Raw genomic sequence first — 72089 nt, 5'->3', positions numbered from 1 at the left:
ATCTTTTAACTAATGCACTTAACTATGTTATTTTAGACTAACATTGTTTCCCTGACTAGCACGTCCCAGTGATTGTTGGGGAGTAACCCGTAGAAGAAGAAATAAACATTGAGAAGTTTGAAAAGCTTTACTTTGATTTTCCCCATTTTCAAAAATGAAGTTGGAACTTTAAAAGTTTAATTACTATAAGTGAATTTGAACGTGTACATTGTGATATATTTTATGATAAATGCAAACATGCTACGAAAAGAAACTTGATAAAGCTTTTTCTTACCAAGCTGCCTCTAAATAAACAATCCTTTCCATCAACACCAGAGACTCTGTATATTCTGCAAGCGTATACACACTACACAAAAACCTCGCGTTTTGAATTGGATGCTTTCATTATTTGTACACGGGGTGGCGGGTGATCAGTCGCTACATTTTTAAATATTGTAGAATCTACCGACTATTAAAATGAATGGATTAATAAAACTTTTTAACATTTGTATAAAGCTTACGATATGTTTGTTATTATAAACGCCTACAACCGCTGATTAGAACTTAAATAAGAAATGATGCATTAACCAAGCTGACACCCCTAATCTTAGCGTATTATGAAATGGACGCGTCGATTCCATTGCACATGTCTGGTTCCCGGCTTCTGAGACTTACGTTTATGATTCGAAGAGTGAAAACGGAAACCAGCCGACTACATACACGCGTTTGTTTATTCCTTTGTGTGTTGGAAATTGATGGTCCTTCCGTCACTGTCCATAATTATGCGGTAAGTTTATTTATATATATGTAATAATAGTAGAATAACTAAATAAGTTCTGTTATATATAGATAATAAAGTCTAATGCTAATTATCATCGTTATTGACTTTAAAGACCTTCGACTAAAGAAAATGGGACATCGGTTTTTTTTTAAATCTTCTATCGATCTATGCTGATTGTGGATAATTTGTAACAACTCATTGACCATGGCAGTTTTCAGTTCAGTTTGTGGATTTCGCTATTTTTAGGCCTGCTTTATTGCGCTAGATTCATAATGACTAAATGAGGCATCATTCTAATATTTGTCCACATCTGGAGACACAATATTGAGCCTGTAGAATTTCTATATGTCTTCAGGGGTTGATAACAATTTTTCGTCTTTAATTTTTTGCTTGGAGGTTACGTATAACCTCTGAATGGTCACTGTTTGACTTAGCATGCATACTGGTACTGATCATGATAAACCCGGGCAAAAAATGAGGTTTTTTACCTGTAACTTTTTTATTTCTGCAAATTGTAATCAATGGTCGGTATCAAAATAAAGCCTAACATTTTCTGAAAACTTTACTTAATTCAAATTTATACTTAGTAAGCAAACTCACACAGAGTGAGGCCCTGAAAGGGGTTTGTAAAACGGGGACTGTACGAACGTTGACTGATGATATATTCGACCACTTTCTCATTTACAAACTTTTCATCGTAGAATTATATTGAAACTTTCGCCAAAAAGCTGCAACAGTCATTCCTGATCAAATAATGAAAAGTGACCCAATGTCAGGCCTTCATGTGTCGACAAGTGAGCATCATCAAAAACAGTGTTTTTTTCTAGCCAATTTGGGGCCGAAATAAGGCCCCAATCCCAATGGAAAATGGTATGTTTTTTTCCCCCCAATTTCAAGGCTAAAATTCCAAAAGTTAATTATATTTTCTTTTTTTCCAACTTTTTCAAACAAGACTAAAACTATAAACATTTGAAACACAGACAATTTGCTAAATTAATGCATAATGATAAATTATGGCCATTTTCTCTCTTAAATGTGACATTTTAACAGAAGATATTAGTTTTAACAATTCCCAAATTAGGCATTTTCCGACGCATTTTTCCCAATTGTAAAGGCCCTGGCCCCATTCCCAAATTGGTGGGAAAAGACACTGAAAAAACGCCCTGTTCCCCAGTAATTTTTGATCAATATTTTTATGTAGCAAAATGTAACAGAATATTTATCAATTTTGTTTTTGTTCACACCAGTTGGTGTTGTAAGTGTGAACTATTAGATGGTGTGTTCAATTTTATAAATAACCGATTGCAATCAAATATTTCCAAGGTGGTCGACTTTATAATCTGTCCGGGTTTATCACCAGTTCCAGTATAGAATCTAGACAGAAAATCCCAGTTTGACTGGGCATTTTCGGTCTTGATATCATAGCAACTTCCGATAAAATTTTCAACGCTGCCGATGCTTTACATGCTATAGGTTTAAATGCCGATTGTGATTTTAGCTCACCTGAGCACGAAGTGCTCAAAGGTGAGCTTTTGTGATCGCCCTGTGTCCGTCGTCCGTCCCTCGTCGGCGTCGTCAACAATTTGACTGTTAACACTCTAGAGGTCACAATTTTGGCCCAATTTTAATGAAACTTGGTCAGAATCTTACTCTCAATAAAATCTTGGATGAGTTTGATATCGGGTCATCTGGGGTGAAAAACTAGGTCACCAGGTCAAATCAAAAGAAAAGCTTGTTAACACTCTAGAGGTCACAATTTGGACCCAATCTTCATGAAACTTAGAATGTTACCCTCAATAAAATTTTGGACGAGTTTAATATTGGGTCATCCGGGATCAAAAACTAGGCCACATTTATAATTTTATCTTCATGAAACTTAGTCAGAATGTTTATCTTGATGATTTCAAGATCCAGATTGAACCTGGGTCAAATAGGGTCAAAAACTAGGTCACCAGCTTAAATCAAAGGAAAAGCTAGTTAACACTCCAGAGGTCACATTTATGACCATATATTCATGAAACTTCGTCAGAATGTTTATCTTGATGATCCCAAGGTCCAGTTTGAATCTGGGTCATGTAGGATTAAAAACTAGGTCACCAGGTCAAATCAAAAGAAAAGCTTGTTAACACTCCAAAGGCCACATTTATGACCATATCTTAATGAAACTTAGTTAGAATGTTAATCGTGATGATCTATAGGTCAGATTAAAATCTGGGTCAGGTGGGATGAAAAGCTAGGTCACTAGGTCAAATCAAAGGAAAAGCTTGTTAACACTCTAGAGGCTACATTTATGACTGTATCTTCATGAAACTTAGTCAGAATGTTAATCTTGATAATCTTAAGATCAAGTTCGAATTTGGGTTATGTGGGGTCAAAAACTAGGTCACCGGGTCAAGTCAAAGGAAAAGCTAGTTAACACTTTAGAGGCCACATTTATGACCATATCTTAATGAAACTTGGTCAGAATGTTAATCTTTATGATCTTTAGGTCAGTAGGTCAGGTGAGCAATACAGGGCCTTCATGGCCCTCTTGTTTAAAAAATTGGAATATAGCTGAAGATTATGTCACTGTACGGACTTGGTCACATAATTAGGGAAGAATATGTGTTAGACAGACGGTAAGCTCAGTCGGTAGAGCACTCGTCCATGTAAGCGAGGGGTCCTGGGTTCGAGCCCCGGGCTGACTGCACATTTTTCTCACCCTGTGACATTTTCCACCCAATGTGGGACCGTTTGCTTTGTCAGTCTTACCACGCTTGCAATATTATGTACCATGGTCTATGGAATTCGAGGAAAAATTTCCAATTGTGGAGGGTGGGGTGTGTGTGGGGGGGGGGGGGGGGGGGGTGTATTCACATAAGGGAAGAATATTGTGTCAGGCAGCCGATTAGCCAAGTTGGTAGAGCATACGCCCTGTAAGCAAGGGAAGGGGTCTCTGGTTTGAGCACCGGACTGACTGCACATTTTTCTCACCCTGTGACAATAAGATAGAAAAGATAAATTTTATTTTGAGTCGGCAAAACAAGTAACAATTCATATCTTTATCATGACATCACCGTACATTAGGGGTTCTAACTGACCAATCAGAGAGCTGCATTTTCGAGTACCTGCCAGTTTCCACTTTGGTATAACGAAGTATAGTTACAATGAACATATAGTGACTTTAGAAATAAATATCACACTATTTAAAAAATCAAATTAGATCTAAGATTTTTCACTGCACATGCCCCAGATGATGCTACAAACAACAAAACTTTGAAGTTTCATTGAAATATTATATGGATTTAATACCTTTATTTTAGTTTAAAGTTTGAGATTTTACACAGGGAGTCTATGATAAAGTCCGAGTAAAATGTAATCATTACCCAAGTGAAATTAGCAGGGTTGGCAAAAACCCGGGTTTTAAGCATATTGCCCAGCCCAGTGGGTAATACTGGGAAAACCCGGGTTTTACTGGGCAATAGTGGGCAATACTGGGCAATATAATATTTCAGTTGACATACTTCAATACATATTTCAACACTTTAGTTGACATACAACCCATATAGTGATAGCAGTGACACCTGCATGCCTAATGTTATAAAAATATATTGAATAGACATTATTATGATGATAATTGAGCAATTATTGAACAAGACTAGGGGATTAAAGTTAGAAGTGTGAACAACTTAAATCTGCCCATTTGGGAATTGTTTTAGTGTTACTGAGAATGATTAAAAATGATTGCAAAATGTGAAGACTGTGGCAGTGTGGTTAGTACCAAAATTGAGACTGAAAGCTCATAGACTTTTTGCAGTGTGTTGGTTTTAGATCAGCCTTAGACCACTCTGTAGGGTACTGTAGCCAAAAACCTTCTAGATATGCTGGCATCGGCTGTGTCAGCAGAAGGGTGTTTTCAAATTTTGGTATGATTCAGACAAACTCAGGAACAGACTTGGGATTAAAAAGACTACAAAACTTGTGTTCAGTTACAGAATGTTTTGTGATAAAGAAGAACTAGACAGTTAGACTACCATATGTTAAGCAAAATCTAGTTGTGACCTAGAGAGATTGTTCAATATATGTGATGGGTGGCAGTGTGTAGATTATAATACAAAGTAATACGGTGTCCTTTATAAATTCATATATCTGTAACTATAAATGTTGAAGTGTGTTTACTTTCACATGAAAAATATTTTGTTTGGTAAATAAATGATAATTTTGTTAATGAAACTGTTGTCGTTTACCTATCACTTCACCAATGGTTTCAAAGTAAGTAAAACTTAATGTAAGAATTAGCTCACATTTTATAACATAGAAACTCAACTTTTGGTAAAAAAAAATAGACAGAGGGCCCCATCCCATACCAGGTATCTCCTCTCGACGCTATGCACCTCGCTGGTGACAATCAAATATTTCTGGATCCGGACCTGTGTAAACGCTGTACACCTATTCTACTGTAATTTTCAGGAGGTTTTAAGTATTGCACCATTTGATATATATATATTATTAATAAAGCACATTAAACATTTTTCTGTTGATTATAAATTCCCATTTATTTACAGATTTGCCAAGCAAGCAGCAGAGGGAGTAGAACAGACCTCGTTTCTCGACTGCAGTGGCTTGGCATTGGATGCCCTAATAAGAAGATTGACTTGACTTTTTAATGCGATTCCATGTATCACACAACTTACAAGACAATATGTTTCGTTATATATCTATGATCATATTTAGGATACATGTTAATGACCAATGTAAGATTGTGTGTAACATACAAGACTTGGGCCACTTGCATCAAGGTCAAGTTCAGATATAGAATTCAGCTGCATGCAGTCTGCCACATAGCTACTAAACTCTATGAAAGGAGCTGTCGGTATTTCCATGGTGCAGCTATCACCAGTTTCAAAATGGAAACAGGTGAGTAAGTTTATATTTTACATTATATTGTCATTGATAAAACCACAGGCCCAGATTTGTGACAATATCTCTATGAAACTTGGTTAGAATGTTAATCTTGATGATCTTTAGATCAAGATTAAATCTGGGTCATGTGGGGTCAAAATTAGGTCAATGGGTAAAAAAACCAAAGGAAAAACTTGTTAACACTCTAGAGACCGCATTTATGACCATATCTTAATGAAACTTGGTAGGAATATTAACCTTGATGCTCTTTAGATTAAGTTCAAATCTTCGACAGTAGGGGTCAAAAACTAGGTCACCAGGTCAATTCAAAGGAAAAGCTTACTAGTTAACACTCTAGAGGCCACATTTATGACCATATCTTAATGAAACTTTGTCAGAATGTTAATCTTGAAGATCTTTAGGCCAAGTTAAAATCTGGGTCAAGTGGGTTCAAAAACAAGATCACCAGGTCAAAAAATCAAAGGAAACGTTTGTTAACACTTTAGAGGCCACATTTATGACTGTATCTTCATGAAACGTGGTCAGAATATTAACCTTGATGATCTTTAGGTCAAATTCGAATCTAGGTCAGGCGGGGTCAAGAACTAGGTCAGCTGATAAAATCAAAATTAAATTTTTAAAGTTTGAAACTCATGAGAATTAATCAGAATGTTTGTCTTGATGACCTCTATGTCAAGTTTGAATTTGGGTCGCGTGGGATCATAAACTAGGTCACCAGGTCAAATCAACGGAAAAGCTTGTTAGCACTCTAGAGGTCGCATTTATGACTGTATCTTCTTGAAACTTGGTCTGAATGTTAATATTGATGTTCCTTAAATCCGTCGTCCGTTGTCCGTCGTCCGTCATTTTTTTTTAAATCTTCTTCTCGAAAACCAGATTTGTTCAAATCATGACCCAGAGGTCAAAATTGATCCCGCCCCAGGGGTCACTTGATTTTACATAGGAAAATCTTAAGAAATCTTCTTCTCAAAAACCAGAAGCCCTAGAGCTTAGATATTTGACATGTAGCATTGCCTAGTGGACCTCTACTAAAGTTGTTCAAATCATGACCCCGGGGTCAAAATTGACTCCGCCCCAGGGATCACTTGATTTTACATAGATTTCTATAGGAAAATCTTCAAATTTAAAAAAAAACAAAACCAGAAGGTCTAGAGCTTAGATATTTCACATGTAGCATTGCCTAGTGGACCTCTACAAAATGACCCCCGGGGCCAAATTGACCCCGTCCCAGGGGTCCTTGATTTTACATAGGAAAATCTTCAAATATTTTTGAAAAAAAAAACCAGAAGGCCTAGAGCTTAGATATTTCACACATAGCATTGCCTAGTAGACTTCTACAAAATTTGTTCAAATCATGACCCTCGGGGTCAAATTGACCCCGCCCCACGGGGTTACTTTAGTGTACATAGAAAAAACTTCCAATTTTTTTAAAAATAAACCAGAAGGCCTAGAGCTTAGATATTTGACATGTAGCATTGCCTAATGGACCTCTAGAAAAAAATTTCAAATCATGACCCCCGGGGTCAAAATTGACCCCGCCTCAGGGGTCATTTGATTTTACATAGGAAAATCTTCAAAATGTTTCTGAAAATAAACCAGAAGGCCTAGATCTTAGATATTTGACATTTAGCATTGCCTAGTGGACCTCTACAAAATTTGTTCAAATCATGACCCCCAGGGTCAAATTGACCCCGCCCCATAGGGTCACTTGATTGTACATAGAAAAATCTTCAAAATTTTCTAAAATTAAACCAGAAAGCATAGAGCTTAGATATTTGACATGTAGCATTGCCTAGTGGACCTCTACAAAATATGTTCAAATCTTGATGCTCCAGGGTCAAATTGACCCAGCCCCAGCGGTTACTTGATTGTACATAGGGAAATCTTCATAAATTTGCTGAAAATAAACCGAAAGGCCTAGATCTTAGATATTTGATGTGTAACATTGCCTAGTAGACTTCTACAAAATTTGTTCAAATCATGACCTCCGAGGTAAAATTGGCCCCGCCCCAAGGGTCACTTGATTTTACATAGGAAAATATTCAAAAATTTCCTAAAAATAAACCAGAAGGCCTAGAGCTTAGATATTTCACATGTAGCATTGCCTAGTAGACCTCTACAAAATTTGTTCAAATTATGATCCCCAGATTCAAATTGACCCCGCTCCATGGGGTTACTTGCATTGATTGTAGATAGAAAATACTTCAAAATTTTCTAAAAATGAACCAGAAGGCCTAGAGCTTAGATATTTGACATGTAGCATTGCCTAGTGGACCTCTACAAAATTTGTTCAAATCTTGACCCCCCAGGGTCAAATTGACCCAGCCCCAGGGGTTACTTGATTGTACATAGAGAAATCTTCATAAATTTGCTAAAAATAAATCAAAAGGCCTAGAGCTTAGATATTTGATATGTAACATTGCCTAGTAGACTTTTACAAACTTTGTTAAATCAAGTTTGAATCTGGGTCGTGTGGGTTCAAAAACTAGGTCACCAGATCAAATCAAAGGAGAAGCTATTTAACACTGTAGAGACCACATTAATGACCATATCTTAATGAAATTTGACCAGAATGTTTATCTTAAAGCCCTGCTCCGCGGCTGTTCAAACTCTGTTGTAGTATGCAACCCACGATTACAATAGGTAACAGTTAACGGCCACACGACAGACTTTAACATGCAAACCCACGGGTGTTTTATAAAGAATTTTATATAAAATAGACCCTATTTTGACAGGCACTGTTCATAGTCAGGACTTTCATGCTTTTTCAGTGACAAGTTAAGGTTAAAAGGTAGGACTGGAGCAGGTCTTTAATGATCTTAAGGTCAAGATCATCTGGGTCAGGTGGGGTCAAAAACAAGGTCGCCAGGTCAAATCAAAGATAAAGGTTGTTAACAATCTAGAGGCCACATTATGACCAAATCTTGAATTATCTTCATGAAACTTGGTCAGAATGTTAATCTTTATGATCTTTAGTTCGAATCTGGGTCACATAATAAAATCAAAGGAAAACCTAGTTAACACTCTAGAGGCCATATTTATGACCATATATATCATAATAAAACTGGGTCAGAATGTTAATCTTGATAATTTTTAGACCTTGGTCAGGTGTGGTCAGAAACTAGGTCATCAGGTCAAATCAAAGATAAAGCGTGTTAACATTCTAGAGGCCACATTAATGACTGTATTTTTATGAAACGTGGTCAGAATGTAAATCTTTATGATCATTAGGTCAGCTTAGAATCTGGGTCATGTGGGGTCACAAACAATGTCATCAGTTCAAATCAAATGAAATGCTTGTTAACACTCTAGAGGTTACATTTATGACCATATCTTCACGTTATATGGTCAGAATGTTATTCTTGTTATTTTAGGGTCCTTAGGTCAAACTTGAAGGTCAAGGTCACATTGACCTGAACATTGAAAATGGTTTCCGCTCAGTCAATAACTGGAGAAGGGTTTCACGGGTGCATTGGTCTTGATGAGTAGATAGCCCCTATATATTTTGGAGTCACTGGGTAAAAGGTCAAGGCCACAGGGACATGAACTTTAAAAATGATTTTCTCTCAATAAATAGAGAAGCATTTCACCTAGTACCTTGGAACTTCACAGGTTTATTGGTCTTACTGTGTAAATGACTCCTATTGATTTTGTGGTCACTGGATCAAAAGTCAAGCTCACAGGGACCTGAACATTAAAATTGGTTTCTGCTAAATAACTGGTAAAAGGTTTAATCTAGGACCTTGAAACTTAATAGGTTTATTGGTCTTAATGTGTACATGACCCTATTTGATTTTGAGGTCCCTGGATCAAAGGTCAAAGTCACAGGGACCTGAAACCTAAAAACGGTTGTTGCTCCGTTATATTTCTGTGAATTCAAGAATATGCAGACACTGTTTATCTATTGTAGATGGTGAGTCTCAAGCGAAAAAGAAAAGTGGACCTCTCCTAACAACTTAAAAGGAGAACATTATCTTGCATAGCATTTTTCTCCGAAGGGATTGATTCAAACAAGCACATTGTGACAAGTATCCCACTGAAGGCAAGTTCTACAACAAGGAAACGGACTCCACCAATATATCGACGTTCAAAAAGGGCTTAAATTTGTTTACCGATCAAAACTATGCCATAGGACATGAATCACCTTCCATTTAAAACAAAACATATGGAGAAGTCAGTCACTTTCAAGTCAAGTAACAATTTAAGATATGAGACGATTCTATGGATGACAATGAATATGGATAAGTATAATGTACTTGAAAATGTTTAATGGAAATAGAGGAATGTGAAAGATTTTTGTATTTATTTGTTGCACATGAAGGCTTTGTCATTGATAAGTTGATTTATTTCTTTGTTTTCAACAAAGAGAAAAGTTGAAAAGAAAAGCATTTTAGGAGTACTAAAAGATGTTATAGACATATTTGAAATAGAATGTAAAAACTGGCCCTTCTTAGGGTCTGCTATAGGGCTAAAATAAAATAAAAGCATATAATCGACTTCTTTTCGTGAACCGATTGATGGATTTTTTCTGTAGCATTATTATAAGGTCCTCGCATTAAACACGGTTGGGGTTATAGGAATGGTCTCCTTCCGTCCATCTGTAACAGTTGTGTCAGAGCCATATAACTCAAACCTCTTGAAAGATTTTTAGCTCACCTGAGCACGAAGTGCTCAAAGGTGAGCTTTTGTGATCGCCCTGTGTCTGTCGTCTGTCGTCGTCAACAATTTGACTGTTAACACTCTAGAGGTCACAATTTTGGTCTAATCTTAATGAAACTTGGTCAGAATGTTACCCTCAATAAAATCTTGGACGAGTTCGATAATGGGTCATCTGGGGTCAAAAACTAGGTCACCAGGTCAAATCAAAGGAAAAGCTCGTTAACACTAGAGGTCACAATTTTGGCTCAATCGTAATGAAACTTGGTCAGAATGTTACCCTAAATAAAATCTTGGACGAGTTCGACTTTGGGTCATCTGGGTTCAAAAACTAGGTCACAAGGTCAAATATAAAAGCGTGGAGTGGACGGCTAGAGGGAGGGAAAAAGCCGCAAAAATATCTGTCATTGAAAAGTGCAGTTGAGTCAGAGAAAAGTCAGGAAATTGTTTGGAAATTTCATTTTCTCAACTAAGTGGCAACCCTGAGAAACTGTATAATAATATATATGTTTGTACTAAGCTTACTGCAATACTTATCACATAATTGTGTTTTTACTGTGTAAGACTAGAAGATGCAACTTAAAAAAAATATTTGAACTGTATGCAAGTTTCTTGTGTGAATTTATTTTTTATTCAGTTCATCATGTTCATGTCCTGAAAACCTAGGCTGTCATTTCGTTTCGAACAACATAGGAAGCAAGGGATTTATATATAAATTGTGACTTTAGATTCCGAGAAATACTGTTTTCAAACTACAATGATCACTCTACTGGTACTTGAAAACAATTTTTTACGGTTCTAATATTTTATTGGGTTATTCAAAAATGTTACATTAGTATGATTGTTTTAGCCGTTTCATCCATTTAAGTAAACTTTACATAAAAAGTATTGGGTGAAGTGCTGTTTGTAGGTAAAAAAGTGTACTTTATATAGCAGGGCCTCAACTGGGTTTCAGAAAGTTATAGCCACTTTGTTTAGCTCACCAGAGCCAAAGGCTCAGGGTAAGCTACTCTGATCACTCACCGTCCGGTGTCCGTCGTCCGTTGTCCGTCGTCCGGCGTCCGTCGTCCGTTGTCCGTAAACTTTTACTTTAAACGACATCTCCTCATAAACCGCTAGGCCAATTTCATCCAAACTTCACAGGAATGTTCCTTGGGTGAAACTCTACAACAATTGTTCAAAGAATTGAATTCTATGGAGAACTCTGGTTGCCATGGCAACTGAAAGGAATTTTTTTTTAAATCTTCTTCTCGAAAACCAGATTTATTCAAATCATGACCCAGAGGTCAAAATTGATCCCGCCCCAGGGGTCACTTGATTTTACATAGGAAAATCTTAAGAAATCTTCTTCTCAAAAATCAGAAGCCCTAGAGCTTAGATATTTGACATGTAGCATTGCCTAGTGGACCTCTACTAAAGTTGTTCAAATCATGACCCCGGGGTCAAAATTGACTCCGCCCCAGGGATCACTTGTTTTTACATAGATTTCTATAGGAAAATCTTCAAAATTTAAAAAAATATAAACCACAAGGTCTAGAGCTTAGATATTTGACATGTATCATTGCCTAGTGCACCTCTACAAAATTTGTTCAAATCATGACCCCCGGGTTCAAAATTGACCCCGCCCCATGGGTCACTTAATTTTACATAGGAAAATCTTCAAAATTTTTCTAAAAATAAACCAGAAGGCCTAGAGCTTAGATATTTCACATGTAGCATTAACTAGTAGACTTCTACAAAATTTGTTCAAAGCATGTGACCCCCAGGGTCAAATTGACCCCGCCCCATGGGGTCACTTGATTGTACATAGAAAAATCTTCAAAATTTTCTAAACATAAACCAGAAAGCATAGAGCTTAGATATTTGACATGTAGCATTGCCTAGTGGACCTCTACAAAAGTTGTTCAAATCCTGATGCTCCAGGGTCAAATTGACCCAGCCCCAGCGGTTACTTGATTGTACATAGGGAAATCTTCATAAATTTGCTGAAAATAAACCGAAAGACCTAGATCTTAGATATTTGATGTGTAACATTGCCTAGTAGACTTCTACAAAATTTGTTCAAATCATGACCTCCGAGGTAAAATTGGCCCCGCCCCAAGGGTTACTTGATTTTACATAGGAAAATATTCAAAATTTTTCTAAAAATAAACCAGAAGGCCTAGAGCTTAGATATTTCACATGTAACATTGCCTAGTGGATCTCTACAAAATTTGTTCAAATTATGAACCCCAGATTCAAATTGACCGCACCCCATGGGGTTACTTGATTGTATATAGAAAATTCTTCAAAACTTTCTAAAAATAAACCAGAAGGCCTAGAGCTTAGATATTTGACATGTAGCATTGCCTAGTAGACTTCTACAAAATTTGTTCAAACTTGACCCCTCAGGGTCAAATTGACCCAGCCCCAGGGGTTACTTGATTGTACATAGGGAAATCTTCATAAATTTGCTAAAAATAAACCAGAAGGCCTAGAGCTTAGATAATTGATATGTAACATTGCCTAGTAGACTTCTACAAGCTTTGTTCAAATCATGACCCCCGGGGTAAAATTGGCCCCGCCCCAGGGGTTACTTTATTGTACATCGGAAAAGCTTCCAAAAAATTTCTAAAAATCATCAGTTTGACATTTGAAACATGTAGCTCATTACTCAGGTGAGCGATCCAGGGTCATCATGACACTCTTGTTTAGAGAAACTGCCAAATTGTAGCTGAATTGCTGAAATTCTGCAACATTGTAATAAATTCTTGTAGCCACTTCATGGTGAGCTTTTGTAACTGCTCTATTTCCTTCATGGGTTATCCATCGGCCAACAATTTGTAAAAAATTTACTTCAAAATCACAGGGCATATTTACACCAAACTTGACAGGAATTATCCTTAGGTGGCCCCCTACCAAAATTGTTTAAAGAATTAATTTCCATTTTTGGAATTGTATATGTCATTGTTTGATATTACTGTCTACAAAACAGAATATGTTTTACTGTAACATTTACATGATGGGCATATATTGTATATAATTTTTAGCTCAACTATACGAAGAATAAGGGGGGCTATCCTACTCGACCTGGCATTGGCGTCTTTCCGCGTCCCAACCTTAGTTGAAGTTTTTTACACTTTCTTTTTTTCTCATTATCTCTTTATTTACTTGATGGATTCGACTCAAACTAATTTCTATGGTTATTTCTCACCATCACCCACATCATCTGACATAAGGGCCATAACTTTGGCACCAATATTTTTTGATTTATCCCCCCTTTAAACTTAGATTTTCAATTTAAAGTTTTGGTGCACTTTCACTCTATATCTGTTATTAATGAATGGATTTGATTCAATCTTGAACTAATTGTTCACCATCATCAACCCCATCATATGACACAAGGTGCATAACTCTAGCACAAATGTTTCATAAATATACCCCCTTTTTACTTTGAATTTCAGGTTAGAGTTTTGATGCAATTTCACATCATCTCTGTTATTACAGAATGGATTTGATTCAGACTTTAAATAATTGTTCAGCATCATCACCTATATCATATGAAATAAGTTGCATAACTCTGGCACATTTTATATATTGAATATTTCTTAATATTTTTGACACATAATGAGACGATATGTCATGCGTAAGATCCAGACTCCTAGTTACAATTAGAGGTTAAATGTTAATATGCTCTGTTTCTACTCTGCCATTGATGAAGGGATTTTGAAATTTCTTGGCATCCCATAATGAAATGAGGTTTCATGCACAAGACCCATACCCCTACCTACAAGTTCAAGATCACACTTAAAAGTCAAAGGTGTTGCTTGTCTGTCAGTTTTCAGGGGATTTGAAAATAATTTGACTCAAAACATACTTGGCCCAAATTTCACCACATCGAGACAACATGCAGAGCACATGTTTCAGATAGCTCCCTTCAAGGTCAAGGTCACACTTAGGGGTCAAAGGTCATATGGCTTTGTTTCGTGTCCGCTCTGTAACTCTTGAACTGCTTGAAGGATTTTAAAGAAACTTGGCACAAATGTTCACCACATTGAGACGATGTTACAGAGCACATGTTTCGGATGGCTCGCTTTAAGGTCAACGTCACACTTAGGGGTCAAAGGTCATGTGACTTTGTTTCCTGTGTATATTGCCTTGCATTGCGGTGCTCTTGTTTTTCTTTGGCAGATCCTTTTTTTTCCTTAGTACATCAACAATAACTTTTTAATTGAATTACTTCCCTTTTATGTTACCATAAATATCTTATTTTGTAACTTCTTTATGATTGATCGCAGGGAAAAAACAAGACCACTTTCCTGTGGTACAACATGGATGGTACCTCCAATTTTATGTGTATTTTCACATATCTCTACCTGGTAAGGATTTTGTTTGTGGACTTAGAAATGTTTTTTTCTGTTGACTTAGATTATTTTTAATTTATTCCCTTTGTTCTTCTTGTCTTTTGGGCTTCAACAGTTAAGTTCCTTAAATTTTGCTCCCGTCCTGCTCTGATAGAACCGTTTAGGCGTATATTGCCCCTCTTGGCGGAGCTTTCGTTTTCTTTTTTTGTGCCCCCCACATGAGTGGTGGGGGCATATAGATTTGCTCTTGTCCGTCCGTCCGTCCTTACGTCCGTCCGTCCTTCCGAGAATGTTGTGTCGCGCCTAGCTCCAAAAATATTTGACCTAGAGTCACCAAAGTTTACAGGAATGTTGGTCCGCATGTGCAGTTGTGCACCTGGGGTTTCGCATCCGGATTCATTCAGTCGTGTAGGAGTTATGGCCCCTGACTTAGTTAAAAATTGGTCATTTTAATGTTGTGTCGCGCGTAGCTCCAAAAGTATTTGACCTAGAGTCACCAAAGTTTACAGGAATGTTGGTCAGCATGTGCAGTTGTGCACCTGGGGTTTCGCATCCGGATTCATTCAGTCGTGTAGGAGTTATGGCCCCTGACTTAGTAAAAAATTGGTCATTTTAATGTTGTGTCGCGCGTAGCTCCAAAAGTATTTGACCTAGAGTCACCAAAGTTTACAGGAATGTTGGTCAGCATGTACAGTTGTGCACCTGGGGTTTCGCGTCCGAATTCATTCAGTATTGTAGGAGTAATTGCCCCTGACCTAGGAAAAAATTGTCATTTAAATGTTTTGTCACGCGTAGCTTCAAAAATATTTTACCTACCGTCATTATTTCACTACACAAGACCAGACTTCTTGTCCAGACTTACTAAAAAAAAAAATGTTTGTGAAACAAGTAAGTTAAAATGTACTTTACCTAGAATCATAAAACATTAGAAGATTGTTTTATAGCCTATGAAGTGTTCTCTTTAGGATTTTACTCAGCTAGGCCAGAGTTATGGCTAACTAAGTGAAAAATACACATAAGGTTCTTAAAAGTTTGTGTTGCAAACATCTTAAAAATTGTTTAACCTGAGTCATTAAACCATGTTACAGTGTCAGGAGTGGGGGGCACCTGTGTCCTATGGACACACATCTAGTTTGTGCATACGACTATAGCATACTTGTGGGGTGGGGGGAGGGGGGCATTTGTCACCAACAGCTCTTGTCAATGACAGCTCTTGTTTTATTTATGTTAGACTTTGTGTTATATTTATTATGTTCATAAGTATTTGTTTTGGTATTTTGTTAAAATAAATAGATTAAAATATGTGTTGAAATTGTCAGTGATTGTTGTATTTTTTTCAAAATGGCATTAAGTGGCATTTGTTCGTATGTATGAACAATATTCCAAATGTATACAGATTCTTATTCCAAATGTATACAGATTCTTATTCAGTTCTCACATTTGTTCATATTTGGATATTTTTCAAATGCGTACAGTCCACAGATTTGTTCGTACATACGAACAAAATGTCAGAACTGAAAATTAATCTCTTGCATACAGTCCCTGGATTTGTTTGTATGATCGAACAAAATTCCAATTGCATTTACAAATTCTTTTTCAGTTCTCACATTTGTTCGTACGTACAAACAACTCAGACTGATATGGAAAATCTTTGGATGTCTTGGACATTTTTCAAATGCAAACAGTCCACAGATTTGTTCGTACGTACGAACAAAATGTCAGAACTGAAAAGTACTCTCTTGCATACAGTCCCTGGATTTGTTCGTACGTACAAACAAAATTCCAAATATACTGACGAGATAAAGAAACGCCTCATTGAAATTTGGCGTTATTTTTTTCCTAGCGCTTTTAATTGTTGTGAAATGTAGTAAATCTACATGTACTCTGACCGACAAACACAGTGAACAAAAACTCGCGCGATTTCATTCAGCCATTTGTTCACTTCATGTACCTGGTCATGATTTCCTCGTGCAGTCCGTGCATGTAAACCATGTGGTTTGATTGAACGATTTTTGCACATGTACATGTGTAATACGACACACAACCATATTTTCAGCTATTCTCTGAAAAAAACATTAGTTTTCGTAATGCCGAGGCTGAATTCTGAAGAGAGGGCTCAGGTTTTGGCTATGCTTGAATGTGGGCGAACGCAGGAACAAGTTGCTAGACGTTTTAACGTCTCTCGTTCGACAATTGTGCGTCTTATTCGACGTGTTAGAGACACGGGAACGTCTATCGATAGACCACGTTCAGGTAGACCGCGTGTAACGTCAATACGACAGGATAATTATATACGTCAACGTCATTTACGTGACAGATTTGTGACGGCGCAATCTACGTCACGTATAGTTGTAGGTAACCGTGGACGTCCAATTAGTCGACATATAGTGAGAAATCGACTCAGAGAACGCGGAATTACCTGTCGTAGGCCCTACCGCGGTCTAATTCTAACGTTACGCCACCGTCACCAACGTCTTATTTGGGCCCGCAACCATCGCGGCCAGCGTTGGCAGAACGTAGTGTTCAGTGACGAGTCGCGTTTCAACTTGTGGAACGGCGACGGACGTATCCGTGTCTATAGACGACGCCATGAACGCTACGCAAACAATTGCGTTTTGGAGCACAATCGTTACGGTGGAGGTGGAGTAATGGTGTGGGCAGCAATCAACCATAGGTTTAAGTCCCAACTCGTCGTTTGCCAAGGTAATCTCACAGCCAGGCGTTACATCGACCAGATATTACGTCATGTAGTTGTCCCTTTATTCCGACAACGTCAATGATTAGTCTATCAGCACGATAACGCGCGACCTCACGTTGCACGCGTCACCAGGAACTTTCTACGGGCTAGAAACATTAATGTTTTACCTTGGCCGGCGTGTTCACCGGACTGCAATCCGATTGAACACGCGTGGGATTATCTCGGACGGTGGTTACGCCAACGTCAACCCCAGCCAGCAAACGTCCGGAAACTGGTTGCAGCGCTGCACCAGGAGTGGGCCAGAATCCCACGGTATCTGTTACGCAACTGGTGCGGCTCTATGAGGCGTCGCCTTGCTGATGTGGTTGCTAGCAGAGGTGGCCAAACGCGCTACTGATTTTTTCTAATGCAATTTCTCCGACTGGGCTATTAAAATTCAAGATTTAAGCTTAATGCGACAATGAAATGATTTCTTATTGACCATAAATTCTTGTAAAGCATCTAATTTGCGAATGGAATTGTTCTTTTCTAATTTTGAATCACGGTTAACGAAAAATTGTATACCGAGTTTGAATGAGGCGTTTCTTTATCTCGTCAGTATAGCATTTTTTTCAAATTCTTCTTCAGTTCTCTTATTTGTTCGTACGTACGAACAAATCCAGGCTGTTCGTACGTACGAACAAATGATTATTAGAAATGAAAAAGAATTTATTACAATTTGGAAATTTGTTCGTACGTATGAACAAATCTGGGCTGTTTAAACAAAATGTTAGAACTGAAAATTAATCTCTAGCACACAGACCCTGGATGTGTTCGTACGTACGAATAAAATTCCAAATTGCATTTTTAAAAAAAATAATTCTTTTTCTGTTCTCTCATTTGTTCATACGTACGAACAAATCCAGGCTGTTCATACGTACGAACAAATGATTGTGAGAAATGAAAAAGAATTTTTAAATGCAATTTGGAAATTTGTTCGTACGTACGAACAAATCTGGGCTGTTCAAACAAAATGTCAGAACTGAAAATTTATCTCTTGCATACAGACCCTGGATTTGTTCGTACGTACGAACAAAATTCCAAATTGCATTGTTTTTCAAAAAATTTTTTTTTTTCAGTTCTCTCATTTGTTCGTACGTACGATCAAAAATGCAGGCTGTTCATACGTACGAACAAATGATCGTGAGAAATGAAAAAGTATTTTTAAAGGAGTTTGGAATTTTTTCGTACGTACGAACAAATCTGGGCTGTTCGAACAGAATGTCAGAACTGCAAAATGATACGGAATATGGATTATTGTTTGTACGTAGGAACAACCAGAATTTGTTCCTACGTACGAATAAAATACCAAATTGCATTTTAAAAAAAAAATGATTCTTTTTCAGTCCTCTCATTTGTTCGTACTTACTAACAAATCCAGGCTGTTCGTACGTACGAACAAATGATAGTGAGAAATGAAAAATAATTTTTATAGCAATTTGGACGTACGAACAAATCTGAGCTGTTTGAACAGAATGTCAGAACTGAAAAATAATACGGAATATGGATTATTGTTCATACGTACGAACAAATTTCCAAATTGCATTTAAAAATGTGAGAAATGAACAAAAATTTTGTAAATTTTATTTGGAATTTTGTTCGTACGTACGAACAAATTCTGATTTTCTGTTCTGAATTAAACTTTACGGATCATTTACCGGTGAATGCGACAGTGGAGTACTTGTCATATATGTTTTGCCCGAGGGATGACATTGGTTGCGTACATTGCATGGCATTCGTACCGTTTTGTGGTAAATATGGCGATGATTGGATTTGCTGAATACCTGTACTATAGTTCATCTGTATAGGATGATTCATCTGGTTAAAATTTTGACTAGCCTGACTGCTACTTTTCCATTATTCACGGCGTATTGTCCGTTTACTGTATTTTGCATAGTGAAACTTTGAGACATGTTAATTCATTTACTTTTGCTTTGCTCTGTGTCTTGTGGAGGTGTAGACCTTGACTTTTTTCGTTTGCCCATCCGTGACTAATTACACGATTAATCCAGTTTTCAACACATGATACATAAAAGATAATATATGGACACTCTTTTGACACTATCTAACACCATCTTACTCCATTAAAACAATTTAAAATCCAGCTTTTTAATATTTTCTTTCCAGATTTCAAAATTTTCGACCATTTTGTTACGCATGCGCACTTGATCTTTCTGTGTCAGATGCATGTCAAAAATTGTCCAGTTAACAAGAAAATTGCAATGCATAATCAGCAGGAGTCATCGTTACGGATTAATAGTTTCAGCAGGCGTTAATTTGATGCCTTTTTATCCTTTGTTCATTTTTATTGGCGCCTGTTTTATGTAACAAATTTAAGAAGTTTTGTTTTCAAAAACAATCCCAAACTTATTGTCGATCTTTCTACAATATGTTGTGCCACATTTCAGACCGTCTGCAGAATCGGGTTTCATCCGCAATCGGCCGTATTCGAAATAAATTATGAAGTACTTTATAATAAAATCAAGATATAACATATGATTGATGCATAATATCATGTTAAAGTAGGTTTAAGTCTGCCTTCGTTAAGTGCATCGGCTTTTAACACGCCGATAGAAAATGTTCAAAATGGCGGCGGTACTACAACAGCGCGAAACGTGCTTAAATTTGACGACCTACTATTTTCAGATAAAGTTGCTACGGTCTAAATTGTAATCAATTTGAACTTTTTTGTATCATTTTGAAGCTAAAACACTGAATTAGTTTAATATTTTCATGATTATACCGACAGAATCTTGAAATAAAACGCTAGGGTCGGCGGCTTTAACTAGGTAGGGTTGGGCTACCCAAACAAATATTTTTTAGGTTTCATTACGTACGATGATTCACGTTTTTAAACAAGTATATAGCAATCACTTAATAAAAAATTAAAGCTTCCATTAAAAGAAACCGAATATTCGAATATATTGCGAACCGAATATGTTTCGGCCCTGAAATTTTTTACCGGTGGAGCATCTCTGATGGACATTTCTACGCATCACTGATTGGATTACCTCCCTTTAAAATCAACCCTCCGGCCAACAAGGCAAATCAAGAAAATAAAGACAGTACGCCGGTACACAGATTTCCGACCGTTGAACAAGCTTTCTGTTCAATTTTGTTCACATGCAAGTCCGACTTTTCGTTTATTGCCTCTCACTGTCTATCAGCTGAAATGCTGCAAAAACATACCATTTCAGTTTCATTTTTTAGCAATGCTCAGGTAAGTTTTTGTGATCGCTCGATGTCCGGCGTCTGTCTTTCTGTCGTCTGTCTGTCTGTCAACATTTAGCTTGTGTATGCGATAGAGGCTGTATTTTTCAGGTGATCTTCATGAAACTTTGTCAGAATGATGGCAAAAATTAAATATAGGCCTAGTTTGAAAATGGTGTATCTGGGTTCAAAAACTAGGTCATTAGGTCAAATCAAACAAAAACATTCTGTATGAAATAGAGGCAGTGATTTTCAATTGATCTTCATGAAATTTGGTCAGAATGATGACCTTGATAAACTCTAGGCCAAGTTCGAAAATGGGTCATCTGGGGCAAAAACTAGGTCACTAGGTCAAATCAAAGAAAAGTTAAAATGTTACTTTCATGATCTTCAATATGCTCAATACATGTTAGAATGCTAAAAATTATTCGGTAAACAAAGGCAGGGGCAAAGGGGAGTGGGGTGGTCGGGGATGGTCCTGACCACAAGTGTCTGTGCTTGGAATAATTTCATAGTAATTGAGTAATCTTCTACATGAATTTCAGAAATTGCTAATATTTAACTGTGGTAGTTAACCTTTATTTCTTTGTTCTTTATTTTGGATTTTATGTGTACACATATTTTATTTTCAGTTCAACAGTATTTAATTTATTAGCTCGTCTGAGTTTTTGGAAGCAATCTTCGAGTTATTGTCGCCGCATGATCGTCGGTGTCGCCAAATTCATGAATAGTTACAAAGTTATATCTTTGACTCTTTGTAAAGATATTTTATATATAGTTAAAAAAGTTAAGTAAGTAGGTCAGGAACCATAACTCCTTCTAATATTTGAATAGAATTATGGCCCTTTTTACTAATTAAAAGTAGACTTTGATTTTTTTTTCTTCTTTTATATTTTCTTTTGTTCATGTTCACTTCTAAGATATATGCAGAGTTTTCTTTCATGCTTTAAAACATTTAAAGACAGCATAATAAAAATATGGCTTTTCTTACAGAAGTTTTCAGTTTAAAATGTTTAAAGAATTACTACCTTTTGTTTTGTTTTACTCATTTGATTTAGTATACCCCATGTCACTCCATTGCTTTTCCTATACAAAATCACATTGTGAACAAGAAGATTATCTTTAACCATGCACCCATCAGATTTTAGTCATTATTTTTGATAAATATATATTTGGGTTAAAAATACTGCATATATTAACATCATTTAGGTGGGAATTACTAAGTGCAAATGCTTCGTAGTCCTTTCTTCATACCCCATTCACACAAACGGCGCGGATAGCTACGCCTAGCCACGGATAGAAGCTTAGTAATCCGAATCGATCCGTACCTGAGCCGTACCTCAAATTAGTAATCCGTATCAATCCGTACCAACACTTGATCAAAATGTATTCAAGACTTATCCCAATTTTCTCCAATATTTGAACATGCACAAAAGTTTAAGCGATCCGTAGACATTTGAGCGTGACTTAACTCCAACTTGGTTGAAACTTATTCATCCGAAGTTAAACGTATTAAACGTAGTTATCCGTACTAAAACGTACCTTTCCGTAGTTTGACATGATTGGAAAGATAATCGTAATGAAAACGCTGGCTTTTCGTGGCCTATTTATATGAAATTTGCCGACCCGTTACTAAACTTTAGTGCGAACTGAGTGATTTGTAATAATCTGTAGCTGAAATATGGTTATCCGAGGCTGTCCAAACTTAAACGTAGTTCAACGTAGTTCGCCGCAGACCCGTGTACATGCTTGGCAAGTTGCCAGGTGCAGTAAAACGTAGTTCAACGTAGTAAGCCGTACCTTTCCGTAGTTATTCGCGTCCTGCATTTATTTTCCCCGTTTCTTACAATTTCATCCCGAACTAATACCCCAGTCACATATACCATGAGGATAGCTACGTCTAGCCACGGATAGAAACGTTGTAATCCGTATCGATCCGTACCTGAGCCGTACCTCAAAGTAGTAATCTTTATCGATACATACCTACACTTGGTCAAAACGCATTCAAGACTTATCCCTAACGTGCAAGTTTTTCCAAGTTTTGAACATGCACAGAAGTTTAAGCGATCCGTAGACATTTGAGCGTGACTTAACTCCAACTTGGTTGAAACTTGTTCATCCGCACTTAAACGTACTAACCGTAGTTATCCGTACTGAAACGTACCTTGGCGTAGTTTGACATGATGTCAAAGATAATCGCAATGAAAACGCTGGCTATACGTGGCCTATTTATATGAAACTTACCGACCCGTTACTTAACCTTGATTCGAACGTAGTCATGCGTATTGATCCGTAGCTGAACTAAGTTATTCGAGGCTGCCCGAACTTAAGCGTAATTCAACGTAGTTTACCGCAGACTCGTCCACGCGCGGCGCAGTAAAACGTAGTTCAACGTAGTACGCCGTACCTATTCGTACTTATTCGTGTCCTGTATCTTTTTGTTTCCCGTTTCTTACCATTTTTCCCGTTCTTAGACGTACCGCACTATTCTTATCCATGTCCGCCCAACCACAGACCAATTTCATCTGCACCGTACCTCAACGCACGGACATATCCGCATGTGTGTCTGTAGCTTTTAACATACTGTTCCGTACTTATCCGTGTCCGCTTCTCCACAAACCAATCCCATCCGCACCGTACCTCAACGAACGGACATATCCGTATGTGTTACTGTAGCTTTAAAAATTACAGATAGCAATCTATACAGATGTTAAATCAGTGGAGCCATAAAATCAAAATGGTAGAGCTAAAATTAATTAGAGAATCAGCACTAGCGGAGAGAATTTTGATATTTATATGTATGCAGGGGAAACATAGTTATAAACGTTAGGTGTTGGGTCTTTTGTAAATTGACTTAAACACCGACGAATTTTGATGTCTTTGTATATTTACAAATGTTTAAATTTGCTTTATTGAAAGAAAACTTTATTGTCCAATTAACCGGAAGTACACCTTTCTGAAAGGCTGACATTGTTTCGCAAAGGTTCCTGTACAATGATGGGTTTCCACAATATACCAACAACAGCACACAGCTATGCATTTGGTGAATTTTATCTTGTCATAACACGAAAGTTGTGTCACTTATGCACGCTAGTGAAACCTAGTGTGAGGGTAAAATAGCACAGTAATACGTTCAAACAGAACAGCAGATGTTTCCATTGCAAGCTTATCTACGTCGAAGACAGACGACATATGTGCAAATTGATCCTAGTCTGCACTGGTCGCAAAGGCAGAATCACTTGCCGCCAGCAGGCTAAGGGGTAAGGGCAATTGATATATTTGGTTGCCGCTAATTTTCAAACATGTATTATAATGTAATTTTTCCATTCCTCTGCAATCATTTGAACAGTTCTGATGTTCCAATTTTAATTAAGTGTCAGAAATGTTCAGAAATGTAGATGTTTCTTGATTTTTATTGAACACTGATTAGTCAAGCAAAGTTTTAAAGTTTTATTTCATATCAAATCAGTTTTATAAAAGGGAATTTTATGAAACTATTTGATTTACTGTACACAGTTTTCAAGTGTCATATCAATATGAAACAGGGGAGATAACACTTTCTCTTTAAATTATTATGGTGTTAGCTTTTAGTTTTGCATTAAAACCATCAAATGTGTAATATCTATAATAATTTTGAAATATCTTCTAATGTCAAAGATAAAAAATGTCTTATAACAAAAGTTCTCATTTTTGGATGAGTTTAGGAAAATATATAAGAGGTCTGTACTGGTTCTTCCCAGGAAAAACGGCGTTGCGTGTATAAGTTCTATACACCGGGCACTTTGAAGACCCAGGCTGTCTTTTCGCAAAAAGCTAGGCTAAGTTAGCCGTACAGGCTAAAAATGATTTCATTCCATATGTTCTGGGGGCTTTACCTTTCTCTGTCCTTCTGGTCAGATCGCTCTGTGTCTGTACTTGTAGAGGATGAATTTTGCGCCCTTTGTGGCTGCGCTTGCTATATGTATATTGCATTTGAAAGTGTTTATCATGAAAATGACGCTAAATAAATCTGGTATAATAATAATAATAATAATAATAATAATAATAATAATAATAATAACAATAATAGCAATAATAGTAATAATAATAATGTTTCAGATGTAATTTTGATGAATAAAGTCAGTATTCTGCATAATAAATACATGCAGAAATATTTTACATTATTGTTCAAAGAAATTTAATCGCAAATACGTACAGAATTTCGGACTTAAACCTTTGAGCAGCTACATGCATATGGCATGCTTATGAACTATAATTGTATTTTCGTACATCGTTCAAGGCAATCATGATTTAATATTCCAGCTGTAGTTAACACAAACTAGTAAGAACTAAAGTTGTTTGGCTACCTTTAAAACACCAGGAATATCAAAGATCAGAAACAGCACGCATTCATGAAGTTACTTTATAAGATCAACAAATCGTAAACTGTGATGGTATAAAGGTAAGATGACGTCATCGGATGTTTCATGACGTATATAAATAGTGAGAAGTAAAACGCACAGTTTTTTTTAATTATTAGTGGTATGGTAGAAGAATAAATAATATTATACTGTTAAATATAGACTGATTTCAAGTAAAGAATTTTTAGCTCTATGAGATGTTATAAACTGGATATTTTTCAAAGCTCATAATCATTTTTATAGTATCGGAGTAAAAGGAATCATATTCGTTCTCTTTCAATTGTTTTGTGAAAGTTGTCAATGAAATACTTTATTTGCTTATTTTCTGTACCCTCGGCACATATTCTAATTATCTAATACAAGCAAGAGTCAGTTTAGAACATGCCAGCAGTAGGAAGTTCCTGTTGCGTCATGGTGTCCCACAAGGCGGAGTCCTATCAGAGGGCGGTGTAAAATCAAGATGGAAATACTTCGCTGATTGAAGCAGACGGGGCAAAATACCTAGGAGTGACCTTTGACAAACGGCTAAACCTGGAAGCCCCACATTAGTCAAGCAGAAGGGAAGGCCCGTAGGAAGCTTGCCATGGTGCGCAAACTTGCTGGAACAACGTGGGGAGCAAATGAGCAAATACTCAAGGCAGTATATCAGGGAACAGTGAGACCCCATTTAGAGTATAGCTCAACTGCCTGGTCCACTACTGCCAAAACTAACCAACAGGCTTTAGACAAGGTACAGAACCAAGCATTGCGGATCATGACAGGTGCTACAAAGTCTACACCAATCTCCTTCATGGAGAAGCTAACAGGCACACAGCCATTACAAGACAGAAGACATGCAAAGGTTCTGCTTCAAGCAGAGAAGTTCAGGTCTTTGCAAGACCATCCCATGAAAGCCAGGCTAGATGGCTACACAAAGAATCGGCTCAAACGTAGCAGCTTCGTACATGAGGCAAAGAAACTCAACCGAGAGTTCAAAACTGAGCTGAACATACCAACGACTCCCCTAGGTAGTGAAGACATTATAAACCCACTAGCGAATGATCTGTCCTCAGTGACTGTGATACTTGCTGTTCCTTGTCTTGACCGCGGGAAGCAAGAGGATGAAGGCATTCGGAAGAGCCTCACACTTGCTATGATCAATGAAGACTATCCTCCGGAATCATGGACTCATGTCTATACAGACGGATCAGCCACAAGCGCCGTCAAAGATGGAGGAGCAGGAGTTTTCATTCAATACCCATCTGGCAAGAGAGAAACACTACATGCAGCCACAGGAAAACACTGCAGCAATTACAAGGCAGAGACTGAAGCACTCATGAAGGCCGTCTCATTGAAGACTCGGCAGAAGAAAGCTCCTCAGTCGTCTTTCTCACAGATGCACTGTCTGTCATGGAAGGTCTGATCAACAATAAAGCTCCGCAGCTAGCCAGGAGAATGCAGATCCTGAGTATAACCTGCAGAGTAGCACTTCATTGGATTCCATCCCATTGTGGACTTGCAGGCAATGAAGAGGCAGACAAACTGGCTAAGCTAGGAGCTCAGTCAGAACAACCAACAGAACCTATGAGTTACGATGAGAAAGTCACCATTATCAAGGCACTAACGAGACCAAGGATGGAGGAAGATGCTTTTCATCTCCTTGATCAGTCTGAACAAGTGATGATGGTCAGGCTCCGCTCAGGGCACAACAAGCTCAATGCTCACAGGTACAAGAAATACAGACTGACATCATCGCCAACTTGTCCATGTGGTGAAGAAGATCAGACTTCGGAGCATATACTTCAGAGATGTAAAAGGCATGACCAGGAGCGAGCTGCGACTTGGCCGATAGATACCTCAATCCACCAGAAACTGTATGGAGGCATTGAGGATCTGCGGCAAACCATAAATTTTATCAAGGCTGCTAGTCTGACAGTGTAGTCGCGAACGAAAAGAAGAAGAAGAAGATCTAAGACATTAAGTGGTCCCTAGGTAAATTTTGCTCTTTTGACCGTTAGAGATCTTTAGCCGTGTAATTCACTACAAAGACATTTCGTATTAACATGATTGTAACATAAATGATAGATATATGATGAATTAGAAGACCTCTTTGTACGAAAATGAAACAAAAAATTAAAACAGTCCCTTAGATTCTCGTTAAAGGGACGATCCCATATATTGTAGGCGAAAAAATAATTTTTCAAAAATCAATTCAAAGTAAGTTATTTGAAAGTGACTAGTGGGACAAATTTATAGACACGAATTTCTGCAAGATATTCTTAAAAGTAACAAACGATTAATTGTCAGAAGGTAGTTAACCGTTTCAACCCTTTTGAAAAGAATGCATAAAATTACATTTTTTTGCCGTTATTCCAAATAACCAACTTTTTTCATTCACTTTATCATTTTTCAGTGTCATATATACATGCAAAACTTAGTGGAAAAGAGCATGTTGAAAAATTTCAACTAAATTCTGGAAGACTTGATTTTAATCATCGTCTGCAAAATGACATAAAATCATACCCTGAAATGCTTTTATCCAATAATGAGTATAACACCTCATAATGGGCTTATTTTTAGGACAGTCTGCCATTATGGACGACATCAAAGGTTTTGAAGAAACTCATGATATAAACAGCAACTTTGCATTGCTGTACTGACCGAGCTAATTCGTGAATAAAACCGACTAGTTGGGTTCCGCAAGACCGCCGGGCCTCGAAAACCTTGCTGATTTTCCACAAGGATATCAAATTTATCTAAATAGTCTAAAATATTACCAACAACTATGTGCTCTAAGATCTTACAAGTTATACAGATTAAAAGCACTGGTATATAATTTTAAGCTTGAATAATTTTACTTTTTCTAGAAACAGGCGTTACATAGGCCTCGGACCAACCTGAGGGTTACAGAACCAGTATAAAAGAATTCAGTCAAGAAAGAATGGTACTATCTCATTTGCATATTCCTTTAAAATTTTAGTATTAATCTGATCTTAGTCTGCTGCTTTGTATAGATTTAGATTTGCCAGAATTTTTCAACACCATTTATTTTTATTCCTGAGATACTGGCAAAAAGGCTAGATAAAAGGTTTGATAAATTATGACCCAGAAGAAAATTGTCCATTAAAAATTTCAGACTTATCCTTGGCTCTAGATTTTTATACATCGTCTTTTTTTAATGTATGTAATTAGTACAAGCAATATGTCTTGAAAAAGAATTAGGGATTAAATAAATACTAATGGTAAAAAAAAAACACGTGCTATATTCCTACCATTATATATGGCCTTTCGTTATCAAATGAAGCACACCAGCCGGAAAGGTGTGATCTTACATGTATCGGTGGAAATTCATTCATCCATGATGAAGCCGATATCTGATCGTCACTGATCCTAAAGTTCCCTTATCCAAGATCGACGTTACAACTTCCGGTGTCTGCTTTGTCTTTATAAAGAGAAAGTTATAAGTACGAAATATATACATGTACATAGAAACTGCAGGTATCAATATATGTCGTTAGCAGGGCTAAGTATTAAAACTGGGAAGCAAACTAATTTCTAAATAAAGTCTCGCTAATGCTTTATTGCCTTATGTTTAGTACTAATGTTTTGATTGATGACAAACGGGCTTCAATCATATGATAAAATTGCTAAAAGGTAAATCAGAATTGTAAGTGGCTTTACACAAACGTTAAAAGCTTTTGTACAAAAAATGAACAAACTATCTCAAGTTGTTCAAATTGAATGGATAATTTTATCATAATTTGATATGATATATCTTGCAATCTACTGTTACAGTATCAAAATAATTTCTTGCAATCATGTTGTGAAGTTAAAGTCAAAACAAAGTTTGAAAATTAGTATTTCAATATACTGCAATAATCAAAATAGATTTTTCTATCTCGCTATCTAAAAATTCCGGCTGTAATTTGAAATAAAATACCTTGCTATATAATTCAATCAACATTTATCATTAATTACTTGATGGTAAGATTCAACTTTTATCAAAATTTTACATATTTGACATTATTTACAACAAACTAACTTGCAGTTTAATGCGACCAACACTTGTGTTGTATTTCTTAGATATAGTATAAACAGAATAAAAGAAGTTTTCAATATAATGCCTTTGCAGCAATATCAAGGGATTTGTATTACTCTGTAAAATAAATGAATATAAATTGTAATTGGTAATATCTGATGAGTTGAAGCAAAATTGTTGGCGATGTAAACCTAATCAACAATTTAGTAGTACAAGTAAAACATTATATGTGTTTATATTAAAACACTTCAGTTTACAAATAATTTGATAAATTGTGATAAAAAAAATATTATAAATTTGATAAAAGAAAACACTTCTTCTTGGCAGTCTAAATATATCAGTACGTCATCAAAACTGTTTACAAAAATGTAACTGTTGATTTAGTGCCATTATTTTACTTTCTGTGTCCATTCCTGTACAAAGCTTACGATTTTTAAAACCCTCATAATATGCGATAAAGGTTAAATGTGAACTTACCTAAAATAAGGATTTTTCAATGGAAAAAACAAGACAAAATATGATTTGACTAGAATTAATTGGTGATTTGTAACTTAGATATCAAAACATAGTAAGAAGGTACCAATCCAAATTTCAAAACTTGAATTTTAAAAGGCGTCTCGTGTCCTTTGAGACGCCTTTGCTACTGGAAAGACACTAAATTGTCTCGGAGGAAAGCGGCTACCATAATTCAAACAAGATCTCTACTTTCTGGGGAGAGCTTTGTCTCAACAATCGTAGGGGCTATGTTAAAGTACCAAATGAAATATATTTAAGGGAACAAATTAAGTTACATAGTGTAATATACCAAACATAAAAACAAAGTAGTGTGCAAAATCAAACAATTATGCGTTAAATATTTGATTTGTAAACCTAACATTATAAAAAAATTGAATATTACATGCATATTTTCCATTATTAGGTTCTGTTACAGAACAGTGTTTACTTTATATCTTCATTGAAAATAGTCTGTCAATGCTCATCAAAAATCATTATAATAATTGGGGTATTATGTAATTTGCAAGACATAAATTTATTTCAATATGAACTTTTTTATGATTATGTTTCTCTTGATAATTCTGCCATCCATGAAAAAAAACGACATATGAACTTAAAATGCATACATTTAGCCTATATTTATCGTAACGTGGAAAGTACCTATCAATTCAAAATCTAGTCTATGTAACAGCAAACATGTGCTAAAAAATTGAAACTATGGCTAGACGACAAATATGAAGTTATTTTCGTATCTACTTTAAAAAAGTTCCGGAAAAGGAAAAAGTCGAGAAATTATTAAATGTCTCTGATGTTCATTCGTACATCTGCGGTACCAAGACCGTCCGCTTTTAGTATATAGCAGACATAAACACATGGTCTATTACAAGGCATATAAACATGATCTATTACCAGACATAAACATATCTATTAAGAACTCAAATAATTTATTTACCGTATATAAGTTGTTCTGTGGACACCTCTTACGAAATTGTCGACCAAAAGGGATAATAAGTGAAAAACAAAGTCAGATAACGCCCTTCCATTGGTCTTCGTATTAAATTAAAAAAAGTAGTTTAGATAAATACTCGTATATTAAAATACGATTTAAAGAAGAAAATAATATGTCTTGAAAAATACAGCTAATTCTCACCAATATCTTAACAAAAACTGAAAGTATATCGTTTACACTTTTTGTGCGTATTCTTAGAACAATATGTCGCTGATAAAATTTCAACCAAACCGAGTAAAAACACAACTGTCAAAGTTTGCTTTTGAAATTATAGGTTGTGCGTAAGTGACCGTATTATTTCCCCTTCAAAAGATGTAGTATGACATGTAAGCCATTTTAGCATATAAAGTGCCATTTTCTGAAAGATATAGTCTGTATCCCGCCGGAAACTTCCAACTACCTGTGGTGCGATTCGAATTTTGGTAACTGTTGTAATTGTCAAATGCTCCTACCACTGAGCAAAAGAGTCGAATCCCTGACGAAAGTGTCAGAGATAGGCGTAAACGTAAGGCTATGCGTAAGATACCGTAACACAAATCTAAAGTTGCGACAAATTGTTTTCTTGACATTATTAAGCCATCTAAGAACATAGATACAAACTGACTGACTATTTTCGAAAATCTGACAACAATCAACAATACCTTATAAAGACAAAACTGTAATACGACTGAAAATCAAGGCAAATCGGAAAATACAAGCATTGCGCAGCTTCGGAATACAAGAAGTCCCATTTCCCGTTGCTGATGAAGAATCCAACTATTCCTTGTACCATATAACAAACTATCGCTAAAACGGAATAGAAAACAAAACTTTCAATACAAGACTCAAAATATAAAGATATGCTTTATGACACAATTTTATGTCACACAATTTAAACGAAGAAAAGCCAAATAAAGCATGTCGAAATCTGAAATGAAAATATATGAAATGAAACACTGATTATATCGAATTGTAGAAAAGTAGAATGATTCATAGCTAAATAGAAACTCACAAACCCTGACTGAAACCCTCAACATAGCATTTCATTGTATATACGAAACTTGCAAATCGTTTTCATACTTTAACAGTATTTCGTAAATGTGAAGGTAGTCTCACACCCCTTGACTATGCTAAAGTACATGACTACTATCTTGTTATTTGCATTTCACATGAATTGGGAATAAGGAATAAATTACGTATGAAACATATCATTGATATGTTCATTTCGATTAGTCCGTTGCTAAGATAACTGGTAGTCACGGACGTGCAGGCTGATTATGGTCTGTGCTGTTGCAATTCAGTCAATTTTCCGCGAGCACCTGATCTGAGAGCTCACGAACTTTTATTGCAACAGTAGAGGCCAAAAGAAGTTTATACATTTTTGGAAACAATACTTTATAGCCGTGTCTATCTTTATTTTGTTTGATATTTTAAATTGTTACAGAGCGACTTCAGAACGTAACGTAGATACTGGAGAACCCATTTTGTATAATTTTAGATAACAGCCTGCACATCACAAACTGCACTGTAATAGCAGGATCAATTTCAGATTTATTTGTAGGGGTTAATAAATATATTCAGTGACATCCCACATAAATGAATCCTAACAATATCAGCGAAGAGTAATGACGAACATGTTATTGTAACAATAACTTTTCAACTCTGGTCAGAGATAAAAATTGGCTAGCGTTTGTTGTCAAGAAAAAAGGAGAAAGAAAAAATAGACTGCGTACTTCCGTCCGTTCGTTCTACACCCTTCGTTTCCGGTCCGGAACTCTGCCATCAATGAAAGATTTTGAAATAACTTTGAATAAAAGAAGTGGTCCCCATAATGAAACAACTTCTAAAAATCTCGGTTGTGGTTATAACACACTAAATAGCTGTTCTTTGATATAAAATAGACCTATTTTCAATGGCCGCAGCACACATCAGGACCCATTTTAAATGTCTGTCTTTTTAAAGAATATTGTCAGTGCTAAATAAAAATCAAAAGAAAAGTGGTGGTCATGTTTGATGCAAGAAAAATAATTTCAGTCATACACACAGACTGCAAATCAGCTTTAAAATGAAGCTCCGAATTATAGTGGTGGTATATGATTTTAGTTTCCGTGAAAATTTCTGTCATGTTGTTATTTCATTATGAAAATGCTACCTAAATGTCAAACATAGACCTGTCATGTAATTTTAGCGAAACAAAAATGCAAAGGAAATAAGGAAAATAGCTCTACAGAGCAAAAATGAACTGATGACTATTTGTATCCGCCATTTCTTTCGCGCCTTTTTCTGTTTAGTGTCTGTATGCCTTGTGGAGATAAGAAAGTTGATTTTAATTTTTAAAAGGTTTACACCAAGCATCGGACCAGCAGCTGTGCTAAATTGCAATATGAAGATTTAGTTTAATCATATTTTATTGTATATATATATATATAGATATATCACATTCAATACAAGTATTAAATCATATACATAAAAATGGGTTGGGCCAAAAGTTTTTCTAACATTATCTTGGGCCCTCCCCAGAAATATGAATAAATTCACTGTGTTGGACCAGCTGCAATGTTTTATCCTCATCTGAAGATCTGTCTTTCAGGAATAAGGAAGTCTCTTCGCTCCACCAGCTATTCTTCCTATCTGTGACATCTTTGTCTCTGTCTCCCTCACCAGTGTGGCTCAAACTCCGGAGCTCTCGAACCGGAGGCTAACGCTCTACGTACCACTGAGCTATCATGGAACACGATCCTACTTTCAGTGCAGTAATTTTGTCTAATGTACAACGTTCGCCTCCAGTGTGGAAAGTTGCGGATTCGATCCCCAGTCACGTACCAATGATGTGAAAAATGGTACCAGTAACTCCCTTAATATTCTCAGCATTATTACGATAGAACAGACTCTTATCTCAAACTGTTAATCTCGCATGAATGAGATGTGACCAGATGAAAATAATGCTGAGAAGAAAAGTGTCCCATAACCATTTACTTTTTTCCGCAAGTTTGAGCTGAACCTGGATGAATGGATGACCGTTTCCATTTCGTCTGACTTCCGTTACCTTAGTTAAGATTTTAGACGGAGCTAGGAAAATCGATTCAAGCATAAATTTATTTTACACAATAATTACTCATATGCAGAAGTTCTTAGTTCTATAAACATCATTAATAACCATTCTAGCATAAAACTGTTGTTTTGTCACTTTCCGGGGGTGTTTTAACAAGAGAGAAAACGTGTGTTAACAGAGAGATTCTCGCGGCCACGTGCTGTTATAGAACCAAGCATAGTGTACACGTTTTACGGCCCCAAAACGGATAATTCAAATGGAAATGACGTCAACTGAAAAAAGCAACAACAACAACAGGGATATCCAGCGCATTTCACAAAATTTAATGACGTTGAGTTTATTAGTTTTTTTCTTCTTTTTTTTCGTATTTTATACTAGAATAGCGTTAGCGCATGTTCATTTCCTGTTGTAACATGTTCAGAATCCTCCAGGCTTCTGAAAACGTTATAACACGGAAAAAGATGCGTTATCCCAACAGTTAATTATGAATGCCTTGAAAGTACCCGGGCAAAATACAATACGTATATATGCCACATAAGTCAATAAGGTGTAATTCAGCGCCGTCTAGCGGATTGTCAGACATTATGCTTGACGACGTCAAGTCTTGTCGTTGTAAGCATTAACGGTAAATAGCTTATATGCTGAAGATTTCATTTCGCATCCAGCTTTCCGTCATATCTAAACAATTAAATATCTACTGATAGATCAGAAAAGGAGTAGATATAAATACTACCTACTTCAAATGTGTTTTTTGATATTTCTTTTACATCAAAGCCAGAATGAACGCCTGCATATATTTATTTATGTTTAGAGCAAAAATATGGCTAAATTTTTGTCAGCATATGACCGTATTCGTATTTAACACTCAGATAAAAATGCCACCGTATATATCAGTATTTAGTATTTAGTATTTACATATTCGTAGGTAACACTCAAATAAAAACTTCCACCGTATTTATCAGTATGTGTATTTTTTCAAATTTGAATAACTTGAGTATTCTAGCTGGATATAGCCGCTTAATCGGTGTCATTTTCAACTTTATCTTGAAATAAAACCGAGTGATATGAATAAACTGAAGTATAAAATATGAAAGATCGGTGCACTTTCCAAACTTTCACATAAAAATTTAGAACCCGAGCTCAGATTCTGTTTTAAAACGACACTATAAAATGAATAAAACTATAAAAGAATAATATGAATAAACGTGTGGGAGGGGTTATATTAGTGATAACAATGAGCTATCGCATTTTGACAATTGCTAAACTCATTTTTTTTTTTTAATTTAAATCATATTTGATGATTCTTTGTTTCATAATACAATACAAGCATATTTTTAACACTTTTAGTAAAAACAGTAAGTCGTGTTAGAATAATTCTTTGTTGCTTGTAGCAAAACGGCGTTAAACCGTAAATTGTAAATTTATACTGTATGTTAGCTTAAACAGCAGCTGAAAACAATTTCATCTATACTCTATATTGTACGGATTGTTAAACCTCGCTAATAAAATAATCACTGCAGTATAGAGAGTGGGCAAAATAATAGGTGTTGACAGGTACATGGTATCACTGGCACCAGAATAGAAAGAATATGCCGCTGTACATGTTATACCCTACCCTTAGGTATTCTATAAAAACCATGGTCATGAACGAGAAAATATACTTACAATTTTAATTGCGCATTTCATACCTTAAATACGCAGTTCGGTAAATGTGTACTATGGATATTGAACAAGAGGTAATTTATCTTCCATTGTGTACCGGTCACATTTTTTATTATTTCTTTATTGAGAGAAATAACGTAAAGCTGTGAATATTTACATTCAGTTTATAATTGTTTACATTTCGCCTAACATGTGCACACTGCTGTGACCTCTAGACTGGATGTTCATTAGGGAAGTTCACGCAAGTATTTTTCTGTAACGTGTACGAAAGCATAAAATATGTGGAGTATATTTGCAATATGAAATATTGAGACAAAGTAAATGGTACACAATGTAAAATAAATCACCGCTTGTTCAATATGTTGAGAATCCATTCACCGAACTGAGCGTTTTAGGTGATAAATGTACGATTGAAGTGGGTTAGTGAACTTTCTCGTTCATGACCATGGTTCTTATAGAATACCTAGGGGTAGGGTATAGCATGTATAGATGCATTTTTTGTCTGTTCTGGTGCCAGTGCATGGAATATTACACAATATCATGAGAGTTCATCAGTTTAGATCGCACTTTAGCGAGAGAAAGACACATGTACATGCAGTTATAAAGTGTGTCAGTGTCAGTTGGTGGCTCGATTATTTTTAAGGAAAGATTTGTTTATACAGTCATTCCCACAATGTTAATTTTCATCTTTTTAAATGACCATTTTAAACCATTAAAGGTGTACGGGGGAATGAAATAAATACGTAATAGCACTTTGCAATTGATAACCATTACAGATCAGCTCACGCGGAAAACCCACTTTCCGTTTTTCCTCGAAGGAAAAAACTTGCATAGAGAAATTCCTCCGAGTACTGCCTAATTCTGACTCGGAGTACCGACTGTTATAGTTTTATTACTTTATTAAATTAGCGGAAACTTCGAGGCAGTATTTCCTTGTTTGACGGATTGCTTTTTATATAATTAGCTTGTTCTTTTAATTGTTTGAAATTTGTGTAAATTTTGATATTGAAATAGTTTCTGACCATGCGAATTAATTTAAGAAGTATATTAATGCATAATAAACTAAATTACTCATACAAAATTAAACAAACTTTTAAATCACCGCCGTTAAAGGAAAGTGCTTTGTTAAATTTTGAAATTTAAATAATAGTTGAATTTAGAAAAAAGTCGTATAGTAAATTTATGCACTGAATTAAGAATAATTTTAACTAGATGAACTTTAAAATAACAACCGCTAAAAGTAAATTGTTTAGTATAATATTGAAATACATGCGGATAAGATTTAGAAGTAAATTTAGTAAATTTATGTAGAACAGACTAAATTATTAATCATATATGATTAAACAAACTTCCAAATAACCGCCGTTAAAGAAAATTGCTTTGTTAAATTTTGATATAGAAATAATTTCTGACTTTGCGAATTTAATTTATAAATAAAGTCATGAAAAAATGCACTAAATTATGAATAATTTAGAACTAGATAAACTTTAAAATACACCCGCTAGAAAAAAAAGTTAAGTATTAAGAATTATATAAAACTAAACAAACTGTCAAATAACAGTCGTTGAAGAATAGTTATTTGTTAAATATTATATTGAAATAGTTTCTGACAGTGCAAATTAAATTTAGAAATAAATTGATGTAAAATGGACTAAATTAGAAACTATATAAAACTAGATATAAAACGTTAAGATAATGGCAATTAAAGAAAAGTGACCTTAATAAATACATGAAAATTATAGGAGAAATAATTATTTTTCATAATAAAAATGGCCTTTCTTTTATTAATTTGGAAGGAATTGTAAATAGGATGAAAAAACTACTGCCGTGTGCACTCAAAAGGTGATAGAATATCATAAGTGAAAAGGAAAAAATTGGTTTATTTTTAAGTAAGATAAAAATACTACAGTATTAATTTTTAGTTAATTAATTTTTAATTAATTAAGTGCATGTTTAGTGATTGACCCTTTAACAGTTGATTGCTACGCTTTCCTATTTGATGGTGCGATGACTAACAAAGTGTACGACTCCATGATGCTTTTCTCCTAAATCCTATATACAACGGACGGAGGGAGTTGATTTTTGTCTTACAGTTTTCTTAGTCGTGCCCTTAAAAGTTAGGCTCTTGTTGCTCTGACTTCAGACAAGTTGTTGAGTACATTGGTGTAAATATACCTTAAATTTACCTTAAGTTTATGTTTTGCTTTATTTATCTGTTATTTTTGCACTAATGTTAGAGCCTTTCTCAGCGGGAATTTTATTTACATTGTGTTGTTTAACTTGTTGAAAATAGGTAAGTGCGAGGTTGGCATGCCCTAAACGCGTTTAAATCCCCAGTTTCCTTTATATAGGACAGTAATGTGTAATGTCTTTCTTAATATTTTAGATAACATAATATATTCTTAAATGTTACTTTTATTTGAAAATTAATAAACTAGTATATACATTTTCGACTTGTTCCGCTTTTCACTTTAATATTAAAACTTCATTCAAGTACATCGTGAGGTAAACCGCCTCGCCTGTAAACATATAAATATGTCCAATGAGATAATGACCAAAGCTGTTAATTATCATTTTTGTCCCCATGTTACTACAACAACAACAACATTTAGCACGGAAATCGCCGAATCCGTCTGGTAACAGTGATACTGGATTATTGATTTTATTGATTTTTGTGATAGGTAAAGCTGTCCCGCTTTATCGCTTAAAGGCCTAGATCCACTACTATATAAGTGTCCCCCCACAAATCCAATAAACAACTCCCATCTTATCTGCTGCTTATCAGCGATTATGTAACAGTAGCTGATTAGAGGGCAATTAGCACAGCAGGGGTCCCAACTAGACCAGGAAGATGTGTGCAGTGGAGTTGAAAGCAATTAATTTTCCTTGGTGAATGTGGGATAATAATAATAATAATATTATTATTATTATTATTATTATTATATAGATAATAATTATTATCTGATTATTATTATTATAATATTACAAATAAAAATAATAAAAGATATAGTAATAATATTGAAAATAATAATGATAATAAAACTGAGGTATATATTATATATAGTTAAAACTCAATGAGTTCCTTGTGTTGACAAACAATATCTTATAATATCATAATTAAAATGAAAAAGGTCAAACCAATGAAGGTGACCCTTCCATTATATTTATATAGAAAACTTACAAAAAGAATGGGAAAATGATTTTCTCATATACATGCAATCACCATTATTGGAATATGATATCACTGGATAAAGTCAAATTATTAATTGTGTGCTATCTATACTGAATTTTCGATTGCCAAAAGTGTACTTTTTTCATGCTTTACTTTATAACACTGAAATGCAAATTCGGTTTTCAATCTTAGACAAATGTTATTTACAATATTCTGCAAGCATTAAAACAAGACTTTTAGATGATTGTATGTCACATTTTCCTAACATATCAAAACTGAATTTGTGCACATCTTCAGACAGAACTTGAAAAAATAAAAACTTGCTTTTTTCCCTAAAAACATAATGAAATTTGTAACATATTCCTAAATAAGTTTCTTATCATTTTATTATTATTTTTGATCATAAAAAATGCCAAAAATAGGTATAACTTTTAAAGTTATCACATATTTATTAAATAAAATACACTGTTTCCCCTTCTCACTAATTGATAGACTGACTTTCCATTAAAAAAATGACCCTTGTTTATTGGAACCAAACTGTGATAGTCAATAGCCCCCAACTGTGCTAATGAAGACAGAAATCCCTTGGCCCACTGCCAAGATCTAGGCCTTTAAGAGATATGTTACTAAAAGTTGGTAATGATATCAACCCTAATATATAATGGTATATTGATAATGACACATCATATCGACCCTATCTATATATTATATAAATAGGGTCGATATGATGCGACAGTTATCAAAGATAAAAGGTAAGAGTAGATTTCCCGGAAGCACAGAGCACCCCAAACACAGTCATAGAGCCATATGTAAAATACAGAAAAAAAGTGTGTGTGTGTTGGTTGTGGGGGGGGGGGGGGGGGGGTAAGGGGTAGATAAAATGGTCCGTATAACGTATTTGAAGAATAAGGACCAAGGCCTAAAGGGTTCAGCTGGATTCATTACAAGACAGTTATCAATTCTCATTTTTCGTTATTGGTAGGATTTTTGAAGAAAGCCTAACAGAGGTTAACACAAATTTAGCATCATCAAATAAGAATAAATGAGCCGCGCCATTGGAAAACCAACATAGTGGCTTTGCGACCAGCATGGATCCAGACCAGCCTGCGCATCCGCGCAGTCTGGTCAGGATCCATGCTGTTCGCTAACAGTTTCTCCAATTCCAATAGGCTTTAAAAGCGAACAGCATGGATCCTGACCAGACTGCGCGGATGCGCAGGCTGGTCTGGATCCATGCTGGTCGCAAACCCACTATGTTGGTTTTCATATGGCGCGGCTCAAATATATAGGAATATAGTCAAGAAGTTGTCCCATTAGCGAAATGCTTTAAATCTATTTAACTATTCCAAATACCTAATTTTCAGATGGTGTCAAATGTGGGGGCAATTTTATTTACGGTCTAGATTGCCTTTGTAATGGGTCTGGAGTTTTCAAAGTGTTTAAACAAACATTTTCACAAATGGAATGAAAATATATCTGCATATCAAGCTTGTCAACTACAATAAGAATAGTTCAAAAATTACAATAGGGGGAAATTAGCATTACTCAAGTTAAAATCATCCATTTGGTCATAAAAAGATCTTTCTTGAATCTTACGTGTGTTTTACTAAATAAATACGTTGTTCAATTGTATATATGTACGTATGGTTTAGAAAATGAATAGAGGATATTACATGAGGGTCTTTTCATGCTGAATTTGTTAAAGACTTGAATAAAATAATAAAATGCGAGGCCCTGCCGAACATTTTTTTCAAGTTTATTTGATGAGCTGACAAATTTGCTGGAATATTCTTTTTAACACAACTGTTGAAACATCAAAAGTACTTCTTTCATTATCTACTATAGATCAAGTCAATTCGACCAACGTCTAAAGTACTTACAACGACGCCAACGTTGAAACTTTATATAATTAGTTAAAACTGCTCTTGCATGGGAGCGTAAGGAGTGTTGCACATATGTTTACCGAACAGGATCAATAAAAGTCTGCAGCTATTTCACTTAATTGCGTTCTATGCTTCCAAAAGACTTTCTCACGGATTATACTATTTCGTACAAAACAGCTGTTTTATTCGCTTATAAGTATATCAGTAGACTGTTTAGTTTTTGTAGACGTAACTTTCCATGTGTTTTTATTCATTTAAAGTGCTTGTAACTAATAAAAAAGAATATATACAGTTTACGAAATACACTGAATGGACGAAGTGACTATCCTACAATAATAAATATAACTTGCATACAGATTAAACAGTAACAACAAAATAGATTTTGTCAATTTTTATTAACAACACGTAACACTAGAAGATAAAAATAGCTAATTTCATGTTCTTACTGTCCAGTCGAAAAAGCAGAACACTGAGAAAAAGTATCTTATATGTTAAACAGGATATCATATTTTGAACTTGAATAAAGTCCTTAGCCATACATTCAACAGAAACAATTTGCGGAATAAATCTTCCGCATGCCTTTTTATGCAATATGTAATATTCTAGTCTAGATTGCCCCAATTTATTTAAACTTGTTTATCTGAATATATTTTAGCTTGATGGAGAAGGCATCTGTTGATTTAAATCATTATCGAATCCGCTTTCTTGATAAAGTAATAGTGATACATGAGAAGTTCCTATTGCGATCCAGTAAGGTTCGAGAGTTAAACTGCCGGTTCATCCAAACCCCCATTTAAATTTATTTTATAACACATACGGGAGAAGAATATGTAAACGATATATAAAGAAAATATAATATGAATAGTCACCTAAGGTGGCACATCAATTGCACCTTGGCACCATACCCTATTCTGTCTTGGGGCAAATTACCTTATTTAAGCATATCCAATTCGGTATTGAAGTAAACAAATAATAGAAATAACACATTTTCTCCAAGGCAAATTTAAAAATGTTTCGAACAGGGTGGAGTCAAAGTAAAAACATCGTACCAATTTAAAACAGTTTTAAATATTTCTATAACAAAAGAATCACTTCATAATAAAGAAATAATAATTAAGAAAACTGAAACGGAAACAATAGATATGTTTTTGTTAAAACAGGAATGCGAGGTTATTTTTTTGTTGTCAATAATTGAAACATTTTTACCAAAATTATTCTATGGCAAAGTTTTGAGAAATCATGCGGATCCTTTTTAAAATAACACTACTATTGCAATACTATTTAAAAAGATGTTAAAATTTGAATTGAAAGTATATATGTGTTAATAGTTATGATTAGAATACATACATGCATACCTAAAACGTAGCATGTTTTTATTCTCAAAAGAATACTAAATATGGCAGCTATTACACTATGACTGTATTTGTTTCAAATATTTATGTGTATTCCAAATAACTTAAAAAGCAAAAGTGACATTGTTATACTGACGTACGAAATAGATGCGAAAGCTCCTAAGCTAAAATATTATAAAAGTATTTAATGGACTTGGTTTGCTACAGAACTTATAAACATGTTTAACAGCACGACTCCTCCATTGTCAATCTAGGTAATCCAATTTTCATCAACCAAAAAACAGCACAGTAATTCATTTCAGTTGTTGATACGCATGATTTCTGCAAAATACCATATGAGAAGTTATCGTGACTTTAGTTGTGTTCCAAAAGTCGACGTTTCCGTGGTGAATAGCAGTATTGATTTCTGTCTGGATGAGTATTTGTAATGCTACATTTCTGTATTTCATTCCGAAACAATATATTAAGTACTTCGGTAAACCGTTAAAGGTATCTGAACTCGTGTAAAACTGGAAAATCAGTCTACCGTTTGAAATAAATTTATGCTTGCGATACTATCAAGTTCGCTTTGACCAGTAGAAAAATATATTATAAGCCATTTACACATTCCAGTGTGATATACATTTTGATACGATAGTACCCAATCAAAGAATACTTTAGTGTTGTCATGAATGTATTGTTTTGTTTTGTTTCGAATAACGTTACAAATGAATTTAAACTATATAAAGATCGTTTGTTATTAAACTACATCAAACTATTATCTTTATAAATATATTGTCAAAATGCTAAACACACCAAAATTCATAAGCTTTTAAAGCAACATTGATAAAATTAAAGGTACTAAAATTTGAATTTAATTTAATGTTTATCATGAAACAGTCTAGCACACATTGTATGTTTCACAATATTAAGCCAAATAACTTTCAATAATACTCTTAAAAACAAACAAACAAACAAACAAAAAATTAAAAAAATATATAAGAAAAAACAAACATGCAAAAAAGTAAGATGTAAGAAGTGTAGTTTGAAATGCTGCAACACTATGGTAACACAATTTTTAGAAATCTGGAACTGTATGTTTTACCATTGCAAAGTTTTAGAAAGAAACCAAATTTAAACTGAAATCTACGGATCTTGTTACCATTGCTTCATTATCTAACTAGAATGTGTCTATTTCATGGCAGCATTAAACAAAGTACTATGGCAAATTTAATTTCTGTTTTGTTGCAGAGGTCAATTTCAATTACATTTGGTGTCTAAGATGATATTGTTAAGAACACACAAAACTGCAGATGTTCAAAAGTAAATAAAATGAATAAATTATTCACAAGTGTGACTCTCTAGAGAAGCAAAATTCTGAAATGGGAAATTGCATTAACTGTGTATGAATATTTTCACTAAATAGCTAAGCAAAAAGCTATACATTGACAAGAAAGTGTTTTTGAAGTACGGTAACATCAATATACACACATACTACAAGAACAGTTTAATGTGAAATTGATAAAAATAATGTTGAATTAGAGCTATGAATTAAATTAAAGCAAATTGTTGAATAGATCATCAATCTTAAAAAGCACATTTAGTATAAATGCAAATATATAATATTTAAAGATTCGCATACAAGTAAAAGATCTCAAATACAATGAAGAAAAAAATAACAATTAAAAATAAAAAATAAAAATATGTATAATAGTTGAATAATATTATGACAAAAAAAAATTCTGACGTAAGCTGTTTTTTTTCCAAATCATTATGACGTCTCAAAATGTTACATACTATCATCAAAAACGGTACTATGCGTCGACATTAGGGGGTTACGAAGACACCATTTAGAATTTACAACTTTATGATAAATGCTCTAACACTTCTTCTTTTTAATATTAATCAGACCACGCAGGAACATCCCAAGCTCGTAAATATCGTTTGCTTTATCTTCCGGCTTGAAGGAAATGAACAATTCTCCCTTTATCATCACTGTTCCAGTCAACTGAAGTAATATAAAAAAACAAAATTATTGTGTGCTTGCAAGCATTGTTGGTCTGGTCAATTTTTGAAGCAATTAGCTAAATGTTATAGCAATTGATTTTTTACACTGCAAAGAGAAAAGAAATATAAACATCCTGGAGCCACAACTCAAACTGCATCCATGTCCAAACAAACAACGGTTAAATGGAAGACAGTGTGTCGAATATTCTAGCCAAACATCAGTTGGATCATCATTTGTCTTTTGTCTCGACTATGATCCGTTTTTCGTTGATAATCAATGGTGTAATAAATTTCCTACGGAGCAGAGTGTTCTCGTGGAAGGCCGTGTGCCTATTTCCTCCAATGAGATGGTGCAAACAACAGTAATATTTATACGTCATGAAGAGAGTTCTGCTTGTGAAACAGTTCGCCTATTATTTGATTCGGAATCTCAAAAGACATACATCATAGAAAAGTTAGAGGCGAAATTATATTTGAACTCGGAAGACGGGCAAGAATTATAACATGTGACAAAGGAGGAAATTTTAGATGATGTTTGCCTGGTAATTTGAATCAACAATCAAACAATTTACAACTTCAGCTGTCTTATTTATTGATGACAAGGATCTTTTGCCGCTAATCGTTGCCGGGGATGGCTGCAAAATGCAGAACTTAAAGAAGGTTCACGATGTCCCATACTTTACGTAAAAAAGGTAACCAATATACATTATAAGTACTGGATTCCCTAAGGCCCAGCAACCGTAAACTCACTACTTCGCCAATGTAATGGGTGTCTCCCTTGAAAAGGTAGACCGTTAAAAGTTCCTGAAATGCCATGATATTACCGAAAACACGTGTGGCATCTTCGCCACCATACACAAACACAGGATTAGATTATGTAGGCCCTATATACGCTAAGTCACCAGTGGAAACAATGAAAATCTAGGTGTGTCTATTTACCTGCTTGGCAACATGTGCCATCCATTTAGAATTAATGCAAGACATGTCGTCTGGTGAGTTTCTTCTTGCTTTAACAGTTGTATTTCACTGATTTCGGACACTGCACTACAGTTCAAAACAGGTAGTGCATCAATTGATTTCCTTTGGGCTCAAATGCTAAAAATGGAGGATGTTCTTAGTATCATGTCCGAAAAGAAAATTAAATAGCACTTCATCGTTGAACGAACTCTGTGGTTCGGTGGATTTTTTTAAAGACTAGTTGGTTTAATTAACGAATCACTACAAAAAGTAAAAAAAGCTGGATCGTAAACCACTGACACTGGTACAAATGCCCACAGTTTTGAAAGAAGTTTAGGCCGAAGCTAACGCTAGGCCTTTAGTTTACATTAGTGACGACATCGATTCAAATATCACATTGACCCAAACCATTTCCATACTTTAAATCCAAGAGTAAGTGTACCTAATTGGCGATAATGAGAATGACCACAGTTATTTGTCAGGGAAGGAGACAAACAAAGTTAAAAACTGGCAAAATTTAATTCACTGCTCAACCTTGTGTAGGGGACGTAATTCTAGTGAAAGACAAGCTTCCATGAAGTTGTTGGAAATTAGGTAGAATAAAAGATTTGAGCAGTGACGGAAATATTCGATCAGCCGAAGTGCAGTTGACATCTGGTCATAATAAGAGGACCTCTGAGCCTCTTTTTCTAACTGTATCAACACGAAACGAATATTGGACACACACAAAATACAAACTTAAATTTCCCTCGACCTGTGCGTAAAGCTGCAAAAAAAGAGCTAAACAGAAAGTTAAAGAATTGAATAAATCATTAAAATTATGACGATTAACTCCAAACTTTCGAGAGATGTGACATAATGTGTAAATGATATTTGAATAGAACACTATGTAACATATGATTCCTGAATGTTTTAATCTCAACAGTGAATAGTTTGATAGTCAAAGTATACATATGATCATTTTCCCGCCAAACATAACTATATTGTAATTCACTTATACACCGCTATCTTCTATGCACGAGGAATTCACGTTTTGTGTATCAAGACGTAGTGCAGTCATTCTTTATCTGTTGTATCGTACTGAAAAGTCATGTCGAAATGCCTATGCACAAATGTGAATGTACTAACACCGAAAAAGCCTGACTAGGCATATAAAGCAAAGGCACGACTTCATTGAATCTTGGCATTACTTGCAAAATGATAATGTTTCTAAATTGTTTCGGAGAAGTGGTTAACCATCTTGCGTTGAAGCATAGATTTTTGGCCATTGAACCTAGTGAATTTGATTTTTCAGCACGTCGCAGAGAAAATTTATTCCATTGGCGTTAACAATGATGAGTCGACATTCGATATTTTGGCTGAGTTGGAAGAATTACGAAACATCGAAGACAAAAATAGTTTTTAAGATATAGAGAATTATTTCAATGTCGATTTATTATCGGATCAGTAAGTTGTAGATAATAATGTGTTAGAATAACTAGAGTTTGAAATTGGAGTAGGAGATTATGAGATTAGCGATGCTAAAATTGAGAGATGGTAAATTTGAGAATGTGGTTCGTGATGTGTCAGTAGATGTTAGTGCTAGTAATATAGAAACTGAAGAAGGATATGAGTTTAAAGTAGGTGATGAAATTGCAGAAAATCAAAGAAAAGTGTTCGTAAACACAATTATATATATTCTATATATAGTGATATCTCATCTGATAGTGATGGTAAAAATGAAAAAGTATGTAGGTGTTTATTATGAGAACAATGTTGGTAGAAGTAGCGATGAAGTTACCAGTGAATCTGTGAATATGAACGAGAAGCATACAATTTGTCCGAACGCACGGATGATAATGTGGCAAGTGATATAGATAAGTGTGTAGCTGGTGATACTGTTGCAAGTACTGATGCTGATTTTTCATGTCAGTGATGTAATTGTTATCAGCGATGATGAAGACGGCGAATAGAGTATCTCTACAGACACTGCAACAAAACGACGTGTGTGTTACATATCCATACAACATGCACAAATTAACACCAGTATTGAATCTTGGGAGTAGGAAATATAAATCAACTGAATTAGAGTTACAACGGACAATTCCGTCTATCTTGAGTAATTATAAATAGCATTGGTTACTAGTATTTGATCGATTTATTTCAACAAAGATAATGTATTAACTTATATATGCAACTATTCTGGTAAAGATACACTTTGTATGTAATTACAAACATTTAAGTTTCGAGTTATTATTTAATCACTGGATGGAGTGTCGTGAATTACACAAGTTAAAGTTACATTGTATTGTTAATAACGACGGTTATTGTAAAAGCGGTGATAATTCGTCGTTTTCTTCTGTTGCTAGTTCATAAGTCGCCAGTGCTTTTCATGATATACATCATATAAAATTCTAGAATTCTTTCTTCTCGGTGGCAATTTTAGACTTTCTTTCTTGGTTAATGGACGCTAATTTGATAAATATTTTTAATTAACTTAGTTTCAGATGCTAATAAACTAGTGAATTGTGAAATGTTAAAATTTGGATTACTATTTTCACTCAATAACATCTGGATTTGTTTAATTAATAAAATATTATATTCCGATATGGCCAAACAAAACGTCGCGACAAATTACCCTTGCACCCGCCTAATATCCGAATAAAATCTGTCACCAACATCCACTTAGGTATTTTATTTATGGTCAACTTCTTCCTCAATTCGTTTCATTTTGTATGGAAAGTTGCGTAATAACAATAATGATAATTATGTTGCAGCGTTACTTTTTCGTTAGCAGACATTGTCACAAAATAAAACTGAAAGTCAGAATTAATCCTCTAGGGCTTTATCTAAGGTTTGACCGATTAACTGAAAAGGACAGTAAATGTACATAACAAGACATAAGCATCTAAATTCTTCAAATAAACGTACACAATCCTTGTATGTTTTGGTTGCTTAGCAATTCAGAGATTACTTATGTCAAGGACCTTTGCATCAAGCTTGTTATTTGAAAAATAAGACAATATTGTTTTCTTTTATATGGATAATGACATTTTATGTTTGATCTTATGATACTTACTTGTTTGTTGCGACATCTGAGATAGATCGATTTCTTATCAAAGTGTTTTAATCCCAAAGAGCAACAATGATTTGCATAAAGAACTTGTGCAAGTTGTGCTGAAATGGTTAAAAGTGCACGCAAAGAAATATCTATTTCTTGATTTGTTACTTCTTCCTGTGTGCTGTATTTCGATACCGGGAGTTCCTTCTGTGTAATTCGTGAGCTTATGGTATAGAATGTCAACATGCTCTCCCCAGTCTCTGAATATATAGAATATATCAAATGTAAAATGTTGTATGGGTTTGTAAGCAGTGCTATAAATGTTTTGGGGAAAATAACTTGTATTATATAACTACACGATTTCAGTATGAAAATAAATCTTGTATGTCATAAATTTCCAAATCCACAATTCAACGCATATCGAATACGAAAAGATAATTGATGATATGACCGTTTGTGTAAGTCGTGGTGTCAAATTTGACGTTTTAAACGCTGGTAATATGTACGCGTAAACATCACATTTTCATATTAGTGTTTATTCAAAATAAAATTGTCTATAATTGTAATCAGTTTAGACTACAATTACACAAAAAAATAGGTAGAGTTATATTATTAAAGGGTCATTAAACACTAAATCAATTAGCAATGATACATTCGGCTCCTTGCTTTGTGCTTCCGGGAAATCTACCCTTGCCATTTAATTTTCATTTACAGCAAAATGTTACTAAAGTTTCCTTTTTATTTAACAATATTTAAGTTAGGTATAGGAATGTAGTTTGGTATTCCCGTGGAACATATTGTACACCCATTGTCATATTGTTATGAAAGAGGTTTTATGTTGAGCCTTTCTCTAGATATGCAGACATACATAATTACTGTATTATTACAGTATTTAATGATACATCAAGCTATTTGGGTGATATATTTAAATTAGATATGGATAATCCGTTTTTTTTATCAATCGGTCGATACACCCCCCCCCCCCCCCTCCCCCAGCAGTTAAACAAAACATACAATTCGGTTCGGACACTACTGCTTCGTTTTTAGATTTACGGGAATATTTTGATTTTTGTAAATTTTACCCTTTTTGATGGGGATGCACCCCAGGCAACATCGTATGGGATATATATTTTTAATCAATTCGGTTTGCCAGACCGTGTTGTCTTGTTGAGGATTTCAATGGACGGAATCAATATATAAGAAATAAGCTTCTTCAGCATTATTAATTACATAAACTCTACTATCGTAATTCAGGCTTGGGATTAGAATTTTATTGTAATTTAAAGACACTTCTGCAAGAAAGTATATCAAAACACTTTTTTATGGGGATTTGTTTACAAACTTCATACGATTTTGGGTCATGGCAATTTTCAAATTGTATTTGGTAAAATTATAAAATGTTTTATTAAAAGAGTTGTTGCCCCAACTGTTTTTAGACACATCGCATATTTAGTGTTAACCCTTTTACAGTTGAACGCTACGCTTTCGTCTTTGATTTATTCTGACGGAACATGATAGGTAGTTCTTTAATCCCATTGTGACTGCACTATTTACTAATAGATATCTGTTCACTGGCCTGTTTCGTCAAGCCGTTAAGGGTATTCCCCTAGTTGCTCTGTCTTCTGCAAAGGTATTGCGTGCATGCGTTTTGGTTCATAAGGTTTGTTTTTTATATAAATTTACAAATGCATTTTTGTATTTTACATAGCTTGCATTCTGTTGTCATCGCGTGTGTTAGGGATTCACCTGGCGGGAAAATTTTTTATTTGACTCTGGACTATGGTGGGATGGGGCGGTAATAGTAAAACCGGTTTAATCTCGCCAGTGGTGTTTTTGCCACTGACCATTCAAAGGCGGCGCCCCACTGTGTTCCTTTATTTGTTCCCCTTTGTCCTTGTGTGTTTGCTTTCTGAGTGTTTGCGTGCGTGTGCGCGTGTGCGTGTATGTGCGTTCGTGTGCTGTGAGTTATGGTTTTGGAAGGCCGCGTTGGTGGAACGTGGCTTTTCCTGTTGGATGTTTAATCTTGCTCAACATCCAGCTTTCCTTTAGAGATATACTTATCATAACAGAGCATACAGAATAGAATAGAATAGAACGCGTCACTATATTTGCATGTCAAATATAAGAAGTGTAAAAATGGGGAAGCTCGCGGCCATTTTGGTGTCTACTGTTCCAAGATGGCAGCGAAGCGGATGTGCTGCCATTTTGTTTGGTTGTGCTAAGATTCGACGGACAAGGCGGTTCCACAGTCATTTTGTTGGATGGGACAGGTGGGATGTAGCAGCCATCTTTGATATAGCCCTATGTGTTGCCTCGCCATTTTTGTTGACGGAGTTTCAGTGGAGGGACATAATAAGCGGGACAAATTGAGTATTTAATTTTGAATGTTGATTTAAGTGGGACGAGTCTTGCGTCTTTCGTGTGAAACATTATAGTGGACGGACATCTACAGGTCCTACTATAAATTTAACTACATAACAATTTGTCTTATAACTTTTCGCACATCCCTAAGTCGGCTTATCAGGCTAACACTGACACGCATATATTAAATTTGCACGATAAACATGACTTTGCTTTAGCGATTGTGTTAGATCTTTCACGTTTCTGATACAGGAATTAAGGATCGATAAGTCACACAAAATACTCTCCATATAAAATTGATGTTATCCATTAAACTCATCTAATAAAATAAAGCGAAATTATGTTTCTTTTACAAAAATAATGTATGCGTTTCAACGTGATCCTGATCTAGCCGACATAGCCAACAGAGGGGTATGCAAAAAATCATTAGACAATCGCTATGTAGTTAAATGTTGAGACGGAACAGTATATCAATGTTGGAAATATAATCAGCTAGTGTTCTCTGTCTGCCTTTAGTGACCAATGTGACCCATTCAGCATTTGCCAGTAACGATAGTTTACATGTTAACAGTTGGTATGATTTTCAACAGCACGACGAAGAAATACGTCATTAAGAGGAATAACTAAAACAGGTACACCAGATCAGTCAACCATATCAGTCAACCAGATCAGTCAACCATATCAGTCAACCATATCAGTCACATAAAATATATCTACTGCATGCATGACTTTTAAAGCCACATTTTATGACAAAACATTTTATGTGTTTTAAATATTGCTCTAAAAGTACTAAGAAAATGTTTCATTGTATAATCATTAGAACATATTTATGAGAAGAGCCTTCTTTCGAGAGCCGTTGGCAGTGTATACAATGCCACTGTTGTTTATGGAATGAATACCATCAGTTTAATCTTTAAAGCACTTGACCAACTTCTCTCGTTTGAAAAGGATTTTTTTTTGTATTCCGTTTCGAATATTTACATATTATTTGAAAATGTTTTGATGTAAGTGGTGTTAAAGGCACTGACCTCCAGATTTTGGCTAAAAATGGTCTTTCTTTAAAATTGAAGTTTGGTCATGTTATGTACATTAGAATACGAGATTTTGTTTCTAAACTATCTTAAAAATGCAAAATGAAGAAAATAAAAATGACAGATGACAAAGTTATTGATTTACTCAAAAATAAGCTAAAAGGGCATACAAGTTTGTGTTGCATGCATATCAAAAAGTAGTCGACTAAGAGTCATAAAACATTAGAGGATTGTCATTTAGCTTGTGAAGTTGTACACCTGGTGTTCTGTTTGGGATTTCACTCAACCAGATCAGACTTATAATCCTTAACTTAGTGAAAAATACACAAAAAATGCTTAAAAGTTTGTGTTCCATATATTTTAAAAATATTTGACCTAGTGTCATGAAAGCATGTTGGAATGTAGGGATAATACACGTTTCTTTTTGTGTATTAACGTCTGCAGAAGCCCGCGGGAATGTTTGAGACCGAGACCAAAGGTACATAACCAGGGCTCTGAGATCAACAACACTTCCAAATGCACGTATTGAAGGTTTTTAAACGATTTTTTTTATCTCTCGTTATTACAAACAGGACATTACCAATAACTTAAAAATTTTGTAAACAGGAGCACAATTTCAAGAATAATAACTTTACATTCGAGTTATTTTGTGTACGAACACATTTCGAGTACGGATGAGTACGAACGTAGTGACAAGCTTTCAAACATTGTATATAAAGACTTCGAGAAATTAGATAAAAACAATCCGACTGATACTTTCATTAACGTGATTCCTAAAAACAAACAATCGCACAAGTTACACGCTATTCTTAAACATTCACGGTTATCTACAAAAACTGAATCGACGCTGATGTCTAAAAGGGAAGTAAACAAGGGGAGAAGCGAGTACGAACATTGTTGGGGGCAGTGCATTTTGCGTTGGTAACTGATACAGCAAAACATTCTATGGATTAGATTGCATCTTTTATGCTACAAGAAAAGGTTATTATGAAAGAAACAAGACGCAAATACCAGATGTCAATCTGCGCAGAAATACATATACGTCCCTGGGAAAGCATTTCAAAAATAAAAATCATGTATTAACAGCACGTGAATTGCCTTGTTTGCACACGATTTTTCTCCCGTTAATAAATGGGCGGACCCAGTGAAAAAAAGTAGTTTTTATGCAAGAATATTATTCAGCATATGAGTTTGTGCGTCAAAGTTTTGGATTTCATTATCCAACACCAGAATTATGGCCCTTGTCTAATTCAAAAATATGCACTAAGGGCAAAAGTTTGTGTCCCATGTGTATCTTGAAAATTATTCCACCAAGAGTCAGGAAGCCATGTAGAGTGACAGGAAGGATTGAGGGGTTGGATGGATGGGGGTACCAGTGTCCTTCGGACACACATCTAGTTTAACTTGAAAATTATGTTTTATCAACCATTCTGTTGCGAATCACACCAGAGAGTGACATAATATAGGTAAAATAATACACAAAGTTATTCAGAGTTGTACAAGAAAATTTCTTGCTGCTGCTTAATTTCTTCAAAATTATACGTAAATTTGAAATCAATAATGATTAACCCTTTTTCGATGGTCGATTATATGCTTTGGTGATTCAGTCTGTGTATGATGTTGAAATAAAGGATTACAGCTCATGTTACTCGCCCCTGGTAGATCATCATACCAAAACATTGCCACCCTGTATATAGTTATATATATGTGTTAGTATATAACTTAGTTTGCAATCCAACGTATGTTTTTACAACAATACGATGTACTGACACGGTTGCTTTTGTGATACATGACTTACTGGAATCCTCTCATAGACTAAAAAGTCCGTTAATTATCAATTTCATTGTTTTCTGTGATATCTGTATCAAGAACGAATAATATGCAATATTCATCCTGGTACCATCCTTGTGCCAGGAATAGAAATAAAGGATCAAACTATACGAAAAATAAGCAAGTCGACGACATTACAATCATCTTGTTAAGAAAAAATATGATAGTTAACCTTCTGGCGTATGGTAGTTAAACATTGATTTGAATAAAAAGACTCAACTTGTTTCTTCTTTTTTTCATCAGTGAAATGCATGTAAAAATGCAAGGAAGATAACTCATTATTATAACTCTTCTTGCTATAAAAATATTGATAGCACAGTAAATGCTGTTTTTTCATTTAAAGAAATCTCTCAAACTACTAATGGTTTAAAATCTTAACCCTATCCATTAAATGGACTGTCATACAAATTATTAAACCTGTTCTACAACGAAACTAAATCGTTTGAGATTGAACTTAATGCTCGGTTTATAATTCCATAATTGGTGTAACTCTTTGCCCGCTATAATTTTTCAAATGAAAAACGGCAAAGGTTTGTCGCTGATGGCCCGCGAGTTTCTTCCGTTTACACTACTAAGATAATATTCTTTCAGGACCGGAGTTTTTCGAGTACATAGATACATTCCAAACTGCATGACAAAAATAAAACACAAATAATGCAAAACATTCTGAAGCAATGACTATAAGTAAAACACAAACCTTTTGTGATCTGTTTTACTGACTGGTCCTTTGTACTTGGTTGGAACTTCTAAAATATAAAATATTTATAGAAATTATTAATCTCAAACACTCTTGTTATTTGATAAAAAATCAAATTATCAGCTTTCTGTACATGTTACATTGTTCGGTCAATTTTCCATAGGATATGAGTGTGATTACTGATGCTAGTATTGTACTATATCAAACGTATATACAGATAACAAATACACCGGTACAACTGCTTTATTAATCCTAAATGGAGCAGTATTTTGTTGGGCAAAAGGGGATACACACACATGTCACACTTGGACGGAAGCAATATACATGTAGACGTTAATAAAATATTGCACTCAAGTTATTTTGCTATATATAAGCAACTTAAGCTTCGATACTAGGCAGAGCCGTTAATGAAATTATAGCGTATGTTGTTCTGAATAATCTGTAAGTGTAGATGTATATTCCGAATTTCATCTTGATTTGATTGCATAGGTACACTTTTAATTTGAATGAAAAATAAATTGAGCCGCGCCATGAGAAAATCAACATAATGGCTTTGCGACCAGCATGGATCCAGACCAGCCTGCGCATCCGCGCAGTCTGGTCAGGATCCATGCTGTTCGCTAACAGTATCTCTAATACCAATAGGCTTTGAAAGCGAACAGCATGGATCCTGACCAGACTGCGCGGATGCGCAGGCTGGTCTGGATCCATGCTGGTCGCAAAGCCACTATGTTGGTTTTCTCATGGCGCGGCTCAATTATTATTTTGGATAATTACTTTGTTTCAGTATTTTGTGTGGACTGGGATACGGATACGCGTATCTGAGGTGTGAAGCCACAACTACCAATAAAATACAAATATTTGATAGAAGGGTACAGCTAGACCTTGGGCAAAACAAAAACACCCTCTGTCATAACAGATGTAAATAAAGTTTATAGCTGTACGAGTATTGACCTTTATCGTTAGTTCTTTATAACATTTAAAATGTAAGCTTACCGTGCCCGCAATAATCGCAGTTAAAGTATAAAGAATCGGGTTAAGTGCTGAATTGATTGGCAATATGAAAACAGCTGCCCACGCATAGACGTCACCGGAAATCACATGACCAGATAAGGCCATTATTCCTGTTATATGTAGAAGTCAAATATGTTTGAAATTTTATGCTTGATTTAGGTTTTGTTTGAAACCGGTTTATCTGATTTACGAGTACATTGTATGCCATAACCCATGTATATAACTGGTTTTAGAAGAAATTACTAATTATCAATAAATTGAGTATTCGAAGTCAGTAAGTATGCAGTGATGGTATATAGTAACATATAATTCCTTGAAATAAGAAACTGACGCCGTTAATAATTGTTTTCAAGCAAAGAAGATTTTTCCCTAACGTTTATACATTTTAAATTACTGCAAATAACGACGAGTTATATTTAAACAAGCAAATTCAGTGAATGTATATCCCCGCCGAAAAGATTGTTTAGTGAAGTAGGGGACTAAAGCTTGAAAGATATTTAATTTCCAGATATATCTATGAATTTCAAAACAGTTAAAGGGCAATAACTATGCATTTACTGAAGAATGAGCTTGCCCTATAGTGATTAGATCTATATTTGTATTAACTTTCATGCAGATCCATCAATGGATTACTTTGTAATGTGGGAACTTATAAAATGTATAACATTTAAGGGCAATAACTCTGAAGTTACTGAAGTGATCATGACTAAAGTTGCTTATGCCTCACTGTCCTATAACGATCTTTATTTTTGTTAAGTTTCATTAAGATTCATCAATAGGCTACATAGATACAATCAAAATCCTTACCTTTATCAAATCAAGGAGACAATACTACATGTGAGAAAACGTCACGTGCTTATTAATTATTATGCGAGGTTTAGTGATTGTAGCTAAAATACTTTTGAATTATAAGCATTTTCAATTTGCCGACGGACGCATGCACGGGCGGACGGTTGGACGGTAAGACAACACCAAATCTACCTTCGGGCTGGGGATTAGAAGGATGTAGAAACAAAATACAGAAAATATCTATACCCATAACTCCAATAGGAAACCAGCACAAAAAATCTGTAGCAACCACTAAAAGTAAATTTCTTGCAACTTTCAAATCCCTCTTCCGTGCAGCTTCAGCTGTAGTGGCGTTACCAGTTGATTCTTTCATTCCAAAGAAAATGGACAACTGCCCAAATGCAACCATTATGAAAGTAATGAAATTCAAGCCGACAAATAAGGTTAGTGAATAGATCCAACCAGGCGGGCGGTCTCTTGTTAAAGGTAGCGCAATGCAAACCCCAGATCGTGAGTAAAACATATTTTTGAAGTAGTGCTCATACGTAAGAGGAAATACGGCAATAGTAACAGCGAAAAGCCATGTAAATGAGGTGCATGCAATTGCCTTTTCTTTGGAGATCCTGACATCTCCAAATGGATATTTTATAATTAATATTCTGTCCAATGTTATTAAACAAAGAAACAACACACTGGCTTCAGATGACATTGTAGACAAGATTCCTGCTAAATTGCACCATGCACTACCTTTCCAATAATCGGAAACGTAAATGTACCTGAAACAAAATGTAAACTCAGAATCAAGTAAAGTCAAACTACGCATAAATATGCACCACATGTCAATTTTATACTGTCAAAATCAGAATACCTTATCTATTTAAAATTAATTGTTTTATACCGTTTCAAGAACACATTAAATATAGATCTATAGTAGAATGTATATTGTTTTGTAACCTGTGACTTTATTCCAGTGGAAAAAGATACCTTGTCAATTTTTATAACGGTAAATATGTGTGATTATATATTGTACCTTTTCCTAAAAGCCGCATCTGCTATAGCAATTATTAGAAGATAAACACCCATGAGAAAATCCGCTACTGCAAGATTTGTCGTAAATATTCCAAACCCTAGTTTGAGTCTTTTTTTGTCGTACTTGGTCCTATAAATGATCGTCAAGAAATTGCCAATTAAAGCTGTTACTCCAATTAGCCATAGCAAAAATTGTAACGCAGGATTTCTCATGAGGTCTTCGCATGACGAAAACTCATCTCTTTGCGGGTAGCAGTTTTCCTCTCGTACATAATTTGGTCGAATGCAACAAAACTTGAACGCTGATGTCCTTAGTGTCTTCAAGCCTGTCAGTCCAGTAAATATTTCTTTATTAAAGTGTTTGATGTCATTGCCTTCAAAGTTAATATTTTCTATAATTGAATCGCTGAATGCAAAATCTTCGATCGCTGTCAGTCGGTTGTTAGACAAGTCTGCTGTTGTTAAATTTAATCCAGCAAATGTCCCGGCCGATATTTTACTCAGTTTCATAGTGTTAAAATCTAGAGACTGGACCTGCGATAAACCGTCAAATGCATTTGTTTCAATGACTGAGATATTACCATTGCCACGAAGTATAAGTGTAGTAAGTTTTTTCAAACTTCCGAAAACAAATTCGGAGATTCTTGATAGTTTGTTGAAACTTAAGTCCAGCAAACGAAGGTTCCTCATGTTGTCAAATGCATGTCGAGATATTGATTCAATATGACAATGAGATATATTTAAAACTGATAGCAGTTTAGTCTTTAGCCATGCATCCTGCAATACGAAGCTTAATTTATTGTTGTAGCTCAGATCAAGGTAACGTGTGTTCTGAGGAATCGAAGGAATTGTAGTCAGTTCGAAGTCAACCGCACTGCAGTTTGAATAAAAACCTGCACATGTACAGTTTGCCGGACATTGAAAACCGCAAAGAGTTTCGTCGTCTCCATGCACACATTGTATATGACCATCGCATACTTGTTCCATTGGTATACACATTTTACTTGATGCGCATTTATATGCATGAGAACAGTTCACTTTAACTGTTACTGAAATGAAAATGATTGATTTGATAGATTGATATTTATCTTTCGGCTCGAACGTAACTGTAGCAGTATTTCATCAACTCCATTTTCAAAATGTAACATGCAAATCAACATATGAAAATAAAAATAAAAACTACTCAGGTACCCATCCATGCCTGATATAATGCACAAAAGGGCATCCGGAGTCTTCCTGCACCATCAGAATCTGGAAAGACATCTTATTTCATTTAATTATGTCGGTGTAGCGATAAAGCTAACAAAATAAAACAATGTCAAATGCCATGTACAATAAGCATGTAAGCGACTTTATATGTGATGTCGTTAAAACAAAAAAATGTAGTGTTATCAGCATCCAGGGTGGGTGATCACATGACCTTTGTTTTTTATTACATTGTGTCCACCTCAATGGCTGCCACCATGTACTAGAAGGTATTTTGTGTTTTTCTACTATTTCTTATCATATTTAAACATATTTTACCAACCATGATCCAGTCAACAACTTTCTGGTACCAACGATGTATTATTCTGCAATGCGGCAAAGTTTTTCCATTTACCCTGCAGAAATTTTCGAAGCGGTGAATTTTTTTCTTGAAAAAGTGTGGTCACATTAAGTCCGAAGTTCAAAATAAGTCTGTATTTGGTACAAATTGATGGAAAATGCACTGCGATCATGTATTTTGCTTCACATGCGACTTGTAAATGTTTATGCGTGTTTTCTACATTGTTACAGGGATACATGTCTGAATGGTCACATTACGTCATGGTCACAATGTGTCCCAAAATTGAGTAAATGGTGTATATAGCAAGAAATGTCAATCTTATACGTAATAATTAGATCTATTCAATTGTTGCAATGTTGCAATTCATTAAACCCTGTGCTGATGATATAACCCTATGCACATCCACAACTGCCTAGCTAAAAATGAGCAACTCGCTCAGTCTGTAAAAATGTAGAAATGTAGAAGACTCTCAACAGCAATAATCGTGCATTAATATCCTCCATTAGATGGTGTAAAATACAAGAAATTTAGACTTATTTAAGAACATACAATGAATCTTGATTACAGCAGACTCAAATACAGTCAAATCTTGTAATTCATTTATTTAATAAAACACTAGTACAGATTCAACTCCCAAAAAATATTTATCCAATTTACGATTCATGAATAATGACTATTTCTCTTTTAATACGAGTATTTATCATTTATAGACAAAAAAATTATCGATACTTTATAACGTAATTTGATAAAAACGATAAGAAGTATTCTTTTTATGTAATAAAAACACACTTTATGCCCTTTTATCCGTTTGTGATGGTTGTCTTTTTGAACTGAAATTTGTCATCAAATTGAAACGTAAAGCTTACAGAAATACTTTTACAAACTTACATTTTTAGAAAACATGAACAAGCTGTATGCAACCCATTTTAGTAACACTATAAAGAATTAAGCGTGTAGATGTTCAAATTAAGCCAGTACCAGGTTGTTCATGTCAATGCTGTTTTTGACATTATCATTATTAGTTTGTGGAAAATAAAGATTTGAGTTGCAAACCTATCAAAATAATGTTTAAAAGATAAAAATGAGGGAGGAAAAGCATTATTAAAAATGTAGTTTCGGTGGGTTTGGAATACACGACCTGAAAACATTTAACATTACTACTTCAAAGTCATATCAGCGATCCCGGTCACAAAGATTAATGATATATGAAGGTCTAATAAAACATACACTATTTATGGCAACTAAAAGGGAAATGTCTGTTATTGTTTATATCTTAGTTTGATCGTATTCATAAATACCAATAAATATATTTTTTTACTCTTTTTTACATTTTTTATGCTGCCGTATGACAAAATCTCCCACTTACGTGCACATCACCTGATCCGATGTTTTATTCAGAATGTTTATTTTACCTTCATTCTAGATATTTGATCTGACAATTTTTAACTTTCCATTTCTTTTGGAGAATTGTTGAAGAGATCGAAACTCAGTCAACATCAAATAGTACTTAGTAGCGTAAATTAGGAGATGTATTTAATACATAGATACTGGGTATGTTTTATGGACAAAGCATGCAAGACAAGAAAAACTTATGAAAATAAAGAAATTATTTTCAGACTGTTCTCAACCATGTATGCATATGTATATGTTAAAGTCAGCGAGGTAAAATGTTGTCTATTACTGTCTTGGTCTTGTGGTACCAACAAGTTAATGGCTGACCCTTTTCACTATCATAATCTTCTCAGTACCGTGAAATCAAAATTAAATGCTGGAAGAGGTGTATATTCAGAAAGATTTATGCTGTGCATAGCAATAAATATACGTTGATTTCAGCAGAACATGAATAGCCGTTGAAAAAAAAGCATGACAAATGTATGTAGAAGTTACTCAGAAATAACATAGAAATAACAAGACACGTTTTGTTCTTCAGAATAACAATACTATTTGTACACTGTTCACAGACGCTAGAAGTTTATGCATGAGCTTGAATTGTCATTGTGTATAACTCTACAAACTGACCTTTTTTGTGGCCTTTATTTGATATGAAAGAAGGCAACAGTCATAATTGTTGCAAGTCTTGGGCTAATTGAGAAAAAAGTATGTTTCAGCACAGGGATTAGCAGTAAAAAATAATATATGTTCTATATAAAATTAACAATCTTCTGAGAGCTGTCACACGTACATAGGCCCATTTAAAAAAAAGAATTACTAGCCTTATGTAGGACTCATGTATCTTCTAAAAGACAATTCTGTCTGACAGGTCAACATTATGGAACATCTTCAAAACTGATAGCTAAAATGTGGTTATGAACACATGTGTAATCATTGATTCCACTGTCTAATTACAAATTGCACTTTCATATTGGTGAAAAAATAGCTTTTATCTAGTTTAATATAACTGTGTTGTATTGAAAGTACAAAGCCTCTAAGAGGTAAAAATCTACATGGGCGCACTATGCTAGTTGAAGATACATTTTTAAAGAGAGTTATTTAATGGTTCTGAAAATGCAAAACCATATACGTTATTATCAAGCTCTTTGTAATACAGGGCATTTATTTTGAGTATCATCTATAATGAAATAAAACTTTTTATTTGTCACATAGCAGATATTTTAAACTGTGTATGCATGTCTCACTTTTCCATTTCTAGTTAACCTAATGTTTACTAAGCTCTCCGATTAAAGGAAGAAATAAAATTATTGAAGCCTACTGCATGTCAAATAAGTTTGACATGTCTGACATTTAATACAGTAACGCGAATTGTGGATCCTAAACACAAGTAGCACCTTAAACATTATTATATAGTATTATCATTATCACAGTTAAATTCAGTTATATTTGATGTGAATTCGTGAAATATGAGTGTTCGCATCAATACATTAGGTATTTAGTAACGTATCTGACACTATTTAAAACAGATTTTCTTACTGCATAAAAATGTTAATAATTAAAATCATATCTTTTGGAAACTATCTATAGCCGCTAAAAAGTAAAGATTAATTGTCTCAATGATTAATTTATACAAAGTTTTGGTTACATACTTCGATATAAAATCCAAATGTAACGTATCTGGTTATTTCTCAAGCGCATTAAAAATGGTGTCAATTTGTGCATTAACAGCTATATATGATACTTAAGATCTCTCAGCTGGTATAGTGTTATGAATATGTCATTCCCCTTTAGGTTTAACATTGTTTATTGACCTAGTTTTGAGACATCATGTAAATATATTCTATGGTGTTCCAGAATGTTCTACCACAATACTGATAAACAGTGTGTAACAATTATTTTTATAAGGATTGTTCTTGGTTTTTCCAGAATGTTCTTTTTATTTTTAGTGTTACATGAAAATTCTGGAACCTTTCATGATACATTAAATAGCGAGCTGTTTTAGGACTGAACCAGAACCTAAAGTTATAGTATTATTGAAAACTTTCCTGTATTTCTTAATAACAAAATACTACCAGTTTGGATATCTAACATTTGAAGGATTTACATTAAAATTGTGGATTTAAAAAGTAATATTTGAAGAGAGGAATTATTATCTGTGCACACTTAAATACAGTTTTGATATGTGAATGATTTGGAATTATTACTCATTGGATTTAAATTTGACCTGGACAGGATTTGGACTATTTTTACACATAAGATTTGATTTTACGGCTATTTAACATTTTTTAAGGTATTTAATTTATTACTTTTATGAATAAAATTTTGTTATTGTTAATAGTTTTTTGGTTTGTTTTTCTGTTACTAGTACTTACTGTAACAAGCAATTGTTACCTTTTGACGTAACAAGAGGCAGATTGGCAGATGTTATTATGCTGTGTTTTACAGAAGTTTCACGAAGGTCAGTCTCTGGAAGTGACCATTTGTTTGAGTTGTACTCAACTTTGAGTTTTCTGCAACATAGTTTGAGTGTACTTGGGTGTCATCTTTCTTCATTGACAATATACTACCCTGTATTCAACTTATTTTATCTATGTGTAAATGATATACTTAGTAGTTTATAAACAGTACATAACTGTTAACTTATTTTTGTTTGTTGACGTAATGTAATGTGAAATTAAACCACAAACTATTTTTTTTAAACAAATGTAAATTTGATTTCATTTAAGCAAGCAAGCGCAGTCATTTTAAGGATTATAGTTTTGATTCACATTCCTCCTCTGGGATTTTGCCGTTCAGAAAAGTAAGTACCAGGAAAATATTTTTATATTGTAAGATGATATTTAACTAGATACGTCATGTTGAAGTCATTGCTCTTCAAACACATTTATGATAAAAAACATGACAAATTACGAATTCGTAAAGTTACATTTCAATCTAATTCTCACTTCTCAAATAGTCTTTTTATCAATGATGTATCAAAAGAAACAAATGCTTATAACTATGTTATTCACAGTGCAAGTAGATGTTTCTTCTGTCCATTCTGGCATAAAAAATACATATATTTATTTCAAATGTTGACTATATCAGATAGAATTTTATTTATTTATTCAGTTTAACTGATGTCAAGTTTACTCGTGCAACATTTTTCTTGAGATTTCAGATACGTTACCAATGTTCAATCATGTAGTTAAATCATGAATCTTACACTATTTACGTAACTTTTGAAACTGATAACAATTAAAAACTAAATAGGTTTGAGGAATTCTAATAAATTGATAATAAATTGATAATAAATGTGACAGTTGTTGTTAGATTTTGACCAAGAATGCATTTATTTGATCACATTTAAAACTAAGAGATGTCGTTTTCTTGTACACTCCCCGTTTCTGAAACATTTATTGCATCCCTTCAGTGAATATCTGATATGAATTCCATCACTTATGCATTCCTAAAGCACAGATTACATTCCGAATTTAAAATATCGGTAACGTATCTGGTCATCACGTATCTGGTTTCACCATCTAAATTATTCTTTCTTTTTCATACCATTTACTTAAAGATACAGTGCTTAATGTTAATGAAATGCGTATTGGCAATTCTCCAGTTCTGTGAAAGAAAATAAAAAAAATCGATTGTTGATTATGAAATTATGCAACAATCATTCAGTAATGTATCTGACTTTTGTTATCGTAACATACTGTTTATCAAAATTTAAAATCATATCATAAATGTTGTCTGTAATGTAGGCATTGAAGCTAAAAATATCAACTTCAATTAGGCATCTTTTTTAGATATGTGTGTGCATAAAAGTAAACATTATGAAAAATATTTAAAATATCATTTTCTGAAAAAAAAGTTATTTGAGCTGAAAATGATCCCAGGTGAAATATTTGTAAAAAATGGAGACAACTCCGCTAAGACTTAATTGTACGCTTAGATGACTATATACATAGTAGCTCATGTAAACCACGCACTTTTTACCTCTAGGCATGAAGAAAATCATGAATAGTTACTGCAAGGTCAGCAGTGTGAAAAGAAAGTTATGTAAAGATCGAATCATTTAATGCCCTGTGGGAAAGTTTGACATTTTTGTGGTGCAAATTGTCAACAAACAGACGACTTTTTTTTAAAGGTTAAAACCCACAGAATTTCACAAGGTAAAATATGTTGAAAAAGCTACTACTGGAAAGAGAACAATCTCTGCTACCCATATATATACGTCAAAGTATGGGGAAAATATCTAGGAATATGAGAAAATCAAATAAAACAATATCAGGACTGTTAGATTCATGACTGTGTTATCCTGTTTAGCAGATAACACAGGTAGCTTACTTTTCCATTACATTGATTTAACATGGACAGTATAAAGATTGACAAACGGTGTTCACTCAACAATTTCAATCTCTAAACAGATTAGTTCCCTTGTGTAAAGAAGGCTTAGGGTAAGTCCCTATGTAATAGGCGATAGTGATACTTCAGTAGACTTACATCGCTCAAATTATTAATAAATACAAAAATGTATAAGATTTTCACATTTGTTTCACTTCCTAGTTATTTAACAAATGATGGTAACGAAACTGATTAAGGCTTTGGCGACTATATATGATTGAATGCACGGACAATTAAAAGTTGTGCACCAATGAATGCAGTTTATTTTAATCAACGTTCAAGTCTTACAAAGTGAAGTAAGTTGAAAATATCACAATTTAGAATTGCAGTGAATGAAAAATTATAATCACTAGTTGAACCACTCTATTTGCGATATACTAATTTTACTATTTTCAGCACAATTATGCTTATCAGTCGTTAACATTACAAAACATGAATTCTAACACGATCCGATTCATTTTCCTATTAAACACAGAAGGCTGAAAACAGTGAATTATTATACAACAATTCATTTTTCTGACGTCACAATTATCACGTCATAGCGTCAAACGGCATAGCGGCGCGCTGGAAAAGAAACCAAATAAAAACGGGCAAATATTTAATGAATGTCGTCAAGGATGTACTTTAAAATCCTTGGTAACTTGTTAGAATCGAAATAATATATCTCATTTAGTGATTTGCTCTTGAATAAAATCATTGTTTGTCGTTCAGATGCGTATTATTATATCACTCGGGCTGCGCCCTCGTGATATAATTCCTTCGCATCTGAACTCCAAACAATGATTTATTCAGCGACAAATTACTAAATGAGATATATTATTTCTTAAATAAATAATTACGAGAGTAAAGTAACAGATAATACAGATTTTGAAAAGCATATGCAGCCACTTTACACTTCGAACAGTGTACACATTTGTTTGTACAAAAATACAAAACATATGTGTGACCGACAACATGAAATTCGGCCAAAATCTAAGCCTGGTTGTAGAATATCTGGCAAGGTTCCTGAGTGGTGGGGGTTATAGGAATGGTCTCCGTCCGTCGGTCTTTCCTTCCGTCTTCCGTCCTTCCGTCCGTCCGAAACATTTTGTGTCCGCTCTGTATCTCCTAAACCCCTTGAAGGAATTTTATGAAACTAGGGTCAAATGATCACCTCATCAAGACAATGTGCAGAACTCATGAGTTAGCCATGTCAGCTCAAGGTCAAGGTCACAACTCAAGATCAAATGTTTGAGCCTTCCATTTTGTGTCCGCTCTGTATCTCCTAAACCCCTTAAAAGATTTTCATAAAACTTGGGTCAAATGATCACCTCATCAAGACGATGTGCAGAACTTATGAGTCAGCCATGTCAGCTCAAGGTCAAGGTCACAACTCAAGGTCAAATGTTTGAGCCTTCCATTTTGTGTCCGCTCTGTATCTCCGAAACCCCTTGAAGGATTTTCATGAAACTTGGGTCAAATGATCACCTTATCAAGACAATGTGCAGAACTCATGGGTCAGTCATGTCGGCTCAAGGTCAAGGTCACAACTCAAGATCAAATGTCTGAGCTCTGTATCTCGTTAACCCCTTGATGGATTTTCATGAAACTTGGGTCAAATGATCACCTCATCAAGACGATGTGCAAAACCCATGAGTCAGCCATGTTGGCTCAAGGTCAATGTCACAACTCAATGTCAAAGGTTTGAGCCTTCCATTTTGTGTCCGCTCTGTATCTCCTAAACCCCTTGAAGGATTTTCAAATTCATTTATGTCGTCATACATGGACTATAAAATATACTTAACAACGTCAATGCTTCCACCCAATACCAACAACCCTTTCACTATCCATAACAGCGGCGGGGATATAGCTGTTTTTGAGACTGCCTTGTTGCTTATCTTCTTCACGATTTCCATAAAATTGTAATTACTGTTATTACAAATAAAATTTAACCGAATCTACATGTATCTGTAAATATATTTAATATATCAACCAGTCTTTCACACCCATTTCTTTTACTGTAACAGAATTACGAAATTTTGAACTTTCGTGAATAGGCACTGAACAACTCTGTGTAGTTGTGACAGGTAAGTTAACAGAATAATACCCGAGATATCAATTTTATAATACATTTGCTTTCACATTCAAGACCTATCGGTGTGTAACAGGATATATTTTCATATAATTACATTGCACGCATTCGTTCCATTGAAAATTATGACGTTCATTTTGCATGAACCGCAAAATGAAAGGTCCTAAAGTTACCATAACGCCGATAAGTGATAACATGTTGCTGTTTTGACGACGCTGAAGACGCTGGCATGTAATCAGAGAGAACATTTCTTAGATAGCATCAAAGTTATTCTGATTTGGAAGCCTATTCTAGGGTTAAATACAACATAAGTGCATTTTTTAAAGAAAACATTAGCTGAAAAATGGAGACGAAGAATAATTAAAAAGAATAACATAAAATATTTTTTCGGAGTTTATGCTAAATACGATAGCTTAGGTTCCCCAAACCCCCAAACCCCAATCACTAGCGCAATTCATGGATTTGCCGACCATATCCTTTCGTTCATTTCGCATGTTTTCCGGAAAAAATAAATTCATTTTTTAAGAAGCACATATATTACTCTATTCAAGGACCACAATGGAAATAAGAGATGATTTGTATCTCTTTTTTAGTGTTATCCTTTGTGTTATAATGTCTATGACATGGCTTTATTTAACATGCATACTTGTTCATTGTTATTTGTATGTTGTTATATATATTGCCATGAATATGTACATTGTACACAGAAATCTATCTATCTATCTATCTACCTATCTATCTATCTATGTACTATATCGCATTAGCAGTATGTTTTACAATTAAAACGTGCAAGAACTAGAAAAATACGTACTATTGCAAAGGTCACTGAAGTATTCTGCACCAATTGCCTTGAAGGATTTCCACCGATTAATAAGTATATCATTCACTAATGGAAGCGTAGTTTGGTTATAAGTTACAGGTAACTGTTTGGAACTTTCCGTGGCAAGATAAATTCTAAAATCATGTCCCACGATATTGAAATTTTCCAGCATTTCTTTAATGACTTCCTCAGATGCTACACTGCTTTGTATCAATACGACACCTTTTAATCCAGTATTTATAAGATGTACTGAACTAAGAAGTTCATTTGCCATACGTTTGTATCGGCACTCATATAGATTTTCCACATTCGACTTACGATTGATTTCTATATCACGTACTTCCAATAAAGTACGACTATTTCCGAATGACAGCAGAGGTTTAGATGTTGTGTAGGATAAAATTCTGATAATATTGGTGTGAGACTTGAACTGTCTAGCAAATGCACCAACGTCTAGGCCGCTAGGACTTCCTTCCTCGTGTATTATAAGTATTTCATTATTTGACGATGCACATCCTAAAATTATATATTTAACAAATAATTATTTTAATTTGGACAGAAAGAAAGTTGATATCTAAATACAGATTATATTAGTGAGAGATTGGCGTTGGATATATTTAGAAATATTTTCACATTTCATGTGAATAATCGTTACAGAAAAAAAATTTGTTTTCACTCACTTAATATAAATATAATAAATATTCAAAATATGACAAAGTCAAAAATCCAAACAAAAGTAGAGGTAACACATGATTTTTACAAGACAAAAAGTTCCGTTCACATTTTCAATTAGGTAAGTGACACGCGAATAAATACATAACTTCGTAATGAGGTTTGTACATTGATTCAAAGATGGGTTTATTCTGTCAATGACAGTTATAGCGCTATGATTTCCCAGTTGTAATATAGATTGGTAAGAGCTAAACACATTTTCTTGGACCTAATCCTAGTGAGATATATAATAGAAATGATATAGAATTGGTCTTTTAAAACTTATAATACAATGCAGAGCGTTGCTAGAAGAATAATTACCGCTCTTGACTGCGAACTACATCTTACCACAGTTTTGTTCGTCTTCGCCTCCAGGACAATGCAGCTCTCCGTCACATACAAACCTTAATGCAATACAATAACTTCCAGGACAATGGACTGTATTCAGTGGACAATCATAATTTTCTGAAATACGTATATTATTATTATTATCTAGTATATACTGTTCATATCTGAGAGCGACAATTTTTTATTATATCATTCCCAGCAGTGATATAATGACGCCTTTACATGTGACATTTGTGCTTCGAATTAGCGGCAATGTATGAATATGTGTGACAACAGTTAAAGCTATACTCGCAACATTGCTAGTATGAAAGCAAGAATTATAAGTTTTTAACCACTGACAGATTCCAAATTTAGAATTCATTCTACTTACACATAAACTTATACAAGGACTTGGTTAATTGAAAACATATGCTATTTAACTTGCTACATGTACATCCTTGAAATGTAAAACAAAACTTTTATGAAGATTAATGAAGTGTCTCACCTTTCGTAGATACACGTATACAGATTATCAACGTTTAGGAACCTTTGTATTTTACATTAATTAATTTGTTAACAAGCTTAATATTTGAGACAAATTTAAATTTCCTCACATAACTTAACAGTTCTTTTACAATGTTTATCTTATAAAGTGGTATATGACAAAGTAATCAGAGTCGTAAAATATGATGTACCATTTGGGTTGAAAGTCTGCTTTGCGTGTGCGTACAATTCAAAAAAATAAAAAGATGCGTGCACGTGTAAATAGATACGTCCACGTGTATATTTTATACGTGCACGCGTAAATATGTAGGTGCACGATTATGTGAACGTGCGCCTGTATACATTCGTGCATTTGTAATTGCACGACGTCGTGCACTTTTGAATTATCGCGTGCCGGTCCTTATGCGTGCACCTATAATTACCAGTACACATATAAATTTACGCGTGTACGCATGTTTGTATGCACACGCTTATATATAGGAGCACCCAGAATTACGCGTGCACGCATAAAATTATACGACCACATATATATTTACGCGTACACTTATAGATATAAAGGTGCACGCGTATATTTAAGTGCGGCTAGAATGTGCGTGCACGTATATTTTGATATTTATACGTGCACTCGTGATAACAAGTGCACGTATATATACTTGCGCACCTCTATATAGCGTGGACCTATATATTTACGCGTGCACGTATAAAAATATACACTTGGACGTATATATTTACGCGTGCACGCATATTTTTATACGTGCACATATATTTTGATATTTTCGCGCACGCAAAGCAGACTTTCGACCAAAATAGTACACCATAGTAAAATTACATACCACAATTTAGCAAGTGGCTCCCATCCCTACATCCAACGGGAAAGCCTGAATGATCGAGGTCGTACACACACCTCTGGTTACTTGGAATCACTTGTCTGTTTATCTTGCAGGCGAAATCATTTCCTATGAAATCTAGATATATTATCAATAAAAACGTTAATAGAAGTTTCACTGATGCAAATGCGGTCATTTGTTTTAAAAAATAAAGACAAAATTAGTTTAAATGTCTAGCATGCTTATTTTCTTTTAATGATAAAACACTATAAAAGCATGATGGTGAGTACAAGTAAACTTTTATACGTAAAAATGAAAGATTGTCTCGTATGAAAAGTTTATTTACATTATGCGGTTAGCGACCCACTAACGCATTCAAACTCCACAGCGAATATTATTACAGACATTGAAATTTCTAATTCTCATAATTCCGCTTGCAATCGGCTGATGAAATATTCCACTACTGCATGCTATTACACCATATAGTGTAATAGGGCGTGAATTAAACGGACAAATTGAACGGGGATCTAGCAAAACTACTATAGAATAGTTCTAGGGATGAGAATATTATTTTACCAAAATCTAACAAAATATGATCAACATATACATAGAGTTTCCTAGACACTTCAATGTTGAACTCTGCTGAACAGTCAGCTAGACTATAATTTACACTTGTGTTAACTTCTAATATACATGTACCATTGTTATATTTCGAAAAATAATGTCACACCATTATTAATTCACAGTCATAACTTCACAACTAGATTAAAAAACAGTTAAATATTGGTTATTTCAACAAAAGTGAAAAATATCTATGCAATAATATATTGACTAAGGCCATTTTAGGAGCGCACTACATAGTATCTTGAGCGTTTGGCATCTTATCTTGTGAGTATTGAATATCATTCCGAGTGCTTGACATCTTATTTTATGCGCTCAAGAAAAGAAGTTGATCAGTAGAGTTCGTAAGTCGAGCTCTAGTAAAATATTTGAGCCTAAACAAGATATCCATGGTGGCTCATGATCGAGGTATAAACAGATAAATGGAAAGTCCGGGGCCATGTTTTTAACAAATCAAATGAAATTAACAATTCTTGAAAAAAGGACCCGTAAAAGACCATAAAAAGTTGCTGTGACAAGACAATCCTGTTCTAATTGTGTAAAGGTCATATGAAAAATAAAGTTTCATGCACACAAAACCTTTCAGTTGGTACATACATAGAAGTTACCGACTTTAGTATGTATTGTCAACTAAACGTTTGTCTGACTTTGATGTCTTTCTAACTATTCAAGCTGTGACTTATCATCTCGAGTGCACATCATGATATCTTGAGAGATTGTCATATTATCTCGAGAATATGAAATCATATTTCAATCGCATGACATGTTATCTCGAACCCTTGACATTTTATCTCGAACGCAAGTCATCGCTTCTCGAGCGCACGACATCTTATTTCAATTGTAAGAAAAGTTATCCGAAAGTTTGAAATCTTATCGAGCACAATACTTTGTTTCTCGAACTAACGACATATTATCTTGAGAGCTCGAGCGCACGACATGTTATGTGGAGTGCTCAGGATAATTCGAAAAAATAAGTGCGTGTTCATAACAAATCACCGTTAAACATCCTGCCCTAGGTTTCAAAATAAATCGCATTTTGTGATTTTTATACAAGTATATATCTGCGTAAGAAAGTGATTATTAAATAAATCGCATTTTGTGATTTTTATACAAGTATATCTCTGCGTAAGAAAGTGATTATTGTGACTTTCTGGATATGGCCTGAAAACAGTTTGCAGAGCATATTAAGCTCATGTGTTAATTATTAATTATTCGTTTGCTCTTTGAAGAAGAAATCTTTTAAAATCTCAGAATGAATCCAAGTGCTTGGACGGGACCCAAAATGATGAATTTATTCTGGAAATTAGATCTTCATACAAGGATGCTTGACACAAATTACGGTGAAAAATCAATGACGATTTCTGTATAATTATATATAATTCCATGTCAAAAACCGACCCCCACAGTAATCTAAAATTGGACTTTAGGAACTTTCTGGCCAGACCAAACTTGATATAAGACCACAAGATAATATTAGTTGTAAAACACCTTAGGTTTAATATGGCGCTTTTGGAGAAGAGTATTTATGATATTTAATATATACAAGGGTCTTCAAAATGTTCAATTACTGGGGCCAAAAAATGTAAACGAGAAAATCTAGTTAAATAACACCTGTACCAACCCCTCAAACTATTTCCCTTAACAGAAATGCATTTTTGTATGTAGACGCGATTTCCGTTGTCTAAAAGCGTCAGAGTAGTCTACCATTATTATCTGTTTCAAGCACTGATGGATTGCGCTTTCAAGGGCACTTTTACTGTCATATTGGGGCCCGGACAACATTATGTTGCGGCGAGAAAATAGAATAAAGTCGCGTGGACTTGAATCTGGAGAATATGGTGGGTGTTGTAGCATTTTTACCTTTTCGTTGTGCAGAATAATGATGACTACACTATTTTTATGCATTAAGGAGGACATGTCTTTCAAAGAAGTGCTAGGGCACTTTTCTCATAGAATGTTTTTTATGGAATTCAGTGCTGTGGTCTTGTAGAAACTGCTAGTATTAGATTTCCCTGTTTGACAAAGGATCTGCACAACTTGGACACAAGAATTAAAGAATTTTTTTATAAAAAAAACATTTCTGACTCTTTTCTGAAGCTTTGTTATTACCGGGTGTTTTCATTTTTTCTCCTCCATTGCTTGTTGTCAGATCGTCTTTATGGTTCAAACATATACACCCAAGTTTTTCTCCTGTTAGTAAGATTTTTACCGTCTCAATTTTCAAATTGATTAAGCAGGTTTCTGGAACATTGTAATCTAGCCTTCTTCTGATCAATAAATGAGAGATCCGCCTGACCTTTCTAAAACCTAAATGTTTTGTTAGAACAGTGTGAACTCTTTCTTCTAAAATCCCCATCCTACTAGCTATCTCTTCCATAGAATACCTCCCATCCATGTATTTGACAGCATCAGTGTTCTCAGAGGACATGGATGTCTTAGGTCGACATTACGACAAGCATCTTCAATGTCTTAAAACTTAAATTTCTTTACCCAAGTGCAAATTGTCATAACTGCCCT

General features: G+C 34.7%; 2 protein-coding genes across 2 annotated transcripts in view; one reads left to right on the top strand and one right to left on the bottom strand.

Moving 5' to 3' along the window:
• Positions 1 to 4768, top strand: part of LOC123551654 (uncharacterized) — a 27166-nt gene extending 22398 nt beyond the window's left edge. Inside the window, exon 5 of the mRNA XM_045340775.2 lies at positions 4677 to 4768. Within this exon, the coding sequence (XP_045196710.2) occupies positions 4677 to 4768 (92 nt within the window). The remainder of the gene's footprint in view (positions 1 to 4676) is intronic.
• A 38720-nt stretch (positions 4769 to 43488) lies between these two features.
• LOC123551577 (G-protein coupled receptor GRL101-like) lies at positions 43489 to 57404 on the bottom strand. Its single transcript, XM_053524150.1, has 6 exons — positions 56366 to 57404; positions 55582 to 56111; positions 54529 to 54656; positions 53533 to 53581; positions 47782 to 47873; positions 43489 to 43617 (listed from the first exon to the last, which is right to left on the bottom strand). Exons 1-6 carry the CDS (start codon positions 57361 to 57363, stop codon positions 43489 to 43491), a joined length of 1926 nt encoding a protein of 641 aa, XP_053380125.1. The 5' UTR covers positions 57364 to 57404.
• Between the last annotated feature and the right edge of the window lie 14685 nt (positions 57405 to 72089).

Source organism: Mercenaria mercenaria, chromosome 15, assembly GCF_021730395.1.
Source record: "Mercenaria mercenaria strain notata chromosome 15, MADL_Memer_1, whole genome shotgun sequence".
NCBI lineage: Eukaryota > Metazoa > Mollusca > Bivalvia > Venerida > Veneridae > Mercenaria > Mercenaria mercenaria.
This window is presented reverse-complemented; position numbering and strand designations above follow the sequence as displayed.

Excerpts from the sequence above, each read along its gene's own strand:
- LOC123551577 (XM_053524150.1), bottom strand. The coding sequence starts at position 57,363 with ATGTGTATACCAATGGAACAAGTATGCGATGGTCATATACAATGTGTG. Across the intron at positions 56,112-56,365 it reads GATGCGGCTTTTAGGAAAAG|GTACATTTACGTTTCCGATT; the intron begins GTACAATATATA and ends ATTTTGTTTCAG. Across the intron at positions 53,582-54,528 it reads CTGCGATTATTGCGGGCACG|AAGTTCCAACCAAGTACAAA; the intron begins GTAAGCTTACAT and ends TTTATATTTTAG.